The sequence below is a fragment of the Thalia democratica genome, chromosome 8 (assembly GCF_965202585.1).
Source record: "Thalia democratica chromosome 8, ktThaDemo2.hap1.1, whole genome shotgun sequence".
Lineage (NCBI taxonomy): Eukaryota > Metazoa > Chordata > Thaliacea > Salpida > Salpidae > Thalia > Thalia democratica.
The window spans coordinates 43536027-43605058 of record NC_139172.1 but is presented as its reverse complement, the minus strand read 5'-3'; the positions used below and the strand labels follow the sequence as shown (position 1 = coordinate 43605058).

The 69032-nt window shown below is 25.5% G+C and overlaps 1 protein-coding gene across 1 annotated transcript; it reads left to right on the top strand.

Moving 5' to 3' along the window:
* The first annotated feature begins 20959 nt into the window (after positions 1 to 20959).
* Positions 20960 to 46058, top strand: LOC145843249 (kelch-like protein 6). The gene is made up of 3 exons (XM_082950713.1): positions 20960 to 21102; positions 44272 to 44372; positions 44644 to 46058. The coding sequence occupies exons 1-3, from the start codon at positions 20960 to 20962 to the stop codon at positions 46056 to 46058; spliced, it is 1659 nt and encodes a 552-aa protein (XP_082806839.1).
* Positions 46059 to 69032: the final 22974 nt, after the last annotated feature.

Below are 69032 nucleotides of genomic sequence, written 5' to 3'. Positions count from 1 at the left end.
AATATGACATTTGTATCTTTTAAGTTAATATGATTTCATAACAAATTGTCTTGGCGAATATTATTGATTATTAATAATCTTCAAATAATATTTTATTTTGCAATTATGGTGATAATACATTGAGCAAATTTCGAAAATCAATTAAGACTTTAGACATAGCATTCGGTATATTTTAGCCTTATTTGTAAATATGTTCTCCACTTAAAACATTCAATTCAAAGTAATTGATAAGTAACGATGTAAAAACTACAGACAACATTATTTGAGCCTTTTTGTCTAAAAAAAGTATCTTAGATGTACTAATTTGAACAAAACAACGAACAAAGTTCAACTTTTTTGGAAACTCCTTTATTAACAACTAGATGAATACAAAAATGTTACAAAATAAATAACTTACTAGATACAAAATAGATTTCAAGTAAATGTGTATTAATCAATGAAGTTCACCGCACGATTAGCATCAACAGCATATGCGACATCGATGGCAAAAAATACATTAACTTTGTTGATTACTGAAATAAAAACCGGCCAAGTTTATGTATAAAGTTTTTAACAACTTCGATAACTATATTAGGAAGGATAAAACTGTTAACACTTTTTCTTATTCTGTAAAAACAATAATCTGTGCTTAATTTTTTTTCCTGAAATTTACTAACGTTTTTAGATTGATTTGTTCTTCTCTGTAAAGAACTGTTTAAAAAAGTTGTGTTAAATGTTACTGCCATAAAAACAGACTATTAATGTACAAAAATAAACTGAAGAAGCCTGTTTAGTTATAAACTTTAAAAAAATTCTTGTAGAAAATTATTTTATAGTTAAAAAGTATCTGAAAAAATACTTTACATATACTTTTCAACTCACCTAAAGAACTACTTAAAAAACATTTAGTAGCTTTCAAATATCTTAATTTGTTTTTATATATAACATTACGCAAAATATTTTTCAAGTTTACAGTTTATAAAAAAAGGAATTAGGTTAAAATTTTAGTTTTATAGTTTTAAAATTTTATAACTAACGAAAACATAAGTTTAATCGTTTGTTAACAAAAGATCCTAGCGAAATAAGTTCAATTGAATATATAATAATAACAAATTATACAGTATCCTTCTTTTTATACACTATAAGAGTAATAAAAAATTTAAAAAAAGAAAGATACTGTATAATTTGTTATTATTTTAAGTTTTTATATAGTTATAATAAAAAATGTTTTTATTTAAAATTTTTTAAAGACGTTAAAATATTTTTTTTAATAAAATATATAAACTGTTTTATTACTATCTAAACATTAATTTTAATATTTGAAATGTTCATGTAGGATAATAGCTACTAAGTGGTAATAGCTATTATATGTAGAACTTTTAGAAAGCTTATTTAACAAGGCAGTATGTTTAAAATATTAACAACAGTTTTTAAAACGACATAATTTCTTATCACATAACATTAGTTTATATGACGTAAAAAACAAAAAAGCCGTGACATACTAAAAAAATTTATTGCTCATAGTTCAAATTTGTGACTAGCAATTTATTTTGCTTGGTAAAAATAGATCAAACAAAAATATCTTTTTGACGTAGACTACTCATTAACTATTTAAACTTTTGCATTGTATATAAAAGCAAAAATCGAAAATACCGTTTAAACACATGAAATTGCAAGACTAACTAACATCTTAACGGAAAACAACAATGCTATCCGAGAAAGAAAAGCAATTGCTTTCTAAATTTTCCCCCAAGAGAACGAGAAGGGGTAGCCAAGATGAGAAAATAGACGATAATTTGGCGCGCGCGATGGAAAATATACTTGATGTTAAAATAAAAGAAAACAGTGATGAAGCTAGAAAGGAAGCGGAAATAACTGCTAAAACGTGGGCAGAGGTGATCATTGTAGCATAAAAAAAATGTTTTAAATAAAAATGTAGTGTAACTAGCAACTAGTTTTCAAATAAATTTTGAAATAAAAGTTAAGCTAAACACCAAGCAAAAATTCAATTAGGATATTACTGAAAATATTAGTTAACTTTACTTGAATTCTATAAAAAATACAAAAAACTATTTTTAAAATTTATATTTTTCATTTGCTTAATTAGTCAGTTCTATAGTAAGTAGAACGTGGGCGAAAATATTAATCGTTGTTGTATTAATTACATTAGAACAGGTAGCTTGTTATAATAAATTTAAATTTATGCTTATGTGATAACTGTAAATAAGCAGTTCTTAAAGTTTGTCTAAAATACGTTAAATAAAAAAAAAGCTTGAATAAAAACTATTTCAAAACTAAAAAGCTGTTAAAATTTCATTAAATTAATTAATATATGTTAAAGCTACAATCAAACAAAGCTTTTAGAAAATAAACTTAGATTAAGCCTTTTTGAAAAAAAAAACACTTAAAAATTTTAGAAATCTATTTATTTAAAAATAGATAAACCTTAAAGTTACAGTTTATATGCTGTCCAGAACCTAAAAAAAGCCAAATAGATTTAAGGCCTTAAACTAAATTGCTTTTGTCTTAAAATAATTAATCTAAACATTTAATATTTTCACAAAAAAGGATTTAAAAAGAACTTTTTTTTTATTAAATAAAAACTACCAATATCATACTCTACTCTTTACCTAAAATAAAAATGGCCTTAATTTAACATTTTTATTTTATATCAAGATCACATCACCTTGCAACACGAACCTTTAAGTTTGAAAGTTGCTGCGAAATGTTAAAAATAAATTAATGTTTTAAATTAAACAACGAATACAAATAATAAATAGTTCATTCGAGTTTAATTTATCCTAGGTAACAGGTTCAAGTTCTAAAACTCAGCAACACCAATATAACAGGCAGTTGATAAAAAATAATAAATAGTATAATGAAATACTTGTTAACCTTTTTTTTTAATCCTAGGTAACAGGTTCAACATCAACTAGTCAGCAAAACCAGTCTAAATACTTTGAAGTTGCTGAAAAAGGAAGAATTGCTGCGAAGGCTGCAATAAAAGCTGAGAGAGCAATGGAAGAAGTAAAAAAGTAATTATATATATGATTAATAAATGCAACTATAACTTTATTTTATAATATTTATTATAAATTGTTTTTATTTAGTGTAACTAACCATTTTGTTTCTTCTTCGTATATTTTAGTTTAATCTTTTGATTGCTATATATCACACTAAAGTCTAATCGGTCACTTTATTAGTTTTAAGTTTTCTTTTTCAATTATTTTATTTTTAGTTTATTATACACTTAATATTAATATTGGTAGATGAAAACATACCAGAGTGTTTACGTAGAAAAATTGTTATAATAATTACTTAATTATACATTAATATTCAAAATTTATAGATTACAATTAAAAGCGGAGGAGGCGATGAAGAAAGCGGAGGAGTGTAATAAGGAGGCTGATGAGAAGAAGATGGAGGCTAGAAAGGCGTTTGAGGAGACTTGCAATATTTCTTGACTATTTTTTATGTCACAAATACTATTAATTTTTTATTAGTTCTGATCTATCTTATATTTTTATTTAAATGATTTTTCGAGCATAGTGAATTCTTAAGGCATTTGAGGAGACTTGCAATGTTAGGTGATGTTTATTATCATATTATAAACTAAAAACCTTTATAATTTAACTGCATAGTGCTTAATTTTATTGTTTGATCAATTACTGTTTTATGATGTTAGTAGCTAGGAAAGCCTTTGAGGAAACTTGTCATAAAAAAACTTTAAAATGTTACATTAAAAATTCACTATGATCATTTTTTAAGAAACTTTAAATATTTTATAGAAACTTATTCTGTATAGTAGATCAGATAACTATAATTATATCTATTTGTTATAATGACATAAGTTTAGAAAAACAAATGATGTTATATACAAAAATAAAATAAATCCTAAAAACATTTAAAGTATTTAATGTTGTTTTTTTAGAATAGCGAACAAATTTTTTAGCACTATACTAGTTTAATAATTTTATTAGTTATTGTTTTAATTTTTTGTTAACTTTAGAAATAGGTAAGGATTTTCCGAAACTTGCAATAATTTTGAAATTTTATTTTTTACATCTAATGTATTTTTGATAAGTAACAATCTTTAATCAATAGTTTAAAGTTGAGATTACATTTTAAAACATTATAAATGTTATATCGATTTATATTATGTTCTTTTTAGTACATTTGCAATGTTTCTTGATGTATTTTATCATATTAAAAAACCTTGCAAATGTTTTATTAATTACGTTTGCTTTACTTTATTTTGTTATCGTTTTTTTAATGAAAACATTAAAGCCTTGAAAATCTTGCAGTGTTTTTTTTTTCAGTTTTTAACAAATTTTAGTTAAAAAAATTTTATAAATTGTAATTTTTGTGAAGCTTTATTATTAGTTTATAATGTAAACTTATTAATATACAGTTTATAAACAACAAATATTTCATAAACACTTTTGTTTGCTTCAACGAATTATAAAAGTTTAAATAAGAAATTTAAACAAATTTCTGTAACCAGCAAAAATAGAAAAATATATTTGAAAGTAAGTTGCATCATTAAGAATTTATATTTTTTAAAAGCTGCTAAAAATATTAATTTTAAAACGTATGAGTAACTAAACGTTTTTTCTTGACTAAAATAATTTCATTTTATATACTAATTTGCTCACCAAAATGTATTTAATATAAACGTTTTATATATTCATGTAAGCAACATCAAACTTGTTTCATAAGTTGAACTATTCATAAATATTAAATGAACAACAACTTGGAACGTGTATTAATTTTAAAAAGTTTTAAAACTTAATTCATTAAACCACTTTCTTTATCAAGTTTTAATGAATTAAAAATAAAAATAAAAAAAACTGTAAAACGTGTGTTATTTTTTCGTTACTGTTTTGAACGAATCTAAAAAACTAAAATTTTAAGGTTAAAAAAAAGAGACATTCATGCAAACAGAAAACAGAAAATCTTTGCAATGTGTGATGTTTTCAAAATACAAAGTTAACTTATTTCCACTCAAATAATAAGCAGCAGAAATGCTTTGAATTCAATAAATTTTATCTAATACTTTTTAATATAACTGTTTTAATTTTTTTATTGATTTTCTATAGGAAATACAACGGAACAATTGTTTATAAAGTTTTATACCAACCACTTTATAAAACTATTTTTTTTTGTAAAATTTTTATTTAAGGAAATTAAAACAAAACTTTGCAGACTGCAAATTTGTAACCAAAAATAAATGTATAGTCTGAAAAAAAGTTTATTAATATTTTTTTTACAATAAAAGTTTGTTAAGCATACTAAATAGAAATAACTGACTAAATAAATTTTCATTTTTTTTTTAAAAACTTTATTTATTGTAGTAAGTTTTCAACTATACACAGCTAAAAATAGTTTGCAAGTAAGCTTAATAAACGAGTTGCGTCATACAAAGATTAAAAACAAATGCTTGTTTAGTAGCTTATTATAAATATTTAAGAATTTTTAAAGTTGTTACTATTTTCAAAGTATCAAGTTTAACAATTTTGAAACTGTGTGTTAACACAGTGGAAATAACCGACTCGCATTTTTGAACACTTTGCTGTACTTTTTTATATTGGTTCATTTTTGTTACTACTTACCATGGAGTAATTTAACTTAATTTTTGTCTTAAACAATTACCTCAAACAAAAGTTTTAAGGATGAACATTGTGCACTAGTTGAATTTGAAAAGTTAATTCATATAAAAAGGTTTGCATTAAAACTCACAAATCAAATTAGAGGAACGAAAATAAAAAAGGTTTAATTTTAACAAAAACAACAGTAAAAAAAAGTAGTTCATTGTTAAATCAACTTTTTTTTACAAAGTATTGTTTATTACAAATATTTGTTTAATTTGTAGCCTAGGGAGTTAAACTTTGAACAAATTAGTACTGCAAAAACAAAATTTTGTGCCCATGATTTTTCAAAACATTGCAAAATATTTTACAAATACGCTTAGCTCTTTTACTACAGCAGCAACATAGTAAATGTTTTAAACATTTTATGCTCACATAAAAAAAAACGAAATGCATTGTTTTTTCTATATGGATGATCTACAAAGTTACGAAAGATCTTATTAAAATTTTTCAAATAATTGATACAAATTTAAAATCATGTTGATCCGCATTAGTGTACCTATAAGTTAGCTTGCAGTTCTATAATTTTTCGTTGTCATCTAAACACAGCAAACATAAGATAGCTAGTATGTTGTACCTATTACGTTTACCAGCTTAAAAAACGAGTTAGTCATCAAAAAGCATTTAAATATTTGTAAATAGATGTTTTGTATTACAGGCTGTAGTCTTTGATAATAGAACTGTACTTATAAAAGTTCAAGTATTCTTTATAATTAGCATGTGTACGTTTTTTTAAACTATTGCCATTTCCCTGTTTTATTGCAAAATAGTTTAGTTTAAGTAAGTTTATGCCGCGCAATATAAAACTAATTTACTAAAACCAACAAACAACTAATTTAATGTAAAACTTTTCTAAAAATATTGCAGTTTAATTTAGTAATTAGTTTGTAACCACTTTGATGGGTTTTACTCATATAGACATTTTTAAGTCATTCAAACTCATCTTTGTTGTAAATTTATGAGAAATTTAACAATTAAACAACAACATTAATCTACTTTGTTGTAGATTTAAGAAAGAAAGCTGCTTAACTCAGAGAACTTCCGAATCTAACATTAAAAAACTTAATCATATTATAAATTTAGAAAACACACCAAAATAATAAATATAAAAGGCTACATAAAATCAAAAAAAAATAGGATATGAGTGCAACAAGTGTAACAAAAAACAGATTTCTATTAATTTAAGCTGTTTAAAATTTAATTTAAAAATGTGGTTTAAGTTTTTAATATTTTATTGTAAAAACTTAACTTTAATAAAATATATATTTAGAAAAATACATTGCGCGGATTTGTTATTTGGTACGCCAATACTTAAAGACTAAAACATTTTGTAAAACTTTATGGAAAATTGTCCATTGTAGTAGTATTTTAGTCAATAGAGTTAAAAGAGAATAAAAATAGAGTTTAACCTACCGATTTCTGTTGTTAACTACTTATAAAGAGCTTAAATAACTTATACTACTAATGTGGCAGTTTTATAGTAAATCAAATGAAACGTATTATGATGAAAAAACGAAAATATAGATGCTGGCCTTTGACTCATTAAAAGTTGACTATTTTGTACAAACATTTAATAGACGAGTTTGAACTAACTTTTAATTTACGAATTCGTACAAACTTTTAATAAACAAATTCGTACAAACTCTTACTAGATGAGTTCGTACAAACTTTAATAGACGATTTTGTACAAACTAATATAGACGAGTTTGTTCAAATTTTGAATAGACGATTTTGTACAAACTTTTATTAGTCGAGTTTAACAAACTTTTAATTGAAGACTTTCTACAAAATTTAAATAGACGACTTGGTGCAAACTTTTAATAGACGAGTTTGTAAAAAATTTTGACTGACGAATTTGTTTAAACTCTCAGTAGAAAAATTTGTACAAACTTTTTGACAGATGACTTTATACAAAAGATTAATAAAGTTGGTTACAATGTTGAAGAAATAAGGTGCAGAGACGACTGATATATTTTTAGGAAGTAGTTTAATATCAAATATAAAAATACTTTTTATTTTAAAGCTATTCTTTTAATTGAGGAGATTAACACTAAGTTAATTGCTTAAAAATATGGTATTGGTGTATAAATCGACAACTGAAAATATTATATTACTGATAAATATTGTCTCTTTTCTTATAAAAACTTTAGTAGCATTTTGTACAATTCGTAGAACAAATAAATGAAAAAAAAATAGGAGAATTTTATGTTTTGTTTTCATTTCTTACTTCGATTTTTATTTATTGGCATAAAAACAGAATTGATAATTTTAAGTTCTAAGACAATAGTTACTTTATCAACCACTTTATAATTAATTTAAGAAGTTTTTATGAAAATATAGTTGTAAAAAATTAAAAAAACAAAAACAAATGTGTTTGCAAACTGTAAATAAGTGTATAACTAATAAAAAGTATAATAAATAAATTGTTAAGTATACATAAGTTAATGATTAAATTTTATGATAAAGTTTTGATAATTCAATGTGCATACTAAGAAGAAAAGAAGTTTAAACCGTGCAAAAGTGACGCACTGTGCTAAAGTTTCGCTGTGCTATTCTGACAGTCTCCTCTAATTACACACTAAACAGAAAAGGTAAAATTTTGAAATACTTGTTAGAGTAAAATACTTTTTTTTATACTGGTCATGACTATTTTTAACGTTTTTTGTAAAATAAATAACACATAATTATTAAAAACTTTTTGTATATGTTAAATACTTAGCTAAAATATAAAAAATGAAATTGATATAACAAAATACTTCTAACAATAAATCTGCACTAGATATTGACTAAAACCAATTTAAAACATTTGTAAATAATTTAATTTGCTTAGTTATTACACATCTTTTTAGGTTTATTTAAGCACTGACGAGGTCTTTGACCGAAACTTAGTTTGTAAAATAAATTGTTAAAAAAACAAATTGATTATTTCTTCTCTTGTAGTTGAGATCTCTTTACTTGTTTTCTTAAAACCAAAACATATAACATTTGTAAATATTTAGATATCATTTTTTTTTGCTATACTAAAATAGTTTTTACTGTAAAATTTGTATTATCAAGACTAAATTAAACATGCAAAATATATATATTTAATTAATTTTCAATAAAAATAAAATGCTGCAATAAATATTAAAATAAACACTCATTATAAGTATGCCTATTAGGTACACAATGTTTTTGATTGTTTTTAAAAAATATAAAATTATGTACAGGTTATTTTTTAAAAATTTCAGTTGGTGAGTGTTAACTAATAATATTTAAAATAAAATAATAATTAATAACCAATAAATTAAAAGCTAGTGTAGTATGTTTAAGTATACGTTATAAACTAATACCTAAACAAAATTTAAAATTAAAAGGGTCACAACTTAGCTGAACTTAATAGAATAAAGTTAGAACTGCGTTTAACCATTTTTATAAAACATTGACTTAAATTATTGTTTTTTATATTTTCGAAACAACTATAAAAAAAAGATTTTTCTTTACAATATTCTTCAGGGTTATCAAATATCTTTAGTACATTTTTTGCAGTAAACTATAAATACTTCAAGAAATGTTACTGCTAAATGCATTAAAAAATATTTAATTTACTATAATTGATAATGTTTTATACACATTTAAAATAAATTCTTTAACCATTTCACAGCTAAAAAGCAATTAATCCTTATCTATAACCAATTTATCTATAAACTAAAAAAAAAAGAGTTTAACCACACTGAATTAACCTTTGTATGAGAAATAAAGATATACACATTTACTTGTTAGTTATACTAAAACAAATACTAATACTTTACATTGTAATTGTAAAAGTTATCAAATTTCAAATTTAACCCAACATATAAAGAGGTAAACGTTTTTTTATGATATAATTTCAAAAGCTTAAGTTTTTTATTTAATTTACAATCAAAGTAAGAAATGTAATCATGAAATTTTTATTAGCCGTAACAACTTATAAAATAAATGGTAACGAATAATTGATATTGGTGAAAAATTTAAAATAATAACTTATAAAATAAATGAGCATTTGTGTTGTAGTGTTTAAATAATTACGTCAGTAAAAGCTTCTGAATGCAAAATAATTGCTTTAAATTTATTAAACATCAATAAAAACTAAAAAACCCGTTAGTAAGATAATGTTTTATTATGATTTTTATACTTTTATTACTTCTTTCTTAAATTTTTTGTTGTTTTCAGCATACTGATTAATAGATTACCAATATTTAAAATTTTATTCAGTCAAATAATTAAATTGAAAGGGGACTTATAAAACTAAAATGATTTTTTATGAAATAACATTTATATATTTAACATTGAACTTTACGTTAAAAGTATTTAAAGTTTTGAACAAACATATTATTTAGTTATTTGTCTTGAATAAAAATATTTCTCAACTTACTGAAATATAAAAATATTATTTGAATAAATTTATTAAAATAAATTTAGCACAAATAGTATGTATTTTTTATTAAATGTATCAATAAACTTGACTTATTAGCTTAAAATAGTTTTGTGTAGTTAAGTTTTTTATCTAAATTATAAAACGTACTTATTAAATAACAGTGTCAAATCGTTTTTAATATTTTGTAATTTGTGTGTTTTGTGCAGATTAATTTGTTTTTTTTTAAACGAAATTTAAATTGTACGCATCTTCTACTGACGTCATAACTAGAATTTAACAAACGCTTGTTTACTTGTTAAAAATATATATTACTCTGTTCATTTAATTTTTATTGTAAAAATTCTGAATTTCAGTTGTTTGAACTTTTCAAAGTCGTACTAAGTACGACTAATATATAAAAACAAATAAAAGCCTAATTCAGTTAATTAAAGGTTTTAGTAAAAAATATACATCTTTTTTAATTTTTTTTTAACTACTTAATATAGTGAAAACCTTTTTATTCATAATATTAAGATAAATAACTCAATAGTTGGTGTAAATCTTTCATGTTGAGTCTTAAACTTGAATTACTATAAACAACTAGCTTCTAAAGTATAATATAAAAGAACTTGTTATATTTAAAATTATTAAAAAAAGGTAACATTTAAAAACATTAAAAAAATATTGGCTAACAAGTTCAAACTTATAAACAATTTGACATTGAAATTAAAAAAAGTTTGTTTGTTTTTGTTTGTGCTGCTAATGTTTTACTGACGTTTACTGACGTAATTACCTTAAACTGACTAACGGTTGTCTAATCAGTACTTTTATTTTTAGATTTATTAACAAGTTGTTGAAATAAAATTAAAATACCTCTCCCTGGTACTTTAACTTTACAAGGTCGACTAGCTCATTTTTTTGTTTAACTTATAAATCAGACTAAATAGAAGCATAATTTCCAAAAGGAAGTTAAGTAGTCTCTTATAAGTTTTAATATGGTTATTAATTTAATTTAATAAATAGAAAGTTTAATCTGAATTAAAATAATTGATAAATGTGGCGTTTGTTTTGATAAAATAATTTAAACACTAGACTAATAATGGTCTTAACAGGTTTATTATTGACGAACTTTATGATTTTTTTTTTATTCTTCAAATTTCACAAAACTTTAATGTAAATTAATTTGTAAAAGTCACAATAACATTTAATCAATAACAATAGAAAAATCAACTTAAAAAATTTCTTTCATATTTTTTGTAAATATTTTAAAACTTTGTTTCGTAACCTGTGAAGACTTATGTGAAACTTGAGCTTGATTTTAGTCAAAGCTTTTGTCATTCTTCACAAAAAAAAACTTTAATTATATTATTATAACTTAGTAACTTAATTAAAAGTACATATAATGATGCAAAATAAAACAAGTTTGCTATTATGTTTTATTTTATTAAACATGGTTTTGAAAGTTTGTGTATTTACTTTTGCAAAGTTAGTTTGTTATTTTAACTAATAATTTTTTACTGACATAATAAAAACCGAAAACCTTTATGAAGTACTACAAATAAATTCAAGAAACTATTTGTAAATTAAAACAGATTTATTTTCCTAAATTGTCCGACTTTCAAAAGCCGTTGTCATTACTAATAGTAAAAGGCTCCTAAAACAAAATAAAGATTAATAATAATTTATTTAAATTTCTAAATAAAAATCAAAATATTTTTTGAAATCTATAAAATAAATATTAAAACTGTTTTAAATCAACTTTTTATTTAATTTTCTAAATTTTTTGTAAGTCTGAAAAAAATATTACGAAACTTGCCTTATACTTTAAGATTTTATTAATATCCTAGCATACAAATGTCTAAGTTTAATACACTATCCTTAGTTTTCACTTGAAAACTTGAAGCCAAACAAAAGTCATTTTTAAGTTATTAACCTTACCTTTTTATTATCAAAAGCTAAGCAGTAATTTTAAAAAGAAAAAAAATATTTCATGTTGCAAAAGCTAGTGACACATTCAACAAAAGATGTAAGAAACAACAAAAAAAAGTATTTAGCTTTTTTGAATAATTTATTTTCAGCAATTTATTTGCAGTAATGTACTTGCAGTCAGTTGTTCATATATAGATACTACTTATGTAATACAAAAAAGTTTAAAAACGTTCGAATTCTTGCTGTGTATATAGTTTTATCAATTTTTACCAGATTACCAGTTATACAAAAGTACATTTAGAAAGTCATATCTAATATGACTAATAGAGTTCCAAAAAAGTTATAATACCTTTAAAATTTTTAATTTTAAGTACAAAACTGTATAACTTATTAGTTTTGAGTATGCGAACATCAACAACTTGTAAACTCAATAGTAACTTAGGTAGCTTTTCAAACAATATTAACAACTAAAAAGTAATTTACCTTATTTACTACAAACTGAACACAAATAAAGCTTACATAATTAAAACAACAGTTATTAAAAAAAAACATCATTAAAATAAACTTTTGAAACTATTCAAAAGTCATTCACGAATTGACTTTAAATATCATTTGAAAAAAAAAAACTATAACTGTTTAGTGAAATATTACCTAATTAGTGACAAAACACATAACAATACCTTGTTAGCGACGTTTTAAAACAAATTTTGCATACAACTATAAAGACTTCTGATGCAAAGTTAAGTTGTTTTAATTTGAATGCAAAATAAGAAATTTGTAGTAACTGACAAGTTTGAAATAAACTAGCTAGTATTTTAAAATATCTAGTTGTAGTAAAACTTAAATAATGCTATTAAAACTCTGAGGTCTTGAGTTTTAAGTTTTGTACGTTTGAAATATAATTTTAAAAAACGACATTGTAAACTATTACTTAAAACTTCTTAATCAGCTCATTCAGCTTTTTGATTATTAATTCTTCATAGTCATTTTATAATTTTCTAAATTTAAAGTTAAAGTTAAAGAGAGATATTAGCTTATAAAACTTCGCATTGCTCTAATAAAACCGAAATAAATAGTAAGAACGTAAATGAGCGTTTGATGTTTTTATATATTTACGTCACTAAAAATTTAACAATAAAAAATAAACTGTTGGGCGTTTCATAATTGGTTGTAAAATATTAGAATTGATAGTAAAAATAATTAAAGTTTGTAACATTCAACAAGTATTTTAGCTTTAGCGTATCAGTTGCTTAACTAACATGATGCAATATTTTAACTTAACATGAAACTTTTTATATATATTCTTAAATTGTTTCTTTTAAATAAAAATGTTCAAATATTTACCTTTATTTTTAATTTATATCAAACAAAGTTTTACCTTTCTAAAATGTTAACTTTACTCCTCTTACATGTTATACAGTAAGATTTAAATATGATACAAAAAAACGTACCGTATTAGTAATTTTTTTGTGGCAGTATCAAAAAACACATTTAAAGTAATTTAGCAGTATATTTTTAGTGTTGTTATACTAGTTAGCACAGGTCTAACCTTTAACTTAACTTTAAACTACAAATTGACTAAAAAACGTGTACGTTTTAAAACTTGAGAGAAATTTCTTAAATAATTTTGTTAACTTTAATAGTACGTGTTAATGATCGTAGCAGTACAAAAAGATATATTGTCATCTCATTGAAATAGATATCGGTATTTTAATACACTTAACTCAAAATGTGTTCTTCTACACATTGTTTTGTTTAAAAAATTTTTATTATTATAGTTTCCTTTAAGATGTACATATTTGTTGAAAAAGTGATAAATTTTTTTGCCTGTATGTCGTAATTGTGCTTTAAACAGTTTTTTGTTTTCGTAAAGTTCTATGGATAACAAGGCACTATTACTTTACTCCTAAAGTACATAACCATTCTATAAGACAAACATCTCCTAGCTCAGAAACCGAGTATGATTGTATTTTTTTTTATAATTAAGTAAAAATCAATGCCTTGTGGTTTTCAAAGGTTGAAGTTGTTATTTAAAGCAATTCAAAGTCAAAATATTTTGTTAAAGCTGTCAGTCTGAGAAAACATTAAACAATATCATGCCTCTTCCACCTAGAACTTATACCAGGCGTTTCCAAAACTAAGCAAAACTGTTTTTTATTGGGTCATCAAAGCAATTAAGGTGCCACAATTTTCATAGAGACCAAATGAGAGCTTGACTAGTAGAGGGGCCATACGTTGGTACTTAGGTTTGTTATTAGGTTTGTATTGAAGTTGTATTGAATAAAGGTATTAGGCACGGTTTACGAAAAATTTGAAACTTACACTAAAAGTGGTGGGAATTTTAATAGAAAGACAATTATAAATATAGACTTTCTGAAAAAGGGGATGTAACCAAAAATAGTTTTTAAACTCTGGTTTATACGCTTTTAAGTGACTTTAAAGCTCTGATAGTCTTTGGATGTTAGGTTTCATGATGCTTAAAACTAGTTTAAACGTATACACTATACAGATAATCTGTAATATTTTAGTGTAAGTAAAACAGAAACGATAACAATTATAACATGACAAAAATATAAATTTTGATTTATTCTAAGTTTGGTTGAAATCATTGTTTTTCACTTTGTTTTTGATATCGATTTTACAGTTTTGCTTAAAAAAGTATAATTTAAATTTTATTAGTAGTTAACTTAACGTTGTTTTCGATACTTTATTTACGATAAAAAGATAATGACATATATTTTCAATAAAGTTTGTGTAGCTAATCGTTAGATGTTGTTTATAAAACTAGTATTTCTTAAAAGAAGGTTTCTCATTTTAACAACGAAGCTTAACATATGAGAAACATAAGCGTAATTTGAAATATTTTAGTCATTAGTATCAAAACACTTAAATGTTTATAATAAGTTTTTCGTTCAACACTTTTTTGTTAACCTCTAAATTTTGTCATTTTATTAAAAGTTTTATAAATATAACTGTGGTGTTTTAATTTATACTTTTATAAGTATATTGTTTCTTGAACGATTTGAAGAAAAAACGCTAAAAAAGTTTAGGCTAAGAACGTGATTTACAAAAAAAAAAAAACGTTTCAATGTTAAAATAAAACTATTAACTATTATACGTGTTTTTTATAGTTAACTTAAAATAAAAATTATTGTAAAAAAATAGTTTCTTTAGGCTGAAACAGAATATTGTTATTTTTTTTTTAATTTAGTTAAAAAACCACTAATATTTGATATTAAGAGAAGATTAAAATATTTTATTTAATTTAATTAACTACCTTTATTAAATCAGCGTAACTCACTTTAGATTCAAGATGGTGATTAAAAAATTTATTCAAATATTGAAGTTTCAGTATAGCTATCGTTTCGTAGAAAACTTCCTTTGTGCTCAAACTACTACTCAAAATAGATTGGTAAGTTATAGCAGTTTTAAATATGTTATATTTACACAAGTTGATAAGTTGAAAGTAAATTAGTATTACACTGAATTGAATATTAAAAACTACCTTGTGTTTGAAAGTTCAGTTAAACTCATTGTTAGCGTGAATAACCACAATCTGGTTTATTAATAAAAGTTTAATTTTTTGAAACTAAATTCTATTTAAGTTAAAGAAATTAATTTTTAAGTTAAAATGGAAGTTTTAATATTTATTCACTTAAACAACACAAAAAAAAATATGCTAGTATGAGTTTGTGATATAAATAACTTATCAGAAATATTTGCTATAACTCAGAATTGATTGTTGTAACTCAAACCAGTTTAAGGAAAGAGGCTTATTAGAAAATAGTTGACTAATATTTTTTTTTACACAGATACAGAATGAACAGTTTGCTGAGCTTCATAAAAATGGATTCCGTTAAAAACCCTGAAATGAACCCCGTTAAAAAAGCTATTATAGAATTTAAAATTATGTTTTTTAAAATTACCTTGAATTTTGTCCTGATAGTACGCTTCGTTTTTGATCGAATGTTTGCAATCTTGTATTTAAAAGATTGTTTTGGAGGGAATATAGTTGGCTTGTTTGAAACACTTTGTTTCGCATTGAAGCCTCATTTTGTTGTTGCAATTCAGTACACATTGACTGTAGTCTATTTGTTTTGCATGAAAATTCTTTTTCTATAATGAGGGTGTTAGTTTGTTGTTTATTTTAAAAGTTGTTTTTGTCATACTTTAAATCTTTTGTTTTGTCATAAGTTTTGTTTGAGATTAAACTAGTTCAACTTTAGTTTCTTTATTTTCCTGTTAATTGATTGCATGTTATGTTACAATAAAATAAAAAGAAATATAAACGTTTTATATTTTGTTTAATTAAGTTTTGAATCTAGTATCAAATGGAAAGTTAAGCAATTAGTCGGAAAATATTAAAGTGTTATGTGGTAAATATTTATAACAAAGTAATTAGTTGCTATTTAGTTTCAATAAAAAAGAATTCTGAGTTATATAAAAAGAAACTGAATCTGTAACTTAACAATATACATATGAAAGTATTTTTCAGTTTGCTAATTTGTAAAGTTTTCAAAAATTTATCCGTTCCATGTTTATTAAAACTAAACGCTGTTTTTGTCATTAACTACTTCTCAGTACAGCACAGAACACTTGTACAAGATTATTTTCTAATATTTGTAGAAAATTTTATTATAATTAAATTTAATACGATACTTATAATCTTCTTATTTTCTCAGGTACATTTTTTATCTAATGATTCCTTTAACTTCAAATATACTTAATAATTATTTAAAAACCGTATTGATCAAACTTTTTCAAAATATATTCTCAAATACTTTTTTGCTCGAAACGGTTTGAGTAAAGGCTATCAAAACATATAACTTTTTAGATTGTTAAGTCACAACTCTTAGTACTACAACTTTAATGTTTTATTTATAACATCTTAACTATCCGTAAGTTAACAATAAATTAGTTTCCATAAACAATGTAAAGCATGTTCTTATTTAAAGAAAAATATTGGAAAGCTAGCTTAATCTTTTTTTATTGAAGATAAAGCAGTAGAGAATCGTTTAATGCTTAATGAAAAACAAGTTACCCAAAATAAGAGATCGGTTTAATGAGTTTTTATAATCAGTATTAAAAATTTTCAAAAAAAAATATTTATTCATTTTTGCTGACTATTATAATATTTTTTGCTGTATATATTTATTCGATTGTTAAAAAAATTTTTTGTTTTATAAATTTTATTTAAACAAGATTGCCAAACAAACAGGTTAGTTTGAATATTTGAAAATCTTACACTAGGTTCAACCCGATTAAGACATTTAAAAAATCTCAGTTGTGTAGAATTTTTATTTCAAGCTTTTTGAATAAATTTACGAATTCTCAGAACAGTTTTCATGGTTATAGTGTTGTTTGTTAATTTTTAATTTTACTAGTCTTTTTACATATTATGTAATTTTTTATAACGATGATATTTTAGTAAGGTATTTAAACTTTTGTTTTCTGAGTAAGGTTTTGGCTTTTAAATTTTTAATAAACTTTTAATTTTGCTTGTAAAGAGTGGGAACCATGTAAAAGACTAAAAAATTACTATGAGGTATTTTATTAATGCATTGAAGCATTAGTTATGCTAAAATTGTTCAACCTTATACACTATACCAATAATAATTAATTTCATATAGTAAACAAGTTAATGTTTTTTTAAAGAGTGAAAATTATTTAAAAAGCAAAAATTATTTTCAAGACATAATATTCAATAAACTACGAAAAATAGGGTTTATAATATAAAAGGTATATAAATTAGCTAATAGATGTGTTTCAAGCTCGGTTTTTTTGAACAGTTAGGTTGTAAAAAAAACAAAAATATTAAGTTAAACTAACTAACTGTTTAAAATAGTATTTAGTTTTATAAGACTTAAGTATATTAGTTAATATAGATTCTATTCCAATTAATATGTATAACTAAAAAGGTGTAATATGTGTAGCTATAAGTCATTTAAAAAAACAAGTTAAATGAAAGTTTTTTATTAGTACGACTAAAACTAAAACCAAAATACTATTTAAACGTTAGTAAAACTAAATCTGCTGCCCGCGAAGACTTTGAAACTTAATTAAATTTTAAATTAAACTTCTAATTTTGATTTTTTAAACTCTCCATCACGATTTTTACTTGATGATTCTAATGGACAATATTTATTTGTGATGAGCGTCAATTTTTTTATTCACCTTTTGTATTTCCATCAAGATTGTCCACAGAAAGAATAATGTATGGGAATTTACACCAAGAATAAACTTACAAGTAATCTTGTCAAAAATAAAAATAAATATAAATAACAGAGCTTGATTAACTTTAATATTAAACTATGTCGCTTTAAATAAATATAATAAAGAAAATAAAACTCTTTTTTACCCTCTAGGTTTAGTGCATCCCTGAATATTTATCGTGCACCCTAAAATTTTCGCGTAATCCAAAAAAAAATTTCTTGACACTAGTGTTCACCAGTGTACACTTTGAAAATAACTGAACTTAAGTGTAATATATTTTTGTAAATTATGATCAATACTTTATTTTCCAAAATAGTAACTAAAACATATTTTATTATAAATTCTACTTGTAAAAATTTAATGGTAATTTTAATCTTAAGTGATTTTAAAGCAAACAAAATGCTCTTTTTTTTATATTTTAATAAAAGTTGTAACATCTTGCCTACTTTTTACTATAAAAAAGTTTATGAATAAAATTGAACTTATGTATAAATGTTCAAAGTATAAGGAATTTGAAATAACCTTTGATTAAAAATAGTATTTATTATATATATACTATATGTATGTATATTTACTTAACTAAAGTATAATTTCAATTAGAATTTTCTCAAATTTTTATCAAAGAGATACTTCTGCAAAGTTTGAAATTATTTATTGTTAAACCAGAAGAAGTTTAAAATATAAAAATTGTAGAAATCGAACCGTTTAAAACTAAATGTTTGTTTTTTATTTAAATGCGAAAGAAGATATATACTTATTTTTTTTAACAAACTAACAATTGATAACGTAAAAATCATAACTAAAAAATTTGAAAGTTATTAATTGTTTGAAATTACTTTTATAACTTTTTTCGATAATAAGTGTTAAGATTATTTTTTTGGTGAAAGCTAAAGTATAACTCACAATTTAATGTAGTTGCTTGAGCACACTAAGACAAACACTGGTACGTTTCAGGCTGAATTTATAAAAAGACACAAAAGTGCAAAAAACTTTTATTAAACTTTTTAAACGCTGTTTTTATAATAAAAATATAAACAATATTTTTCTTAAAATGTTTAAACTTTCAAAGCTTTTGAACGTACGAAATAAAAAAATTGATATGATGCTCATTGCGAAGACATATAATCAGAATTCAAAGAAGTTTGTCATATCTTTGTTGAAGTTGAAACTAAAAAAAATTCATCACAGAAGATTTTCTATTGTCTATTAAAAAGGATTCTTATAAGTATAAAATCTTAATTATGTATAGAAGAGTATTACAAACCTTTATGTTATATAAAACACAATTCTAACTTAAAAAAACAATTTAAAACTTAATGCTCTTTAGATGAAAAAATTCTTTGTAGATTTAAAATACATTAAATCATTAACAATAAATAAGAATGGTAAAAAGCAAATTTTGCTAATCACTAAGAACTTAGAACTTGATAAATTTTAAAATTTTCACATTTAAACTACTAAAAACAGAAAGTAGTTTAAAAGTATTACCACATCATTAAGAACTATTTTTTAGTAAAAACATTAGTATAGAATAAAAACGACTTAGTATAGAATTAAGTTAAGACTTTGTTCTGTAGTTTTTGTACTTGTATTGTTATTTATTTGATTTTCCTTAGTTTTGTCAGATTTGTTTGGCGAGATAAGGTGATGCTCACAAAAACATAAACTGAACTTAATTTTCAATGTCCAAATTTTGATTACTAATAATATCTGAATATTAATGTTTAATATTAACAACTGTGGTGTACAATGGCATAAAATAGTAGAACAAAATTGTTTCAAGTTTAGTACCTGTTTAAACTGTTTCCAGACTAAAACTGTATGATTTTAATTTGAATTTAGTTAAATTTTTTAACATTTTTTGTCAGGTGAAAAGTTAAATCCATATAAGTATTATTATATTTTTACTTGTACTACTAAGCTAATTTCCTAATATTTTTCTTTAAATAAGAACATGCTTTACATTGTTTATGGAAAGTTTATTGTTAAACTTACGGATAGTTAAGATGTTGATAAATAAAACATCAACCACTTAAGTTGTACTACTAAGAGTTGCAACTTTACAATCTGAAAAGTTATATGTTCTGATAGCTTCTATTCAAACTGTTTCAGCGAAAAGAGTATTTAAAAAGAAACTTTTAGAAAATTTAGATCAACACAGTATAAGGTAATAAAGTAAATTTGCAGCTAGTAGAATCAACATTTATAAAATGTTCCTATTAAACTGAGCAACATGATTTTGAGATTTAGATAAGTCTGAGCTGTAATAAAATTGTCAACTGAAATAAGATGGAAAACAATAAAAACTATACTGTGAACTGTACTTGTGAAGTAGCTAATGACAGTTGGTAACAACAGCGTTTAAGTCGCTGATAAACTTTACAATCTAGCAAACTTAGAAATACTTTCAATTGTTTATTATAAAATTACAGCTTCAGTTTCTTTTTATATCACTTGGAATTTTTTTCTATTTTAACTAAAAAGCAACTAATTAATTTATTGTAAATATTTCCACACAAAACTTAAATATTTTTCAACTAATTGCTTAACTTTCTATTTGATACTTAATTCAAACAAACGTTTATATTTCTTTTAATTTTATTGTAACATAACATCCAATCAATTAACAGAAAAAATACAGAAACTAAATTGAATTTGTTTGATTTCAATCAAAACTTATGCATAAAACAAAGGGTTTGAGTACAACAAAAAACTTTTAAGATGAACAACAAAACTAACACACTTATTATAGAATAAGCTTTTTCATGCCAAACAATAAAAGTGCAGTCAATGAGTACTGAACTGCAACAACAAAATGAGGCATCAGCACATAGATAGAGGTTTCATACCAGCCAACAAGTTTCCCTCCTTGCCAATCGTTCCAGAACGAATTTGCAAACATCAGATCACAACCGAAGCACATCAGCAGGACAAAATTCAAGGTAATGTTGAGAAAACGCATTTTAAATTTTGCAATAGTGCTTTCAACGGAATCCATTTTTAAGAAGCTCAGCAAACTGCCCATGTTGTATCTGTGTAAAAATAATTGTTAGTCAAGTACTTGTCTCTAAAAGTTTTCTAATAATTCTCTTTTCTTAAACTGGTTTGAGGTACAATAGTCTATTTTGAGCAATAGAAATACATTTCTGATATCTTATTTGTATCACAAACTAATCTAAAATCTTTATATATATATATATATATATATATATATATATATATATATATATTAGTTGTATTAAATGAGTGAACATATTAAAAAATCTATTTTAACTTGAAAAGGAATTTGGAAAAGCTGATTGAATTTGATATTCAAAATAAACTTTTATTTATCAATAAGTGTGTGCTTATTCAACGAGTTAAATTGAACTAAACGCCGGCTATTTTTAAAATTAGTTTAGTGTAACAAAAATTTATATTTAACTTCACAATTTGTTTTAAAATAATATGTAACAATATTTATAACTGTTTTAACTTACCAATTTATTTCGAGTAGTAGTTCGATCACAAAGTAACTATACTGTGGAATGATAGCTTTACTGAAAATTCAGTATTTATAAAAAAATAATGTTAATCATCTTCTTGTATCTAAAGTGAGTTACGCTGATTTAATAAAGGTAATTTAAATCTAAACTTTCTTATTTTCAAGTATCAGTGAATTTTTGTTAAAATGAAAAATCAATATTTAATTATAAGATCTAGCTTAAAATAACTTTTTTTTACAATAATCTTTTTTCTAAATTAACTTTTACAAACACGTAAAAATGTAAAATTTTATAATTTATAACCGAAACGTTTTTTCAATCGTTCAGAAACAATTTACTTATTAATATATGAGCTAAGATAACACAGCTATATTTATACTTTTTTTATAAATTAACAAAATTTAAAAGGTAATAACAAAGTGTTGAATAAAAGACTAATTATAAATGTTTAAGTTTTTTGATAATAATCACTTAATTTTTGTAAGTTACGCTTATGTTTCTCATATCTTAAGTTTTCAAAATATCTCTAAAGATACAATATTTTCATATACAAAATTAAACAATTAGCTATACTAATCTTATTGAAAATATATGTTACATTTATATTTTCATTGTGAAAAATGTATTTAAAGTAACTTTATATTAAGTATTTCATTTATTATTTAATATAATAAGTTAGTATTAAGTACTTACAAGATTTTCATTATACTGTTTTAATTAATACTGTAGAGTTTCTATCAAAAATTAAGTAAGAAATAATTATTTCAACCAAACTTAGAATAAATCAAAAGCTTTATTTTTTTGTCACGTTATTTTTGCTATTGTTTGTATTTTACTTATACTAAATTATTACAGATTAACTGTAAAAAAATATCGTTTTAAACTAAACTAACTTTAAGCATTATGAAGCTTAAAATTTAAAGACTATAAGAGCTATAATACCAGTTAAAAGCGTATAAATCGGGGTTTCCAAACTCTTTTGGGTAACATGTCTCTTTTCAGAAAAATAAAAAAAGCTTGGACTTTCTCATTAAAGTTCCTATCACTTTTGGTGTAAGTCTTATATCTTCCGTAAACCGCGTTTAATACCTTTGTTTTTACTCTTCAATACTCTTATGGCGCCTTAATTGCTTTAAAGCCCCTTCGAAAGTTTTTTTGCTTAAACTTAGATAGTTTACTTTGGTTCAACTGGAAGAAAATTAAAAAACAGATTTTTTGAACATACACAATCCTTAAAAATGAAAAAAAGAAAGAAAGTACAAGATTAAGTAGATTTATTCACAAAATCAAAAATGGCAACGCTGATTGGAAAGAAATAATAAAATGGGATATTATTCATCACACTAATCAAAATAAACCTAGTAAAATTTGCACTCTCTGCAATTTGGAGAGACTCGAAATCGCATTTGCAGACAACAAAAAACTTTTAAATTTGTGATCAGAATTAATGGGAAAATGTAGACATTTCACAAAATTTTATTTGAAGTTTTAATTTACTAGATTAAAGTTTTATTTACCTAATTTTGTTTTCATTATATTATTTTGTTTTGTCTTTTGTTTTTTGTAATTATTGTAGTTTACGTTAATGATAATTAATGTTGCTGAAAATTACTAAAATTTAATTAAATAACCAATTACCTAATCAACTAATTACACATATAAAACTATATAAAGTGTTTGTCCATTGCAACCTGTTAGTTTGTTTACTTTTTTACTTGTGATCATCGCTCTATCGTGAAACAATTTTTAAGTAATAAACTCAATTTAACTTTTGTCTTAATTGTAGTTTTGGATAACATTAGTATAAATGGTAGATAAATAAGGCATAACTTTATTTAATCTTTTTTCATACTGACAGTTTTAACAAAACAGTTAGTTTGTGTGAATTTTTTCTATTAAATTTGTTTAAGTTTAACAACTTTGTTATCTGAAAAATAATAATTCTAAAACAAATAATAAATTTTTATAAATTTACAGACAACTAAGAAAATCAACAGTTTTCTTTGTTAAACTAAAAAATTTTTTATAGTTCTTATATTGCTTGTTTTTTTTTAATTTGATTTTTAATAAACAAACCAAAACTTATGTCGGCACTTATTTTTGCTATGAAAAAAAGTGATTTTTAATGTAAAATCCTATATTAGCTACCTTACGTTCAATTTTTCAAAAAGAGTAAAACCATATATTATTTAATTCATCAATTAAGTATGAAGTTAAACAACACTGTTCAAAACCTAAACATATATTTAACCAGTTACTGTTTAAAAACAGTGTTTAGTTAGCTACTAACAAAAATTATACAAATAAACGGTTCCTTATTGAACATGACTTTTTCTAATTCTCTGAAAATGATAGGACTATACCCGGTTACGTAAAAAAGAAGTATTTTATGATAAAAAGTCATTGTTATACATGTATTTGATATTTAAAGTAGGTAAAAGTTTCTAGTCAAAAGGTTAGCGTTTGGTTTTAAATCTTTAAAACAACTAAGCTGCAAATTTTATTTGAAATTAAATAAATAAAAGTAATGATAACTAATAAAATTTATTTAATTAAAAATGTTTTAACTTTTACTCATGCTTTTTCTGTGCATTGTTTTAATGTTTATCTAGACTTATAAGTTGAAGTAATTACATATGAAGTAAGTAAAAATATACTTTTTATTTTTCAAATCAAATAATATCACTTATCTTAAATACACTTTATGCTCTAGTTTTATTTTCATAGTGACTAAATCATTTACTTTTTGTAGGTATAATCACCGGTTGATTACGCACTTTAAGAAGTACGCACCCACCTAAGGTACTTAAAATTTTTTCTACTACCAGAATTTAAAAAATGCACAAACATTTATCTATCATATTTGACAATGTTTTTAGGAAACCTATAAGATACTAAATAATTATAACTTTTTACAGGTGTTATTAAAGAGAAAGACAAACTCTTTAAAGCAATGATAGAAAACTGTAATTTTGGGTGACATTTCAACTACAATTTATATATTGAATTACATCAAAACTTTATCGTCAGAAAAATGTTGTACTTGTATTTGAATTAAATAATAACAGAAAAAAAAAAAGCTAAATTAAAGTTTAACTAAAGTTGTACTAAACTTTTTTAATTTAAACATATTTTTTATCTGTAAATAAAAATAAGATTGCAACTATTTTAAAGAAAATAAAATCTGAAACTTATCAAAACTAAACTATATAAAATTTCAATTTCAAACTTGAGACCATTTTGTTTTGTTAAACAAATAAACAATTCAGATTTAGTTTTCAAATATAATTGAAACAATTCAAACGAAGCAGTAAAAGATTTAACAGGCAACCATATAACAAAAACTGATCAAATAAACACAAGTTTGGTTAACAAAAGTAAAATTTAATTTAATACGAAATGGTTTTTAATTGAATGAATTTAGTTATTATTTTTCTTACTTTTGCACAATTGAGGTTTTAAAGGATTGAAATTATAAGTCTGTTTAATTTTAAAATATTTAAACACATGTTCATAAGTAAACCTAGGAATTTCTAAACTATCTCCTTAAATATGTCTGTTCATTTAAAGCTTAGCTAAAGAAGATTGTTTCATAGCAATTCAGACGACTTTGCTATCTTAGTTTATTTTTATAAAAATTTAAAAAAATAGTTATTAAAAATAAAAGTTGTATTGAAAACATACAAAAAAAAACCAAAGTATTAATAAATTTAAAACTATTCATTTTTTTAACAACAAACTTTGATCAATTTGTTTCATTGTCTCTACAAGTTTATTTAATGCACGCATCAAGTTTGTTTATTATTTAAAAGTGGCTGCGAGCACTATGTATGTCCTTTAAAAAACAGTAAAATTTTTGATACCTTTTTCTTTTTTCTTATAATTAGCTGCACAGTGTTTATTTGTTATTTATTTAACAATAAAGTATGTGTCAATTAAACTTATTACATTTATAAATTGTTTAAGGCATAATTGTTACGATGGAAGCCTTAATTAAATACAAGCCTTGCTTTGTTACATTGTTTATAAAACGATAATAAAAAACGCTTAAAAGGTTTGGTCGAAAGACCTGGTGAACGAAAAACCTTTCGGTTACCGAGTCGTACGCTACATGTTTTTACAATCAATTACGACACAAAAAGATGATTCTTTTTAATTTTGTCTTCAACAACTAAAAAAAAGCAAAAAAAAAAAACAAGTATTCCAAATAATATATTTACATGTAAAGTTGGGAACATAATGTACACAAAAAATTTCTTAACAACAAGCAATTGAAACAAGAGCTATAAATATCAGTCGTGTCCAATGTAGTGTATATATTGTCAGCTTCGATTACTATACAGTTAAATACCATTGTCTTGACTAGATTTTTGTTATAAATTTAAAGCTAAAAATAGTTTAGCTTATTTTTTAGTGGTTTACAAACTTGATTATAAATAGTAGTTGAGTTAAAATCGTTTCCTGATAGTAGATTAACCTGTTTAAGTAAATTAAACACACTCCGTATTTTTTACTTCTACACTATTTAACCACTTTTATTGCAGTAATGTATTTAACAAGCAAAACTACTTTTATAAACAATTACTTGTGCCAAAACTTGGTCTAGAGATTGAAATGATCAAAACTTATGTAAAGTTGAGCTTGTCTCTAAGTCTACGAAAGCCCAGAGTTTGGCATTGTAAGACTTGTTTCGCTGATATTTTCATTAATTTACAAAATTAATATTTAAAAAAGTAATACAAGTAAACTTTTGAAGAAGTTATGCTATGTAAAATTTATTTTATTAGTTGATTTCACTTATTTAATGATTTATTGCGTCCCTTATGCAAATAGGTACTTCTTAAAGTGCATAACTGATCGATGTCTTTACAGTATTTAATAGGACATAGCATGAAACATCGATAAGAATGTTAGGCTATACACACGATCAAAATCTAAAAAAATCTTTAATATTTTAAAAGGTTAAGTCCTAATTACATTGTTTCAGTTATGTTATAGTTAAATTATTTTTAACTTTTTTGTTTTGCAAGTTAAATTGAGTTAAAATGTTAATTAAAAAAAAATCAACAAGTAAACTGTTAAAAAAATTATGATATACAATGTTTCTTCTAAAACTTTATTTAATTTTTTGTAATTTAATGCGTACTTTAGGCGGGTGCAAACCTCTTAAAGTGTGTACTTTACAAATGTCTTCCAGGACAAGACGTTAAAAGGTATCCGTGGTGTGCGAATCGTTAGCCGAAAAGTTTTTTTTTACATAAGATCTTGAAACCAAATATTTAGAGCGTATATTTTGTTGTTCTTCACTTTTTAAAAGCATATTGGAGAAATTTGGACCTGGTAGTAAATGTATTTTGAATATTTTAAAAAATTGTGAAAAGTTCCTGCAATTAATGTTGACTATGGTGTGCCACAATTCGTCCTTACAATCAAACTTATATTATAGAGGTAAAAAATAATCCAAATATTTAGGTGTACAAATGAACTCAAACTATGTTACTAAGACTAGTTTCATTTTGTCTTATAAGTCTTAAATCCTAGCTAGATTAAATTTAACATAAAAAAGTAAATAAATTTTACAAAAATTTATTGAATAAACTTATACTCAAGGTTTAGAAACAACAATTAAAAGTTTGACATACATTATGGTTTCAACAAAAACAAATTACAAAATAAAAAACAGAAAACACCAAAAAAGTTAGTTATAACTAAAAACAAACAAAACTAATACATTTTCATAATTTATTAACTTTTTCTATATGTTTCTGTTTTATTATATGAGAAATATTTTTTTACTATACTTCATGACAAATTTCGAACAATTCATAAATTATTTAACTTTTTTTTCATTAATTTATAATATATGTCAAGATCTACATTACACAAAAAAAAAGAAAATAAGAATGAAATAACGTTGTTTAGGTAAAGTTTTATTTTAAGATAAAAATTGATAAATAAAACTTAAAAATTTTCAACGTATTTTAACTTTTTTCTTACTGTTCTATTTGATGAAAAAAAAAAATTGTGAGAAGTTTAGCATTTGTCAACTATCAGGGTTAGAAAAAAACCTGGAATCCTGGAACATGATCAACTTTAAAATAACATGGATTTTAAACAAGTATCACTAAGAAACCAGGATATAAAACAAAAATCACTACAAAACCTGTAAATTAGAAATAAAATTATTTTTTATGTAGTAAGTTACTAAAAAAGTTTTATAACCTAGAACCTATAAGAAACTTATCAAAAATGTTGGTAAAGGTGTACTATGAAAGTTTTATTTATTAAAAAAATAATTTGTAATTACCAATTTTAAAGTAGGATATACAATCAACAATATAAGTTGTAGTTTATGTTTTTTTTATAAGGCTAAAATAATCTTTTGAAAAACAAAACAAACACAAAGAAAAAAGTTAAAAAACCTTGACCATAATTTAATTTTTGAATATATATATATAAATAAGATCGTAATTAATTAACACTTTTTGTATTTATGTCTTTAATTTTTTTGACATATGTTAAAATTTTAACATAATTTAAATTTTTTTATATTTTAACATATGAATCTGACATATGTTAAAATAAAATATAAAGAGCTATACAATTTGTGAGTTATTTGACATTTGTCATAACTTCTATACAAAAAAATTAAGTTTTCATTAAACTAATTAGAAATACATAGAAAAAGTTTATAATTTAATAAAAATTTATTCCTTTTAGTCATTTGTTTAATTATTTTTTTATATGTCTTCTGTTTTTTATTTTGTAATTAATATAAATAATCAAACAAAGAACATTAATTCCCTGAAAAGAATTAAAATACAATAAAAGTTTGAACAATTAAAAAAAAAAAATATGTAGAAAAAATTAATTTATACCTATGAATAAAACTTATACATTTGTATTAACTTATTTTTCAATGTGTTTCTGTTTTATTTTATGAAAATTAATTCATTTATATAGAAATCATCAGAAATCTCAAATACCTCAACAGTTATTTATCTATAATTTGAAAACCAAATGAATAATAGTGCTCAATCTTGAAATAGAGAGGCAAATTTATTAATAATTTATTGACAAAAATTGCAACCTTACTAACCCGGTTTCACCTAAAAAAGGATCTTCAGAGTTAGGTATAGAGTTTCACCTAACTCTAAAGATCCTTTTTTAGTTGAAACCGGGTTAGTAAGGTTGCAATTTTTGTCAATAAATTATTAATAAACAGTTTTTTATATAATACAATTTCATAATTTATGACATACGTCAATGTCTATATTTCATTTAAAAAAAATATATAAAACAAAGAAAATATAATAATCATTATTTAAAAATAAAAATGGAAAGATTTAGTAAAGTAAATGTTTTATTTATATATACATGTTAAAAAAAAATTAAACTGTTATCTGTTTATGTTCTTTTTTATGAAAAACAAATCTTGATTGAGAACTATGGCATCTGTCAACCACAAGGGTCACCAATAAACCTAGAATTCTTGAAAAACCTCAGTATTGGCACTATAGGCTGAAAAAACCTGGCAAAACCTGAAATTTGAGAATTAAAAAAAAAAAACCAGGAGTTTTGAACAAATATTATCAAGTAACCTAAAATTTCAAACAAATATCAGTATAAAACCAGAAATTTCAAACAATTTTTACATGTTATGTAGTAAAACTTTAATTTGAAGCATTTGTCAACTATCAGGGTTACACAAAATCCTGGAATTTTGAAATTTTGAAAAAGCTGAATATTCAAAAATATCAGTAAAAAATCTGGATTTTAAACAAATATCACTAAGAAACTTAAATATTAAACGAAAATCACTAAACATAAAATTACATAAAACCTAAAAGTTGAAAAAATTTTACATGTTATGTAGGAAAATTTTAGTTTGACACAAAAATTCAGCCATTTAGATAAAAGTGTTTTATCATCATCAAAAATGTTTTTTATTAAAATACACATTTAAGTTGGTTTTACAGTATCTTTTTAATGTTGCTTAACTACTTAACACAGTTTATTATTTTTTTATTTTATACTAAGCTTCAAACAGTATTAGACCAAAGAACTTGTATTTTTTAAAAACTGAAAGAAATTAACAAAACTTAGAAGCAATAACTTAAAAAGGTTTGCCAACCCAGTACAATAAAAAAAAAATAATTTGAAAAAATATTGTTTATTTATTAATCTTAAGGAAGAATATACAATGAACAAAAAAATCAACAATGCTAGTTGAAATTTATATATTTTTGTTAAGCTATTTTTTTGTTTGAAAAGCAAAAAAACACAAAGAAAAAAGTTTAAAAAACCTTGAACATGTATAAGTTATTTTATAAAAAGTATCTATAAATAAAACTCTAATTAATCAACACTTCTTTTATTTTTTTTATAACGTAGACCTTGACATATTTTAAGATAAATAAAAAAAGATTTGAATAAATAGTAAATTTTTTGACATTTGTTATGACTTCCATACAAGTAAAATTAGTTTTCTTTTAACAAATTAGAAACACGTAGAAAAAGTTTATAAATTAATAAAAAATGTACTAGTTTTATTCATACGTTTAACTAAGTTTTTATATGTATTCTGTTTTAAATTTAGTAATTAATATAAATAGTCAGACCAAGAAAATTAATTCCCTGAGAAAATTGAAAAATAGTAAAAGTTTGTACTGTTTAAATAAAAAACAATAGATGTAAAAAAAAGTTAGTTATACCTATGGATATTACTAGTAATTTATTAACTTTTTCTATGTGATTCTATTTTATTATATAAAAATTATTTTTTTTTTGTAGAAATCATCAGAAATTTCAAACATTTCACTAGTTATTCAAGTAATACATTTTCTAAATTTTGACATACGCCAAGGTCTACATTCTACGAAAAAAAAAAGAATTAAGAAAAAAGAATAAAAAACATGATAAAATAAAATATAATGATGTAGTATAGGAGAGGTTTTATTTATATATACATAATACAAAAACTTTAATATTTTCAGGGTTTTTTAACTATTATCTGTTTATATATTTTTTTTTTAAAACAAACCTAGATTGAGAACTATGGCATTTTTCAATTATCAGGGTTACCAAAAAACCTAGAATTCTTGAAAAACAAGGATATAGACACTGTATGCTGAAAAAACCTGGTAAAACCTGAAACTTTAAAGATAAAATAAAATATGGAATTTTGAACAAATATCATCAAAAAATCTAGAAATTTAAACAAAAATCACTATAAAACATTGAATTTTTAAAGAATTTTACATGTTATGTAGTAAACCTTAACTTGAACTAAAAATCTACCATATAGATAAAAGTTTTTTTGTCATAACCAGAAGTTTATTTTATATAAAATTGATTTACAGTTTTTTCAATGTTCTTATACTACTTAACACTGTTTTTAACTAAATCTTGGCTTTAAACTAAAAATATACCCATAGTCGTGTTCTTTTAAAAACCTGAAAGATATTCTGAAATCCTAATAGAAGTTTCTCAAAAAGGTTAGGCAACCAAGAACTATGAAATTTTCTTTAACTTAAAAAATTGTGTTATCATCACCTTTTAAAGGATATTTAAAAAAAAATAAGAAATCATCAATGTTTAGTTGCCTTTTATACTTTTAAACATTTGAATTTGATGAAATAAAATACTTTACTTAAAACGAAAAGTGGGTAAAATTTATATCTTTGATTAGTTTTAAAAACTTTAAAGAAATATGCAAATAATTCCCTTTAATCATAATAAACTGAGTTTAATCGCTTTTAACTAATTACTATTAGTAGTTAAAAGTATTCCGTTTTTTTTCTTCAGCACTAAACATACAATTAAAACATAATTTAAAATTTGTTACATGGTTGCCACTCACTTAAGTTCCTTGGGATAATAAAGCTAGTGAAGAATTAGAAAAACATTGGCTGAATCAGTTTTGTTTAAATATTTTTACAAAACTCAGACTAGCTTGTACGTTTTCCTATAACTCAGAATAATCGTGTTAAGACAGTTTTCTAAGTAGAACAAAATAAAATATTTGAAAACAGTTTATAATTTTTAGTCTTAAAATTTTAAGTGTGTATGGATAAAAAACTTCAAGTTAAAACAATAAAAAAAATTTTGAAGAGTCAATATCATGCTAAAAAGCTGGACATGTTTTAGTGAAAATTTTGTTAAAATTTTAAATTATGTACAAGAGTCTATAAATAATAATTTTGTTTTAATCAAGCTACAGTGTTTTTATTACTTATTGTTTGTTTATATTATAACTAGTTTGAACATTTTAGGTTCTCCAAATGTCTCAAACTCATTATTAGATTTTTCTATATTTTCTGATACATAAATGTTGTTAATAGTTAAGGCTTTGCAAGTCTTAACTAAAAAAATTAATATTTTAGTTGAAATTTTTGGTTTTTTGAATTCAATTTATTTAAACTGCTGAGATAATGATTTAAAAATTTATACTGTAAACGAAGTGTTATTAAACTTATTTTTTATTGGGTTATATTTTTCTACTTATAATAATCAAAAAAGTTTTAGGTGCTAGTGAGATTGCTATTATATGAATGATTTTGTTTTAAGAAAAACTTTTCATTCTTGTATATTATAAACTAAAATTTGAAAATTATAGTGGTTCTAAGTTTTTCAATTCTTCTGAATAACTAAATGCACCAAGAACAACATATAATTTAATAAATATAATTGAAACTGCATACTTTTTAGCATGAACAATCACTAACATAGTTTCGAATTAAAAAACAAAACTTACATTATTCAAAATTGCAAATAAAATTTTTCAGTTTTTTTGAAAATTAAGTTTTAAGTTTTGAAAAAACCTTAACAAATTACAAGTAGATGATGAAGAGAAAGTTGCCAACAATGGAAAATGAAATAAAAAAACCTTACAAAAGGTTTGTTAATAAAATGTTTTTAGATAATGGTTTTCCTAACTTTTCTAAAGAGGCCTGCTCAAATGAAGTAGAAAAAGCTATGGCTCCCTCTAAAAAGATTACTTAGAAAACAAAAAAAAAATTGAAAACACTTAAAAACTTTTTTAATTTTTCTTTTTAACATCAGCCAAAAAATACATAGTCTAAGTTTCGAATTTTGATTTAATAGCCTCCCTGTGGCCCATTTACTGCTCGTGGGCCCTTAATTTTTTTTAATAAACTGAGCCCACTTTAGGAAACTATGTTTTAGATAAATGAAATGTTTAAAATTTCTATACACCTATTTACTTGAATAACTTTAACAAGGCCATAAGGGGGGTCGAACATTTTTTTTTACTAAAATTAACTTTGGCTTTTATATGATAGCTTTAAGTACAAACTATAAGCCAGTTTTTATAGAATTCAAAAACATCATTTAACTTTTGAGATATTTAACTTTTTGTGAAAATTTTCCAATATAAACGTATGGACCGCAAATTTTTCGGGGTCAATTTTCTTGGAAATTTTAGAGTTCACTAAAAACCTATCTCCTCCTTCATTATTTGATCTAGAGACTTCAAATTTTCAGGAAATATTCCATTCAATATTTTGAAGAATCTGAATGTTGGTATTTTTGAAATTTTGAAAAATAAAAATTTATCCACAAAAAACTAAAAAAAGGGTAGTTTTTTGACAATAATTTTTTCTTTACTCAAAATTAAAAAAATTCCTACAATAGATCTCTTTAAAGTTTAATGATACACATTTGTAAAAATTTGAGAAAGATAACTCAAAAAATGAAGGAGGAGATAGATTTTTAGTGAAATAGTATTTTTTTGCATTTTTAGTTTTCGCCTTCCATAAGGAACCTATTGAACGCCCTTTCTTTGATCGATTATATCTCAAAAGTTACTTTGAGTTTTTTAAGCGGTTAAAAGTGTCTGATAGCTCAGATTAAATTCTACAAAATAAGATCAAGTTGTGAAAAACAAAGTGGACCTCCCTATGGCCTTATTTTTAAAAATAGTTATATTTTACAAAGATCTAAATTTAAAAAATTATAATTTAATGATATGATTTGTAAACATCATCAAAGCAATTTAGATTAGTGTTTTTTTTAAATAATTTATTAAAAATTGGCCAAAAATTAGTTTGTAATAAGTCTGAAAAGTAAGTAATCCTTCAATAGATTGAATAAAGGGCATAGGGTGGTCCACATTTTTTTTTATGTTGGTTTTATTTTGAAGAGTTTTATCTGAGATATCAGACATTATTGACTGCTTAGAAAATTTCAAAGTAGTTTTTGAGATACGAGAGATGAAAGTTAGTGATCTCAATAGGTTCCTAATGGAAGGCGCAAACTAAAAACGCGAAGAAAGACCATTTCACTAAAAATCTATATCCTTCTTTATTTTTTATGTAATCATTTTCAAATTTTTACAGAAAGTGTATTAATAAACTGAAAAAGATGAAATATAGGATTTTTTAAATTTTAAAAAATATGATTTTTGTTAAAAAAACCACCTATTATTATTTTTTTTTTTATCTAAGTTTTTATTTTTTTATATTTTTCAAATTCCTACATTTCAAGTCTTTTAAACTATAAAAGGAATTTTGAAGTTTGAAGTCTCTAGCTCAAAAAATTAAGGAGAAGATAAATTTTTAGTGATTTCAGGTTTGCAACACATTCAGGGAATTCAGAAAAACTCAGGGAAACTAAGTGAATTTTTATTATCTTTTTTTACTCAGGGAAACTCAGGGCAATTTTGGTTTTTTCTAAAAATTTAAAGAAAAATTGAAAATTTTTAAAAATTTTCAGGGAATTTTTTTTATAGATCGAGAATGAAATTTACTTAATCCAGTTTCTATATTTTTACAAAATAGTTAAATTTATTCATTTTTAAGTGCTTATTTTAAAATTTCTTAGCCTTGCGGCAAGTTCTCAAATATTCTTAAAATTAATGTGGTAATTTTTTAATAAATAATTATTAATGATTAAAAATGACTCAGGAAAACTCGGGGAAGTTTAAGGTTACTCAGGAAAATTTCTGGTCACTTAGGGAAGATATTTTGACTCAAAAAGTGGCAACATTGTGATTTTTTAGATTTCTGAGAAAAATGACCTTGAAATATTTGCGGTTCATACGTTTGTATCAGAAGTTTTTTTAAATTACAATATATCAAAAGTTAAATAAGATTTTTTAATTTTATAAAAATTAGCTTGTAGTTTGTATTTAAAGATTTTATATAGGATCCAATGTTATTTTCAGTAATAAAAATGTCGGACTCCCCTACAGAGATGCCATAATTTAAGTACTATAAGCTCGTCATGCTTGAAGAAAGCAAAAGTTGCTAGAGTAAATTGAGTAAGGAGAAAGTATTCAAATAGAGCTTAAATAAAATACTAGAATAGAAGTTCTATCTACATTTAAATTACTGATTTTAGTAAACAAAAAAAGTTTATAAAACAGTTTTGACGTGTTAAGCAGTGATTTAATAAAAAGAAAACTAAAATTGTTTAATTCTTTTCATTACATGACATATTTAACTTTAAAATAAAGTGAAATATAAAAAACTTATTGCAAATAAAGTGATTAATTTTAATTATTTTAGTAAACGATTTGTGAAACATGTTTATTAACAATTTAAAAAATATGTTTATTTTCGAGTACTTTTTTTTTGAACACAACACAAATAGACACGTAGCAATTTCTACTTAATGGAAACAGTTTTACGAGGTTTTATAGCATAATTTATAATAACAAAAGTATTAAATTAAGCTTATAAATTTTAGCAAAATAATCCAAACTTATTGCTTAACTAAATTAAAAACTAAAAATTTAAGATGAAGATGAAATCATTTAGAATTATTCTAATTAATTTAGTGAAATTTGATATGAAATATTTTGGATGAATAAAATGGCAATAAATTAAAAACATTGTTTTAAGCTTAAATAATTTTTGTTCAAGTATTACAAATATGTCAAATAGTTTAAAAAAAATTTTATAAAAAGAAAGAAGCTTAGTAAACACAGAGATAAGAAATGTTATAGATGTTTCTATTAACATAAAAAATATAAACAGTTCAACATTTGAAAAATTCAGTTTAAAAAAAAACTTATACAGACTATTATTTAGATAGCCAAAAAAAAACTATTAAAAGCACTATTTTAATTTTTCGCCAAGTTTTGTAATGTGTTTTTGTTTATCATATAAATGAAAAACATGTACATTACAGCTTTTAAAATTTTATGCTTTTTTTCATAATTCTAAATAAAATTTAAACTATACAACCACTTATTTAAGGTACAAAATTTTAAAGGTTTCATAAAACGAACCAGTTTAAAAAATCAAAAACTGTTAAACTGTAATTTTATTATCAAACTTGATCGAAGTAAGAAAAAACAAATTAAAGTTGTAATTGGTGAAAAAATTTGTTGTGTATAAACTACTGAAGTGCAAAATTAAAATACATCTTGATTTTCAAATGAAAAAAAAAAACATAAAACAGGATATTTATGAAAAAAAAAACAGTTTATATCTAATTCTCTCAGTTTGAAAACAACTGTTTCGTTCTACTAAAAACAATGGTGACGCGTGTCTTTTTGTAGGGGATTGGCATGGTAAAGTAAAAAGTATCCTAGTTTAAAACATTAAGATGAAACTCATAATAGTTTTATAATGAAAAAGCCAATAAAGAAATAAACAATTTTTAGCTTTTAAACAAAAATGTCTTGAACATACTAAATTGAATACATTTTACTTGAAATATAAACAAATAAATACAATGAAAAAGTTTTTCATGACTTTATATACAATTTTTAAATAATAAACTAAATTTATTTAAAAGTATTTCAATACACATAAGATTAATAAATGTATTCAAATGAAGCAAATTTGTTATTAGCTACTAAACATTGTTATGATCATACAGCTTGAAAACTTAAAAAATATCATAATTTGAGAAAAAAATTGTAGGAATAAACATAACTTAAACTCAAGAACAAAATAAGTATGATTGTACAAAAATTAAGACTAAAATACTTTTTTACAAACAAACTAAAATAAGTACATGTTTCTAAAACCCAAAAAATTTTCAATTTACTACACAACATTTTTGTTCATATAGTATGTATAAATTCTTTTTTTTAGTATTTTTTCTGAGGTAGAAAAATCAAATTACATGTTGTAAACCATTTACTACCATCCAGCTTTAGAAAAAAATTAAAAACTAAGTTTTTATTTAAAAAAAAAAAAATTAACTATAAATCAGTTGGAAATTTGTTTGTTCTACATAATTATGAAAATTAATCAATGTTGAGCATTTAGAAATCAATGAACTTTTAAATAAACAAAATTTAAGCAGCTGTAGTTTGGCAAAATTAAAAATAAAAATAAACATCAGTAATAATTTTTTGTAGATATCAAAGTTAACTTAAAATTTAAAGAAACTTTTAAAGCAATTAAAAAAAAACTGCTTTAAACAGTAACTTTTATTATAAGACACTAAATTAGTTTTCAGAAGTAACAAATAACATCAAAAATTAATAAAAATAACACAAGAAGGAATTTTTGATTGAGACTTTCACCCCTTCAACATAAAAATCTTTAAAAGTTAATACTACAGTAGAATTTTTTATATGTTTGATCTTTTTATAAATATGATCATAAAAAAACACCAAAATCTACTTCTTTGTTCAGAAATAGAATAAATTTAAACGACCGAAAAAAACAAAAAATAAAGTTTTTATTAATACATTTAAACTTAAAAAACAAAAATAGTTATATATTTTTGAGTATTTTTGATAAAGTACAACTCTTAAAACCAGATAAAAAAGAACAACATTTTCTTAACATTTCAAACACAATAAACTATTTTCTAAATTTATTTTATTTAAATGAATAAGTTGTTACAAAAACAATTATGATAAAAATATAAATATGTACTAAACTATATAAGTACAAAAAAGATTTTATAATTACTCTTTTTCTAAAAAGTCACTGAAAAAACATTAAGAAAAAATGATTTTAGTACTTCAAGTATACTCTGGCTTAGAAGAATGTTTTTTTACATTTAACATTATAATTAAAATTACATTAACTTTAGAAAATATAATAACTTGGATAAAACAATTATTTTTATTAGCAACAAGACATGCGTAAAACCATGAAATAATTCGCCAAAATAAAACTTTTAGCTTAAACATTTGAAAATTTTTTTTAAATTAAGAAATTGCAAACCTCTTGCTTTACACCTTTGTGTAATTGTAAAATCTAGTGTGATTCAAATGTTTTGAACTTGAGCTTTTCAACAGTTGTGTAATTAAAATTTTTCTGAAAACTTGAATGTAAAATGAAGATGGTAAGTTTTTTTTCACTTGGTCATTTTTTATTTCCTCTCTCTTAAGAAAACTATTGTGGTCTCCAACTTTTACCATCTTTCTGTCAAAATTTAGTTTATAGAACAGTTAAAAAACAACTTATTGTTTATTTAAAAGTCTACAAAGTAAGGTTAAACTTTAAAAGTTTATTTTATTAATTTCTTTATATCAATTTCTTTCTCAATTAACCCATTCATGGAGTAGAACAAAAGTTCTTACAATTTTTTTTTTTCAGTTTTATCAATCTCCACTGATTTTAAGTAATTTTTTGAAGTAATCAATTCGAGTTAAAAATTTATATATGAAGCTTAAATTTTTTTATCAATATTGATTTAGTGGTTATACTAAAAAATCAAACCATTTTAAGTTAAAGTTCAATTCTTTGAAACTTTAAAAACTTTATCTTAGTGTTCTTAGTAAAACATCTGGAGCAAAATTAAGTAAACATTATTTTCACTTTAAAAAAAAAAATTACAATCAGTGTTATCTGTACATTTCTGAAAATTGGGAGAAAAAAAAAAATTAGTTGTATGAAAAACATCGTTTTAATTTTTAAAAAAAATATTTATTGTTGTAAATTTTAATAGGTTCATTTTTCATTGAGTTTTTCGTTTTAGAGTTTAGATTTTTACTGTAAAGTTTTTTTCAATTTGTAGCTCATTATAATTTCGATTAAATTGGGTATGCAACTCGCTTACTGAGAGGTACTTTTGTGTATCCAAGTCCTTGAACCAAAAAACTTTTGAACAATTTTTTGTTTTTGTTTAATAAACCACTATTAGCTAAATCAAATATATTAAAAGTTTTACAATGCTGAAAAGTATTATTATTTTATTAGATATCAATTACTAACTTTCTGTAAGGTGGTAATACTTGTAACTGAATTCGAGAATCAACATCCCATATTTCTATATGTTGGAAAAAAAAACTCATATCAAGGTTGCCAATCTTTTTTGAGATATTTCTTCTAGGTTTTCTGAATTTGTTCAAGTTTTTTAAAAGTACACATTTTTGGGTCTATTTTTACTGTAAAGCTAAGATTATAATTGAAAACTGTGCTGCGTTGTATAACAACATTGAAAAGATACTGTAAAGCTACTTTAAGTCTATTTTATAATAAAAAACTTTTTGATGATGACAAAATATTTTTATCAATATGGTAGATTTTTCTTGTCAAATTAAGGGCATAGGGGGTCAGATATTTACTTTTATTAAAAATAACATTGGATTTTATATGAAAGTTTGAAGTACAAACTACAAGCCAGTCTTTATAGAACTGAAAAATCTTAATTTATCATTGAGATATTGTAGTTTTTATAAATATTTTGCGTTACAAACGTACAGACCGCATATTTTTTGGGGTCAATTTTCTCCAAAGTTTAAAAAATTACTAAAAATCTCCCTACTCCTTCATTATTTGAGCTAGAGACCTCTAACTTTCAGGAAACATTTCATTATAGTTTAAAAGACTTTGAATGTTGGAATTATAAAAATATAAAAAACAAAAATTTTAGATTAAAAACAAAAAAATAGATGGTTTTTTTTTAATAATTTTTTTTTTCTAATTTAAAAAAATTCTGCATTCAATCTTTATAAAATTTAACAATACACTTTCTGTGTGAATTCGAAGAAGATTGCAAAAATGAAGGAGGAGATAGATTTTTAGTAAGATGGTCTTTTTCCACTTTTACTTCATATACTACATTATTTGTATTACAGTTTCAGGTATTTAGTTAAACTGTATTAAGCAAAGTTATTAATAATCATGGAACTTGCAATAATGATTTCTTATTTTTCATGATAGTGCATACACCCAGCTGTAAAACTTAGAATTTTATTCAAAAAATATAACACTATATTTTCATTTACAAAATACTTCTTAAAAATATAAAAAGCACATTACAAATGTTCTGTAAAACAAAAATAAATTTTAAACTAACAGAGAAAGTTAAAACTAACCATAATACTCAATTTTGTCATTTTTTCCAGGTATTCCTTTTTCCTGCAGCTTTTAAACTATTGTACAAAAAGAGGCATTGACTTTGTTTTATATTTAATGCTATTAAAAATATAAAGATATAAATATAGAAATATAAAGATGCACAAACATTACTAACTAGGTAACTAGTTTGATGATAAGTAGTAGATTATAAATTTACAAAAAGTGAAAAAATATTTGAAAACAGTTTATACTATTTTTTAAGAAGGGAAAGTTGAGATACAAAATTAAGGTCTAGAAGCAAAGTGATTATTTCAGAAAAAACAAGACTGTAAGTTAGAAAGCAAAAATCAAAATTTTTGTTCTTTCAAAGTTTGTTTTAGGCAGATGTCAGCAAATAAGAACCTGCCAAATAAATAGTTAGAGGTTATTAAAGTGTTTTATTCACTTGTATTTCAAAACTTACTTTGAATTTTTAAAACAGTAAAGAGTAGCTTATTTGTGAGTGTAAAAAATGTTACTAACGTTTGAAAAAAAGATTACTCAATAATACTTTAAGAATTCAATAAGTAAATTTATAAACAATGTTTATTTATTTAAGCTAAAATAAAGAAGAAAATAAAGTCAGATTTACTAAAAAAAAGGTTTGTAGGAAATATTTTGCCAATTGATATAATACTATTTCATTAATAGTATTGAAATCTTTGTAGAATAATAATAAAAAGGTACTATTGATCTTTTCTAAATATCAGTCGTTTTTTGTTTTTTTTACCCTAATGTATTTTATTTGAGTAGTTTTAGAATTTTACTTTCAAAAAAATATTAAACTGTTTAACTAAGGTTCCTTAACATTTGAGGTAGATAATTTTAAGAAAACATTTAAAATTATGCGAATATATAAAGAAATAAAAGTTTGTTTCATGTACTTGTATATGCAGTTATAATATATCAAAAGTTAATTAAATATTTGGTGATTTATGAAAACTTACTAATACTTTTTATTTAGGTTTTATATAAGATCTTATGTTGAGGTGACAAAAAATGAGTCCAATACTATTTTGTAACAAAAATTAATATAACTTGAATGAAGACTCAAATTATATATTATAAAATATTTTTCATTGAACACTTGAGTTGTACTTAGATAATTTTGAAGTTTAGTTCAGTAAAAATTTTTTGTACAAACTTACTATAAAGAAGTTTTTTATCTCTAATTTTAAAATATTTTATTCACATTTAGTTTAGATCAAATAAATGTAATAAAATGTATTTCTTTTCTTATTTCTTAAGAAAATGTTCCTTTCATTATAGCAAAAATTAAATAATAGAAACTACAAAACATTTAAAATATAAAAGTTTTATAACCAACAAGTAAAAAGTATTCATATGGTTTTTTTAATTAATTTACTCATTTTTTAAAAGATTTTTATTGATAAGTCAATGTTAGACTGAGAATGTTTAAGAATGATTGCTTATAAACTTTGTGAGGAAAAATATTTTCAATGAATTAGTCTACTTTAATTATTTTAATTTTAATAAGAACTGAATGAACTCTCTGACTTTGTTCCCTTAAATGTTAAAAACTAATTTAAGCACATTAACTGTAAAAACTAACTTCTAGCCAAACTAAAAACCTTAAATTCAAACAGTTTTTTAAATATCTTACCCCTCTTTGGCCTTGAATATTGTGTAAAATAGTTTCTTATTAACTTAATTAATTGTTTTTTATAAAACTTGTTAAAAATTTAACTATATCTTAATTAATTAATTTTCTTAATTATAAAATATAAGTAAAAATAAAAGTAAGTATTTTTTAAATAAAACATTATTACAGTGTAATTACTTCAATAAATGCTTAAAATTGTTTTTTCATTGGACAAAATTAGATGGCATGAATCTAAACATTGCTCCAACACAAACAATTCTTTGTAAAATAATTTAAAATATTTGGGGTATGTTGTTGTACTTACAGTCAAGATTTCATTTGTTTTTTATTTCTCTTAATAATGTATAAGAATTTTACAACTTTTTAAACTTTAACTTAAAAATAGTACACCTATTTGCTTTTACAAAGTATAGGTCATTTATAAAAGCACTTTTATACATACATTTCTTCAAAATAAAAACTTTATATTTTCAGAAAGGTTGATAAATGAAGAGTTATGAAGCCATGGTTTTTTTTTGTTCTTACTAATGTATTAAAATTATAATGACTACCTGGACTTAACCTTTAGAAAAACCTATACATGTCCGGTTTTATTTAAAAAAAAAACTATGTAAAAAAAACCTTAACAAAATAGTTGAACTATACTTGTAATAAAACAGTAAAAAAATTTTAATGATAATTTTCTTCTTTTTTTTATAATTATTGCTAACTTATTCAATAAGATTCACTGCTTATGTGCTCCTGGAATAAATGTAGTGAAGTTGAAAATCCTAAACTTAAATTTTAACTTTATTAATGGTATTTCTCAAAAAAATTTGTTTTTAACTTTTATAATTTTTTAGCATTATAATTTTGAAAAAAATAAATATTTTAATACAAACCTATCTTATTTGATTATAAGTTGTTTATTGTATAAAAATTTTTATACAAGTCTATTGAAATTTGAAATGTTTCTGATTATTAAGCAGTTATATTTGTTAAAATGAGATTTTTTTATTAAAACAATAAAAACTGTTTAAGAAACTCTTACACAGTTACTTTAGTCAGTTGAAAACAATTCCAAGCTAACTTAAGAAAAAGCATTCATATAAAAAAGTTTAAAACACAATTTTTATAATCAAATTGGAAAAAAAAAAAACAAGGTGTTATTCTTAACTCATGTTTTAGTAAAATTTTACTGTTAATACAATATACATCAATATAAGCTTTAAAAATCTAATTATTGAATAACTTACATGTTTTTTTTTTGCTTCAGCTGAACTCTTTTTCAATATAAAGTATGCTTTTATAATATTCTGTATATAAAATTGTACTGTATTTCAATATTTGAAGTCATGTGCATTTTGAAGACATATTTTTAATTCCTTTGGTAAATCCCCTTTTTCATTGATCTTAGTTTTGGCCTTAAATCTAAGGTCGGACCCCATCTATGCTCTCCTATACCCTTTAAGGTTATTTTCAATCTATTAAATAAAATACTATTTTTGTGATTACAAACCTACTGTTGATTGAGGCTTAATACGTGTTTGTGTGAAATAATGATAAGAAACAATATTAGTTAGTAAGTACTAGACTTTAAAAAATTATATGCAAAAAAAATCTAATATATTAACTTTTATATTAAGTAAATTATTAACTTTGTCAGGCACCACGTTTTTTTTCAATTGCATTTAAAACAAGTATCTTTTTTAAAAACTGATGAAAAATTAAAAGTATAATTATTACTGAACTTAAAACTATATGTTAATTTAAACATAAAAAAGAAACAAAGAATCTCATAATCTCATAATTGTTTGTTGGAGTTTATTGTTGTTTATTGTTGGTATTTTTATTTTTTACAAAAAATACTACTTACATAAAAAGTATCAAAGTGTTAGTTATCTAATAATAAAAGATTAAAAGTTTATAAAAAAAATAACGTGAATCGCAAAATACTTTAAAATCCATCGTTTTCTGTTTAAATATCAAAATACTAAACTACTTATTACTTCAAACCTGTTTGATATGTCTTACAAACCTAATTTTGTTTAATTGTACTATGAAATAAAAGTCTCACGTTTTATATATTCTTAATAATTACATTTTGATACAGCAAGAATGTTTTAATATGAAAAAGCTCATTTCAGCTGTTTACTTTACTGTTCCGCTTGGTATAAATATTAATTCATACAAGTTAATATAATTTATCGTACTGTATTACAAATTATTATAAAAAATAGATTTTGATAATCAAAAATTTTTATTGATTGGTAGAACGATAGTTTTAGTTGCGCATGAGCGATTTTCACACAAGTAAATTTTATTTTACTCTGCTTATGGTAAAATATTTCTTTAAATTTAATTTGTGATTAAGCTGTAACTGATTAGTAGAAGCTTATGAAATTTTTCAATTGCATCTCAACTTTAAGTGTTACTTAAACTTCCGCACTAATTATTGACAACTGAACTTAACAAACATGTTTCCTGTTAAAGAAGTAATAAAAGTATTACGCAATCTAAATTTTTACAAAATAAAACGTTTTTTATGACAAGTTATTATGGATTCTATGACTAAAACACTGTATACTTTAAAATATTTTATACTGAAATAATATTTTTATAATGACTTATGAGTTCCAAGCTTTAATCTGTTTTCTCGTTTGTAATTTTTTTCCATTGTTATATTTGTAATTTTTTCTCACCTGCTTTGTCTGTCATTTTGCAGTCAATAACTCAGGAATTAAATATTATTAAAATACAGGTCTGAAGGTAAGAAAACGCAGATTCTGCAAATTATAGAGAAAGGTACGAAGTTTGCCATTGAAAAGGGCGGGAAAAATTACTGCATGGTCACGGTGGAAGGTTTGTAAACTTTCGATTTGTTTTATTGAGAAGGATTTTAGCTTAAAGTGCAGTAATTTCTTTGTTCTTGTTGTTAATATACATTTGAGAAATTGTATAACAAAATAAAAATATGTTTAAACGTTTTACGTTATTGTCTACACAAATTATAAAAAATTGTCTTGAGCATACTTCTAAACTTTTAATGCATTAACTATAAATTTTATAGCGTTTATTAAATAAAAAACAATTTTACTTTGAAAGTAATTAAACGTCTGTTTGTAAATTGTAGAAGAACCCAAGCTAGATGAAAGCAATCTGATACCAGCTTTTAGAACGTGCGATCTGACACTAAACAAAAGCTTAGATGACAAGTTGTTCGAGTACGTTAAATACAGCTTGAACTACAAATGTGCATCACGATTTAAAAAATTGATTTCACTCCTGATGTTCTCTAAACTACCAAACTTGAATCGTTTAATAATGATGTACCTCGAGCAATGGTTCACTTTACTTGTGGAGACAAAATACTTTTTGGAGATAGACTTTGCACTTGTGCGTAGAATTGTGTCGAGTTCAAATTTACGAATTACGTCGGAAATTGAAATCTTCGACGCTGTAGACGCTTGGATAAGGCATAAAGTTGAAGAGAGAAGCATGCACGCAAAATGTCTGTTATTGCATGTCAGGTTTCCGTTGCTTTCTGATTGCGCTTTAAAGCACATTTTGAATAAGAACTCAACATTTAAACAAGTGGAAGATTGTCGTGAAGTAATTGAAGGTGTGTTAAATGAGAAGGCAGTATTTTTAAATAAATCTAAAAGCTACTTCACAAATCGATATTGCTCCCATCCTGTTCCAACGGTCAGCGACGAGCTATCGAAAGGATGTTCAGTTTCATACAAAGGGGACGTTTATACTTTTAGCGATCCGCATGATGACTATACAAAAAAAATTGCAAATTTTTACGATAGTCATGACAGTCCTGGTGATAGTGATGACGATTTTGTTTGTATTGGTGACAGCTCTAGTTATAACAATGACAATTCTTACGAAATTGATGACGATCATCCTCCAATTATCAAGTATTCTCCTTTATTAAACAAAAGGGTAAAGTGGGCCAACTGGTATGATGGTTACAACGAGCATTTTTATTTTTGTGTCTGCACGTTCATGGACAAAATATATTTGCTCGGAGGCCTGGCCATGGACACGACTGGTGCTTGCTACGCGTTTGATCCTGAAACTCGCGAGTGGTCGGAAAAGGAGAGCATGCTGAAGGCAAAAGAGGACGCTTCCGCCGTCGTGTTTTCAGGTAAAATTGTGGTTTCCGGTGGAAATGTTTGGGAAATAGATGATATCAGGGATCCGGAACCCACGACGTTTGTGGAAGCTTACGACCACATCAGCGACTCGTGGTCGAAATTTCCGAGCATGAATAAAAGAAGGGCTTACCACAAATCCGTTGCAATTAGAAATAAGTTGTTTGTCGTAGATGGGCTTGATATCGAAGTGTACGACTCGACATGTGAAAAGTTTTCAAACTTGAAAGTACCATCCTCAATTGATAGACGTTGTTGGGGATATTCTGCTTTCATCGGGAATAAAATTATCACTTCTGGTTTTTATTATGACGTTGAAAAAGAAGAGTGGTTCGAAAAAACAGAAGAATTCACAAAAAGTCTTGAAGATTTTAAGTGTTTTTAACTTTTACAGCTAGAGTTTTTTTTTTAATTAAAAAAAGTAAAGTACTTTTAGTAAATACTTTAAAATAAAAAATATTATGGCGTAAAAATATATACATATCTGATTTTTTTGTTGAATTCTATACACAGTATAAATTTGTTTTTCATAAGTATTTTTTTAATGATATAGTTAAGGTTCTCTATAAGTATTAAGTTAATAGAATATGCCTTTATTAATAGATAAATTTTCAGTTTAATTATGATGTCAATTGAGTGTTTTAAGCTTTCAAAAGATTAAATTGATTTTCAACAACCTTTTAGGCTTTTAAAATTAAATAGATTGTTATATAATTTAGAAACATTTTGTTAATTTAATAAAATTATATGTAAGTCGACAATAAATTTGATAAAGTAACTTCATCTAGTTTAACACATTTACATTTTTAAACTTTATAGTTTACAAACGAAATTATCTTTTTTATGATTATTACAACGATTTTGTCTACGATGGACCCATAAATCAAAAATAAGGCTACTTTAACTGAAAGACATACAAAAAAAGAAAATGCAGAAAAAAGTTTTTTATCATGAAATATAAACAAATGAAATTTAAAAAACTATTGATTAATATAAAAAAAATTAATGTGAACACAAACTAAGCATAAAAAGTTATAATGCATTGACTAACTGCAAAATTCAAAGCCCCGAGCGCATTAGCAAAAAAAAGAATTAATAGACAACTTTTAAAAGGAATTTATTAATTATGGAAGAAAGGCGGTGCTAACAATTTGTATATAACTAAATATTAAACCAAGTTTTGAAAACTAAATCGATGGTTGACGAAGAAAAACAAGACAGTTTACATATAAACTTTACTGAGAAAATTTTTATGCAAATCAATTTTTTCATTTCAATCAAAACTAATTTACAATATTTTTCCAAAAACAATTTTCTTTGGAAGCTTGTTTTACGTTCTAGCTAACTAAACGATAAGAAAAAACTTTGCCAAACATCATTACTAAAATGATACCTGAACATAAATTTTCCTTGTTTAATAACTATAAGTATATGGTTTTTAAATAAATTATAAATTAGTTATAGTTTCACTGTTAACTAGTTTGAAAAGAAAAAAGTCTAATACACACAAAAACAGATTTGCACAAAGGTACATTTTTGAACGAAAACACTTTTGCACGGAAGGTCACTTGTGCACAAAGTGTTATTTTAGCACTAGATTTAAAATAAATAAAACCAAATTTAAAAAAAAAAACAGAAATATAAAAGTTAAATAATTACAAAAATTAAAAAAATTTTAACGAGAGAAGTTGAGTTAATAGTGATAGGAAAAAATACAAACTAATAGTATTTAGTAATCAGCATAAAAATCAAGAAAAAATTAATACATTTTGAAATTAATAAAATTATAGTTGTAAAAAAACATTGACCGTTGGTAGGGGTTATGGGTAGTAGTAAATATTTTTTTTTTATTAAAAAAAAAAAAATTTCAATCCGTGCGAAATTGACGACTTGCAAAAGTGTCTTCGTGCAGAAATGTCCCTTTGAGCAAAAACTTCATCGTGCATAATAGACTCCTACCTAATTTAAATAAAGTAATGAGGTCAAATTCAATTATTTTTTTAATCATTTAGTATTAAACTCTGCTAGCTTATCACGGTACGACATAAAAGAAATATTGCAGCTATTGAAGATTATTCTTTTTTTTTTATTTAAACATATTCTATATGGTTCCTAATTATTTTAAGTATGTAAACCAGTTTGGTGCTTTGTTTTCTAGTTTGAGACAATTGTATACAAAATACAATTTTTCAAATGATTTTTATGTCCGTAGTATTAAAAACATTAAAAATATAGTTGATACAATTTAATAATGATAAATACTTTGGTGGTTCCATCTAAGAGTTTTGGAAACAAAATATTAAAAATTAAAAATACTTGAGTTGAAGAAAAGTTGATACTGTTTTTTAGAGTCATAAGTAGATACAGAAATACTTTTGAGTATAAATAACTCAGCATTTACTAGAAATCAAATTAAATTTTCTTTATATTAGCCGATGGTAAATTTGTCTTAAAATTTTATGAAATTGCATGTGAAATGGTTAAATTTTTTTTTTGTCGTATGGTTAGAGTTGCTGAAACATCCACTTCTGGACACAAATTATTCATTTAAATTACAAACAAGACAAGGCCAATGAACCCTTCCCTTCTTTAGAATTTTTACTCTAACGGGTGTTTAAGCCAAAAAGTATTATTAATTTTATCTTATTTTTACATTTTTATATTGCTGTGTTCTCAAAGATTGTTGTTTTTTTTTCCTAATTTCTAATATTTAAATAGTATTTACAAATATGCCAGATTGTAAATTATAAATACTTTCAATTTTTTAATGGTCACTATAGCAAAATAAAAAGTAAATATGTTAACTTATTTTTTTATAATTATTTATTACTACAGTAGACTACAGCTTAAGTACGCACTTTTTTTGATACACACCTCGCCTTAAGTACGCACTTATCGAGAAAGACAAAATCGAGAAACTATTCTCATTTCAGCATTGAAAATCCTAAGAAGTTCCCTCATATTATCACGGGAGTAATATGTTGGCTTTGGTGGTGCAACTTTATCCTTAGACTTGTTCCATAGAGTCATTTTCTGACGCTTTCCATCCATTTTTTTAAAATTTTTCTAAAATTTCTAACTTTTCTTTTGTTCAAAAACTTGTAGAATTTCTGCAAAAGAAAGGCTAATTTTAATGTCATGATATAAAATTAGTTAACCACAAAAACTACTAACAAAACAAAATATGGAAAATATGGCTTAATATTCGTTTTTATATCATTGACTGACATTGACTTTCTATATTAAATGTATGTATTAATCATGAAGAAACTTTTTATAGAAAAAATAAATCATTTTAAATTCTATTGAAAAATTTTGCAGATTAGAATTATGTATTAAATGTTACTTAAAATAAAAAGACTTGTTGATTTGCCTTAATTATTTGGTGGCTAGTTGTAAGAAAGAAAACAAACAACTAAATTTCATATTATACTATGTCGTCAAAAAGTACGCACTACCCGTGCTAAGTATGCACTTTTTGGTCGGGTTCGATTTGCGTACTTAAGCGGTAGTCTACTGTACTTTATATTTTTTACGCTTTTATTTTATCTAAACTGTTTTTTGTAAGACATGACCCATGTACATTTTACTAAAATTATCATTAATTGAACATGAAATCCCTCATAAAAAAATATAGATAGTAAAGGCACTCTACAAAAGATAAGTGAGGATTCTTAAAACGTTTTACCTATTACTACTTTTTGACATCTATCATAATGAAATACTTTAAACAGACTAATTAGACTACTTCTGTTATCATAAAATTATAATATTTCATTTAGGAGTTTCTTAAAGTGGAATGTAGTGAGTATTAATTAGATAATTGTTTTTATAAAACTATAATTATTATTTCAAAAGTTATGGAGAGTATTGAAATTTCTAACTTAAAAGTAACATTAATTAATCATTTAGAAAAAAGTACATAATAACCATAAAAAAATAAAAGTTTATAGAACATTTTGTTTATTTTATAAACTTTATACTAAGAATAACGAACCTTGTTTTAGAGTATAAGTTCAGAACCATACTTGATGAAACGAATTACTTATCTTACAAAATAATTACTAATCGTTAAGTTTTAGTTTTAATTTGCAAATGGTTTTAAATAAGTTTAGTGTTTAACTGTCAAAGACCGGTGGGAACCCTTGTATAACTAATAAGGCAATTAAGTTAGAAAACATATTTCAGGACATGAGTTAATAACAAATAATATTGCGCATACTACAAGTTATCATTTATGTACAGTTTTAAAGTTGTTCACGAATTAAAAAAACAATGATACATTTTGTACTCGTTAAAAAATGATACTAAAAAGAAAAATTTTAATCTTTAAATCTATTAGTAGCTTTAAACTGTATTTATTTCGGTCATCATCAAACACGCGTTAGAGTTTAGATGCTCAATCAGTAAAATATAATAAACTTTACCGCACGACCATCGACACAAGCATCTGAGGAAACCTACTTGGTAGAGTGGTTGTCTTGGATACTTTTGTTTGTCACCGTGTGGTGAGCCATTTTTTATTATCATTTTGAATGTTTGAAAGAATAATATATTTGTTATAACATTTTATACGTCATATTATGGACGCGTTTTATTTGATTTTTTTTTTTAATTTTCGTTTTGTTATTTGAAAATTAAAAGTATTTTAAAGCTTTTGTAATGTTGTTATGTACTTTAAAGTTAAGTAGGACTTGTACAGATTTTACTGTCATCAAACTATTATTTTAAACAGTTGAATCATAATAATTATTCTAAATATTCAATGTTTTACAAATTTTTAGTTACGCCAGGTTTGAAATTATATTTAAATTAGTTTAAAAATGTTCATTTACAATTTTTTTAATATCTTAAATAAGAAAAATAATTTGTAAAACCGACAATATTATGAAAGTGTACAAAAACTGTTAGGTTTGATATTTTAATGTAAAAAAAAATTGTTAATTATCCTCTATTCAGATGCCGTTTATTTGCATTTAGTCAACTGTTACTTTAATAAACGTTTGAGTTTTTTACATTTTATTAGTAAATGGAACTTATAATATGTGTTTAAAAGGTAGTTGAGAATAAAAGAGTATATAAGAAACAAAAATAAGTTTCTTTGATAACGTTTTATGCTGAAATATATTTAGATTTGTTTTGAGATTATAAGACATCAAAGTTATTATTTAAAATTAGTATATGTTGTTTGAATGAGGTTTTAGATTTAATTAAAAAATTATAAAATTAATGATATAAGCTTTTATATATTTCATTATCTCATACAAAATATTTGATATAAGTTGAAAACGTTAACTATATACTTATTTTTATTTTTTTATTTAAAAGTGACAAAGTTCAAAGCAAATTAAATAAGTGGTTATGTTTTCTCATTGAATTCTTACTTTTGTATAACCAAAAATTTCCGCCGTATGTTTACTCAAAAATACATTAAATTTTGTAAAAATAAATCTTCACTCCTTTATTTTGAAATTCTATAAGCTCTACACTGCATGATAATTCTTTTGAAATGTTTGATAAGTTTTTCTGACACGTTCTGTGATTTAAGATTAATGGTATGTAGGTAGTTTACATTGTTGGACATCGACGTGAAAATTTTATTATTTTCGCTTCGATAGTCCAAAAGTCGAGTTTATAAGTAGTTTCATATTTAAATCCTTTTCTTTTACTAATAATTATTTAAATAATAAAAACACTTTGGTTTTTAAAAACATTGTTTTAAAAATAATAACAACCGCTAGTTGACGCATTTTTGCCATGTAGAATTAACTACCGATCACGCCGGGTTTCATGCTTTAATCAGCATGTTACATCATGCAACCATGTCTTGACCAGGCGATTATTATGTAAGAAAGACGTATATAAACAGCAAAGCAAACGAGAAAGCATATCACTTGGATTTTGACGTTAACAAAAAATAATCACTACGCCAGTTTCCAGTTTACAACATAGCTAGAATGAAAAACTATAAAAAACAATCTAAATTCCTCTCAAACAATTAGATAGTTTTGGCTTAGTTTTTGTTGAGTCCAAAAGCTTTCATATCGTTCTTTGGAAAAATCTACTTTAAATTAAAGGTCAGTTTGTAAGTCTGAGAAGGTTTCCTGTAAGTGGTTTACTTCAAAAAGATATGCCTTGAAGGGATACATATTTTTATCTACATGATAGCTTTTTTGTGTCAAATCGAAATTTTACTACTTAATATGTTGAAATTGTTAAAAACTCCAGATATTTTTAGGTTTTTTTTGCCTAAATTGTCAAATTCCAGGTTTTTTCAGGTTTATAGGTAAATTATTTATTTCTTAGTCTAACTTAATGACTTTTCAAAAAAAAATTGGAAATATCATGAGGTGATATAACTATCACCTCATGATATTTCCAATAAAAATAAAAATATACAGAGTTGCCAGTTTACCTAGAAGTTTAATAACATATAACATAGATTTTTACAAACCATTTATGATCACAAATAACATATATGTCAGGTTATAAAATGGTAAGATAATAATATGTTTATTGAACAAAAAGCGAAAAAAAAAAACAAAAATTTTTGCTCAAAAATGTTTTGGTTCAATGACCTGGATAGCAAAAAGACCTCTCGGTCATCGAGTTGCATACCCAAACTTAATCAATATTATAATGAGCTAAAAATGAAAAAAAATGAAAAATTTAAACTCTAAAACGAAAAGCTCTATAAAAAGAGACTCTATTAAACTTTACAACATTAAATATTTTTCTTAAGAAAAATAAATAGAAAAAAAAAAAAGAATTTTCCAAAAAATTAAAGAATTTTTACACACTCATATATCTAATACTATATACACATAAATATATATCTAACTTTACGTTAAAAGGTTAAGTTTTTATCTGAAATTTCAATTTTAAAATTAATCCAGAACTTTGCAAATAAATTACCCTGTTATATAATTTAGAAAGAAAAAAAAATATATATATATTAAGTTATTTCCTTTTTTTATGTGTGTTTAAGAATTTCGACTCTACTACGAACTTATTTTAACCTATCAAAAAGTAAGTAACAGTAAAATATAACTATAACATTGAAGAAAAAATAGATAAAAATAACGTAAAACTGCAATATTCAAACAAAGTAAAATAAAGCTGTATCCATAAAAAAGTTGCTTAAACTAGATAAAAAGCATAGAATAAATATATCATTTTAATTAAGTATTTAGTGCTAAAAAGGTTTTTTTCTTTCCTCTGATAATTTAAGTTGAAAATAAAAATATTTCACATTTGAATAGCTACATAAACTATTGTAAATTTTTTTCTTATAGAATATTAAAGAAGTTATTTTTACAATAACTGAACTTAACTTTTATAAATAAAAACATGAAGATACGTTACAAAAAAAAAAACAAACAATAATAATTTTAACAACAATGATATTAACAACAATAAATTTCTTTCCACTAAATCAATCAAAAAAAAAAAAAAAAACTCTTTTCTCTTTCAAAAACTTGTCTAAGTCTTAACTGAAATAATAGAAAGAAAACAACATTTGTAAATATAAAAAGAATAATTTTACTTTGCTCAAAAAGAGATTTTTCTTCAATATAAATTTATTTTAAACAGTTATCTCAGCTTGCTTTTTAAATACTTTATTTTCTGCTAAAATATAAACATCTATAACTATTCTTTTTACATTTTCATGCAATAAAAAATATAAAATAATAAAGTATATATTAAAAAAAGTATCTTAAGGAATAGTCTTAAAAATAACTGGACAGAAAATGCTAAAATCTCAACTAAACCAATGTTAATGTAACCAAACAAATCTACTTTCCAACAAAAAATTAAAAAATAAACAAAAAATTGGATATTAAATGAATTACTAAATATTTAACTTTAACTACAATCTTAGAAATAATTAGATAGAAAATGATAAAATCCAGTCTAAACCAATGTTACTGTGACCAAACAAACCAACTTTCGGACAAAAAAAAAAAAAAAAAACTAAAATATAAAAAAAATTATAAAAATTTGGATATTAAATGACAAGTACTATTAACTCCTTAAACAAAGTAAATAGGGAGTAGGAATGATCACTAATGACCTTGAGAATTACTACTTAAAAGATAACTTTTAAGTTCATGCTGGAACTTTCCCATATGACTTATACTTTTTAAACTTAATGGCAACTTAGTCCACAACTTACTACCTTGGAAGGATAGTGATTTATGACCTATTTTGCTGTTGAATCTAGGTAGGAAAAAATTTGTTTCTGAAGACCTGGTATGATAATTATGTACATTTTTTACACTTTTATAGTAATTTTTAAAGTTATCTGGTAACAAATTGTTGTTAAACTTAAACATAAAAAGACCTAATTCATATAAATACAGACTCTCAACATTTAATATTTTTTTCTGAGATTTTAATTCTCTTACACTGTCATCATATTTCTTATAATGTATGCATCTAAGTGCTCTGTTTATGAGAACATTAATATCATTTATACATTTTTTATTTGCTCTTCCCCAGCACAACAAGCCATATCTAACATTGCTCATAAACAAAGAGTTAAAGATCAAATATAATGCTTTTTCATTTAAGAAGTGTCTGGTTTTATATAATATACCCAATGTTTTTTGTAATTTTGTTTTTATAGTTTCTATATGTTCTGACCATTTCAAATTTCTGTCTATAATTATTCCCAAATATTTATAGCTATTTGTGTTTGATATAACTGTTTTACCTATTTTTACATTAGGATCTTTATTTTTCCAAAAAATATTTTTTGATTGATATAAAATCATGCTTCTGGTTTTATTAAGATTTAATTTAAGTTTATTTTCCATTAGCCAATCTGATACCTTTTTAAGTTCTATGTTAAAATTTTTACTGTCATTTAGATATGTGTCTTTAGTATATGTTTTGTACAACATTGTGTCATCTGCGAAATTGAGGATGTTAAGGTAAGAGGGATTCCGATCGTCTATGATCTAAGTAATTGTTAAATAAGAAAGTATATGAATGAAAATATGTAATTTACTTGAAAGTAGGAGTCATAAGTATTTGATTTTTTTCTCTATATTTTACATAAACAAAAAAAAAAAATTTTTGTTTAAGTTTTACCTCGGGATCAAATATTTAATAGCAAGCTAAAATTAGTAAAATAACAATATAAAAAGTAAAAATTTTATGACAGCCCAAAAATTTAAAATCGCCCCCTTTTCGCCCCCTTACTAGTTATCGCCCACCCTTTCGCCCCCTTACTAATTATCGCCCCCCAATTTACTAAAATCGCCCCAGGGGGGCGATATCGCCCACTTTGGCAAACGCTGCCTTAAATCAATAAGAAACTTTCACAACTCAAACTTTAAAACAATAACGAATTTTTACAGTTGAAACATTAAAACAATAAAGAACTTAATCAAATACTGTAATTTTTTTTTAATGTATGTACTAATATTTATTTTCTCTATTTTTTATTAGCACTTCAACCTCTTCATCCAATGAAGATATAGTTTCCTTTATCTGGTCTACATTCCGCTTCAATATACACATTAACTTCTTATATAAAGTACTAAACTAACTGCTTAGTTATAAAGAACTCATTTATTTACTTAAATAAAAAACACTTTGATTCTAAAATTATGCTAGATAAAGTTTTGTGTATATATCACAGTTTCACTATGGAAGTGTCCTTGCTACAGATCATCAATACTAAAAAGCTTACAAAATCTGCTTGTTCAAGTAAGGTACTTGTTCATTATGTTAATAGAAAATCTTTTCAGTTTTATAAAGGATATTTTACTAATTATACCAGATGAAGAAGGCATTGGAAATAAAATTAAATATTTTTGTAAATTTCTAGGAAAATTTTTGGAATTTTTTTCTGACTTTAGTAGATTTTTAATTAATTTTTACAATTTGAAGGCTTGGATTTCAAGGAATTTTTTTAATTTAAACTGAGAAAATCTGACTTTTTTTAAATTTCATCAAATTTCCTGACTTATCCTGACTTTTTTTCAAAACCCCCTATTTTTTCCTGACTTTTCCTGACTTTTGTATTTTTTTAAAATTTTTCCTGACTTTTCCTGATTTCCTGACTTTTCTTGAGTGGCAACTTTGGTTAATATATTAGATTTTTTTTTGCATATAATTTAGTAAAGTCTAGTCTCTAGTACTTACTAACTAATATTGTTTCTTACCATTTTTTCACAAAAACATGTATTAGGCCTAAATCAACAATAGGTTTGTAATCACAAAAGTAGTATTTTATTTAATAGATTGAAAACAACCTTAAAGGGTATAGGGGAGTCCGACATTTTTTTACTGAAAATAACATCGGATCTTTTATAAAAGCTTTAAATACAAACTACAAGCTAATTTTTATAGAATTAAAAAATCTTATTTAACTTTTGATATATTGTAATTTAAAAAAACTTCTGATACAAACGTATGAACTGCAAATATTTCAAGGTCATTTTTCTCAGAAATCTAAAAAATCACAATGTTGCCACTCTTTGAGTCAAAATATCTTCCCTAAGTGACCAGAAGCTTTCCTGAGTAACCTTAAACTTCACCGAGTTTTCCTGAGTTTTTTTAGTCCTTAAAAAATTATTTATTAAAAAATTACCACATTAATTTTAAGAATATTTAAGAACTTGCCGCAAGGCTAAGAAATTTTAACGTAAGCACTTAATATGAATAAATTTAACTTTTTTGTACAAAATATATAAACTGGATTAAATAAATCTCATTCTAGATCTATAAAAAAATTTCCCTGAAAAATTTTAAAAAATCTAAAATTTTTCTTTAAGTTTTTAGAAAAAACCAAAATTGCCCTGAGTTTCCCTGAGTAAAAATAAAATCAAATTTCACTTCGTTTTCCTGAGTTTCCCTGAGTTTTTCTGAATTCCCTGAATGTGTTGCAACCCTGAAATCACTAAAAATCTATCTTCTTCTTCATTTTTTGAGCTAGAGACTTCAAACTTCAAAATTCCTTTTATAGTTTAAAAGACTCTAAATGTTGGAAAATGAAAAATATAAAAAAATAAAAATTTAGATAAAAAAAAATAAAAATAATAGGTGTTTTTTTTAACAAAAATCATATTTTTTAAAACGTAAAAAATCCTATATTCCATCTTTTTGAATTTATTAATACACTTTCTGTAAAAATTTGAAAATGATTGCCTAATAATATAGAAGGAGATAGATTTTTAGTGAAATGGTCTTTTTTCGCGTTTTTAGAAACTTATTGAGATCACTAACTTTCATCTCCCATATCTCAAAAACTATTTTAAAATTTTCTAAGCAGTCAATAATGTCTGATATCTCAGATATAACTCTTCAAAATTAAAAAAAATGTGAACCCCCTATGCCCTTAATTCAATCTATTGAAGGATTACTTACTTTTCAGACTTATTACAAACTAGTTTTTGGCCAATTTTTAATAAATTATTTAAAAAAACTCTAATCTAAATTTCTTTGATGATCTTTAAAAATCATATCTTTTAATTATAATTTTTAAAATTTAGGTCTTTGTAAAATAAAACTATTTTATAAAATTAAGTTAAAGTTATTCAAGTAAATAGGTGTATAGAAGTTTTAAAAATTTCATTTATCTAAAACATGGTTTCCTAAATTGGGCTCAATTGATTAAAAAATGAAATTTAAGGGCCCACGAGCAGTAAAGGGGCCACAGGGAGGCTATTAAATCATAATTCGAAACTTAGACTATGTATTTTTTGGCTGATGTTAAAAAGAAAAATTGAAAAAGTTTTTAAATGTTTTCAATATTATTTTTTTGTTTTCTCAGTAATCTTTTTAGAGGGAGCCATAGCTTTTTCTACTTCATTTGAGCAGGCCTCTTTAGAAAAGTTAGGAAAACCATTATCTGAAAACATTTTATTAACAAACCTTTTATGAGGTTCATTTATTTCATTTTCCATTGTTGGTAACTTTCTTTTCATCATCTACTTGTAATTTGTTAAGGTTTTTTCAACACTAAAAACTTAGTTTTCAAAAATACTGAAAATTTTATTTGCAATATTGAATAATGTAAGTTTTGTTTTTTAATTTAAAACTATGTTTAGTAATTATTCAAGATTAAAAGTATGCAGTTTAAATTATATTTTTTAAATTATCTGTTGTTCTTGGTGCATTTAGTTATTCAGACGAAATGAAAATCTAAAAACCACTAAAATTTTCAAGTTTTAGTTTATAATATACAATAAAGAAAAGTTTTTCTTAAAACATAATCAACTATATATTAGCAATACTTACTAGTATCTAAGACTTCTTTGAATATTATAAGTAGAAAAACATAACCCAATGAAAAATAAGTTTAGTAGCACTTCGTTTACTTTAGAAATTTTTAATTCATTATCTCAGCAGTTTAAATAAATTAAATTCAAAAGACCAAAAATTTCAACTCAAATGTTAATTGTTTAGTTTAGACTTGCAAAGCCTTAAGTATTAACAACATTTATGTATTGTATAAATATGTATCAGAAAATATAGAAAAATATAATAATGAGTTTAAGACATTTGGAAAACTTAAAATGTTCAAACTAGTTATAATATAAACAAACAATAAGTAATAAAAACACTGTAGTTTGATTAAGACAAAATTAAAATTTTTAGACTCTTGTACATTTTTTAAAATTTTAACCGAATTTTCACTAAAACATGTCCAGCCTTTTAGCATGATATTGTCTCTTCAAAAAACATTTTATTGTTTTAGTTTGAAGTTTTTTATCCATACACACTTAAAATTTTAAGACTAAAAGTTATAAACTGTTTTCAAATATTTTATTTTGTTCTACTTGGAAAACTGTCTTAACACGATTAGTCTGAGTTATAGGAAAACATACAAGCTAGTCTGATTTTTGTAAAAATATTTAAACAAAACTGATTCAACCAATTTTTTTTTTAATTCTTCACTAGCTTTATTATCCCGAGTGAGTGGCAATCATGTAACAAGTTAAAATTATGTTTTAATTGTACGTTTAGAAAAAAAACCAATTATTTTTAATTACTAATAGTAATCAGTTAAAACCAATTAAACTCAGTTTATTATGATTAAAGGGAATTAGTTGCATATTTTTTTAAAGTTTTTAAAACTAATCATAGATATAAATTTTACCAACTTTTCGTTTTGAGTAAAGTATTTTATTTCATTAAGTTCAAATGTTTAAAAATATAAAAGGCAACTAAATATTGATGATTTCTTAATTTTTTTTTAAATATCCTTCAAAAGGTGAGGATAACACAATTTTTTTAAGTTAAAGAAAATTACATAGTTCTTGGTTGCTTAACCTTTTTGAGAAATTTCTTTTAGTATTTCAGAATATCGTTCAGGTTTTTAAAAGAACACGACTATGGGTATATTTTTAGTTTAAAGCCAAGATTTAGTTAAAAACAGTGTTAAGTAGTATAAGAACATTGAAAAGACTGTAAATCAATTTTATATAAAATAAACTTCTGGTTATGACAAAAAACTTTTTTCTATATGGTAGATTTTTAGTTCAAGTTAAAAGTTGTAAGTTTTACTACATAACATGTAAAAATTCTTTAAAACATTTATGTTTTATAGTGATTTTTGTTTAAATTTCTAGGTTTCTTGATGATATTTGTTCAAAACTCCATATTTTATTTTATCTTTAAAGTTTCAGGTTTTACCAGGTTTTTTCAGCATACAGTGTCTAAATCCTGGTTTTTCCAGAATTCTAGGTTTTTTGGTAACCCTGATAATTGAAAATGCCATAGTTCTCAATCAAGGTTTGTTTTCAAAAAAAAAGAACATAAACAGATAATAGTTAAAACACCCTGAAAATATTAAAGTTTGTATTATGTATATATAAAATAAACCTCTTCTATACTACATCAATATATTTTATTTTTCAATGTTTTTTATTCTTTTTTCTTAATTCCATTTTTTTTTTTTTTTTAGAATGTAGACCTTGGCGTATGTTAAAACTTAGAAATTGTAAAACTTGAATAACTAGTGAAATGTTTGAGATTTCTGATGATTTATACAAAAATAAAATTAACTTTCATAAAATAACACAGAATCACAAAGAAAAAGTTAATAAATTACTAAAAATATTCAAAGGTATAACTTCTTTTTCTACATCTTCTCTTTTTTATTTCAACAATACAAACTTAATTATTTTTCAATTTTCTCAGGGAATTAGTTTTCTTAGTTTGATTATTTATATTAATTACTAAATCAAAAACAGAAAACATTTAAAAACTTAGTTAAACGTTTAATAAAACTAGTACATTTTTTATTATTTTATAAACTTTTTCTACGTGTTTCTAATTTGTTTTAAGAAAATTAATTTTACTTGTATGGAAGTCATGATTAATGTCAAAAATTCACTAATTATTCAAATCTTTTTTTATTTATTTTAAAATATGTCAAGGTCTACGTTATACAAAAAAAAAAAAGTGTTGGTTAATAAGAGCTTTATTTATAGATATTTTTATAAAATAACCTATACATGTTCAAGGTTTGTTAAACTTTTTTCTTTGTGTTTATTTGCTTTTCAAACAAAAAAAAATAGCCTAACAAATATTTATAAATTTCAACTAGCTTTGTTGATTTTTTTGTTCATTGTATATTCTTCCTTAAGAGTAATAATTAAACAATATTTTTTCAAATTAATTTCTTTTTTTATTGTACTGGGTTGGCAAACCTTTTTAAGTTATTGCTTCTAAGTTTTCTTAATTTCTTTCAGTTTTTAAAAAATACAAGTTCTTTGGTCTAATTTTGTTTGAAGCTGAGTATAAAATAAAAAAATAAAAAACTGTGTTAAGTAGTTAAGCAACATTAAAAAGATACTGTAAGCCAACTTAAATGTGTAGTTTAATAAAAAAAAATTTGATGATGATAAAACACTTTTATCTAAATGGTTGAATTTTTGTGTCTAACTAAAATTTTCCTACATAACATGTAAAATTTTTTCAACTTTTATGTTTTGTAGTAATTTTCGTTTAATATCCAAGTTTCTTAGTGATATTTGTTTAAAGTCCAGGTTTTTAGTGATATTTTTAAATATTCAGCTGTTTCAAAATTTCACAAATTCCAGGGTTTTGTGTAACCATGATAGTTGACAAATGCTTCAAATTAAAGTTTTACTACGTAACATGTAAAAATCGTTTGAAATTTCAGGTTTTATAGTGATATGTGTTTGAAATTTTAGGTTACTTGATAATATTTGTTAAAAACTCCTGTTTTTTTTTTAATTCTCAAATTTCAGGTTTTACCAGGTTTTTTTCAGCCTATAGTGTCAATATTCAGGTTTTTCCAGAATTGAAATTAGAAAACAAAACTGTGTACTAATTAGTATTAGTATTTTTATAGAAAAGCTTGTTTAAAACAAAAATAAGATAATGCAATACATTTTAGCTACAGTTTAAAATTTATTTGCAAAACATTATAATTATACAAATAAAAAGCTTTACTACCAAAAAACTGTTATTACTTTGAAAAATTTACTTTTAGTTTTAGTTATATAAAACACGACTCAACATGCATTTGATTAACTTCTATTTTGTTTCCGAATATTTTTATACTTTAAATTTTTCTTTAACTAAATTTAACATCTAAAAAATATTGTTTCCTTATATTTAGAGTATTCTTTAATACTATTAGACTTGCTACTTTGAAATTAGTTTCTTAAGTCAATGCCATCGCACCCTTTCGGCATGTTTTGACATAACGGAGAATTCTTTAGAGTGAGCAAAAACCAAAAAGGTAATTATTATGTAGAGTTGATATAGTTTTTATGTCCTGTCAAGATGGAGTAGGTGAATATTAATTTGGGAAAACTTGATTTAATATCAAAACAACAATGTTTTGTATTTAAAAGTAAGATAAAAATAGTTGATAAATATATAGTTAGTTAAAAAAGAACTAAATTATCATCACTTATAAAAAAAAACCAAGTATGACAAAGATTATATAACTATAAATGCTCTAAAATATGATTGGTTGCTAGAAAGAAATATATTTATACAACAGTAATAAATAGTGAACTTCCTCACACGACAAAAGCAATAGAATCTCAACGTTATTAAATATCAAATTTGTTAGACTTTTATAAATATTTTATAAAATTATAAAAACCTGTCTGATTCTAATCTAAAAAATGTTGATGTACTCCGAGCTACTGGGGTCTTTAGTTTCATGGGAAACCGCCTCGGCAGTTTCGACAGGAGCCAGATTAGCAGTAGCTTCGGGGCCATCTTTATCTTCAGTTGCAAGTTCACGTCCCAGTGGAATTACAATCTCCTTCTGAAAAAGCGACCTAACAAGGTTTACAATCTAATGCACATCGCGCTAACAAGAGTGCTAGCAGCTAATCGCATTTTTATATACTTGCGTGGTCGTCCCCATAAAAGAGCAACCACCGGGACTCGAACTCGGGACGCAGGGCCGGCAGTCGCATAAGCAAACCGCTGGGCCATACAGGCGCCCGCCTGTCTACTCTAATTACTGTATATAAACCCTCTATATTCAAAATTTATTTTAAATATTTCACTGAAAAAGTTAAAAAAGTATAGGATTGATGAAAAAATTAAGTTAAAAAAAAGAAGTTACTGATCAGAAAGAGACATTGAAAGGACAAAAAAGTGGGCGCTGGACAGCCTGCCTGTTTGATTTCGGCTGCCTGTCCTGCGTACCAAGTTCACGTCCCAGTGGAATTACAATCTCCTTCTGAAAAAACGACCTAACAAGGTTTACAATCTAATGCACATCGCGCTAACAAGAGTGCTAGCAGCTAATCGCATTTTTATATACTTGCGTGGTCGTCCCCATAAAAGAGCAACCACCGGGACTCGAACTCGGGACGCAGGGCCGGCAGTCGCATAAGCAAACCGCTGGGCCATACAGGCGCCCGCCTGTCTACTCTAATTACTGTATATAAACCCTCTATATTCAAAATTTATTTTAAATATTTCAATGAAAAAGTATAGGATTTATGAAAAAAATGTGTTAAAAAAAGAAGTTACTGATCATAAATTTTAGGGACAAAAAAGTGGGCGCTGGACAGCCTGCCTGTTTGATTTCGGCTGCCTGTCCTGCGTACCAAGTTCACGTCCCAGTGGAATTACAATCTCCTTCTGAAAAAACGACCTAACAAGGTTTACAATCTAATGCACATCGCGCTAACAAGAGTGCTAGCAGCTGATCGCATTTTTATATACTTGCGTGGTCGTCCCCATAGAAGAGCAACCACCGGGACTCGAACTCGGGACGCAGGGCCGGCAGTTGCATATTTAAACCGCTGGGCCATACAGGCGCCCGCCTGTCTACTCTAATTACTGTATATAAACCCTCTATATTCAAAATTTATTTTAAATATTTCAATGAAATAAAAAAAGTTAAAAAAGTAAAAAGTATAGGATTTATGAAAAAAATGTGTTAAAAGAGAAGTTACTGATCAGAAAGAGACATTGAAAGGACAAAAAAGTGGGCGCTGGACAGCCTGCCTGTTTGATTTCGGCTGCCTGTCCTGCGTACCAAGTTCACGTCCCAGTGGAATTACAATCTCCTTCTGAAAAAACGACCTAACAAGGTTTACAATCTAATGCACATCGCGCTAACAAGAGTGCTAGCAGCTAATCGCATTTTTATATACTTGCGTGGTCGTCCCCATAAAAGAGCAACCACCGGGACTCGAACTCGGGACGCAGGGCCGGCAGTCGCATAATCAAACCGCTGGGCCATACAGGCGCCCGCCTGTCTACTCTAATTACTGTATATAAACCCTCTATATTCAAAATTTATTTTAAATATTTCACTGAAAAAGTTAAAAAAGTATAGATAGGATTTATGAAAAAAATGTGTTAAAAAAAGAAGTTACTGATCAGAAATTGAAGGGACAAAAAAGTGGGCGCTGGACAGCCTGCCTGTTTGATTTCGGCTGCCTGTCCTGCGTACCAAGTTCACGTCCCAGTGGAATTACAATCTCCTTCTGAAAAAACGACCTAACAAGGTTTACAATCTAATGCACATCGCGCTAACAAGGGTGCTAGCAGCTAATCGCATTTTTATATACTTGCGTGGTCGTCCCCATAAAAGAGCAACCACCGGGACTCGAACTCGGGACGCAGGGCCGGCAGTCGCATAAGCAAACCGCTGGGCCATACAGGCGCCCGCCTGTCTACTCTAATTACTGTATATAAACCCTCTATATTCAAAATTTATTTTAAATATTTCAATGAAAAAGTTAAAAAAGTATAGGATTTATGAAAAAAATGTGTTAAAAAAAGAAGTTACTGATCATAAATTTTAGGGACAAAAAAGTGGGCGCTGGACAGCCTGCCTGTTTGATTTCGGCTGCCTGTCCTGCGTACCAAGTTCACGTCCCAGTGGAATTACAATCTCCTTCTGAAAAAACGACCTAACAAGGTTTACAATCTAATGCACATCGCGCTAACAAGAGTGCTAGCAGCTGATCGCATTTTTATATACTTGCGTGGTCGTCCCCATAGAAGAGCAACCACCGGGACTCGAACTCGGGACGCAGGGCCGGCAGTTGCATATGCAAACCGCTGGGCCATACAGGCGCCCGCCTGTCTACTCTTATTACTGTATATAAACCCTCTACATTCAAAATTTATTTTAAATATTTCAATGAAATAAAAAAAGTTAAAAAAGTATAGGATTTATGAAAAAAATGTGTTAAAAGAGAAGTTACTGATCAGAAAGAGACATTGAAAGGACAAAAAAGTGGGCGCTGGACAGCCTGCCTGTTTGATTTCGGCTGCCTGTCCTGCGTACCAAGTTCACGTCCCAGTGGAATTACAATCTCCTTCTGAAAAAACGACCTAACAAGGTTTACAATCTAATGCACATCGCGCTAACAAGGGTGCTAGCAGCTAAACGCATTTTTATATACTTGCGTGGTCGTCCCCATAAAGGAGCAACCACCGGGACTCGAACTCGGGACGCAGGGCCGGCAGTCGCATAGGCAAACCGCTGGGCCATACAGGCGCCCGCCTGTCTACTCTAATTACTGTATATAAACCCTATATATTCAAAATTTATTTTAAATATTTCACTGAAAAAGTTAAAAACGTATAGGATTTATGAAAAAATTGTGTTAAAAAAAGAAGTTACTGATCAGAAAGAGACATTGAAAAGACAAAAAAGTGGGCGCTGGACAGCCTGCCTGTTTGATTTCGGCTGCCTGTCCTGCGTACCAAGTTCACGTCCCAGTGGAATTACAATCTCCTTCTGAAAAAACGACCTAACAAGGTTTACAATCTAATCACAATTTAAATTAGATTGTAAACCTTGTTAGGTCGTTTTTTCAGAAGGAGATTGTAATTCCACTGGGACGTGAACTTGGTACGCAGGACAGGCAGCCGAAATCAAACAGGCAGGCTGTCCAGCGCCCACTTTTTTGTCCTTTCAATGTCTCTTTCTGATCAGTAACTTCTCTTTTAACACATTTTATTCATAAATCCTATACTTTTTTAATTTTTTTTATTACATTGAAATATTTAAAATAAATTTTTAATATAGAGGGTTTATATACAGTATTTAGAGTATACAGGCGGGCGCCTGTATGGCCCAGCGGTTTGCTTATGCGACTGCCGGCCCTGCGTCCCGAGTTCGAGTCCCGGTGGTTGCTCTTTTATGGGGACGACCAGCAAGTATATAAAAATGCGATCAGCTGCTAGCACTCTTGTTAGCGCGATGTGCATTAGATTGTAAACCTTGTTAGGTCGTTTTTTCAGAAGGAGATTGTAATTCCACTGGGACGTGAACTTGGTACGCAGGACAGGCAGCCGAAATCAAACAGGCAGGCTGTCCAGCGCCCACTTTTTTGTCCTTTCAATGTCTCTTTCTGATCAGTAAATTCTTTTTTTAACACATTTTTCTCATAAATCCTATACTTTTTTAACTTTTTTTATTTCATTGAAATATTTAAAATAAATTTTGAATATAGAGGGTTTATATACAGTAATTAGAGTAGACAAGCGGGCGCCTGTATGGCCCAGCGGTTTGCTTATGCGACTGCCGGCCCTGCGTCCCGAGTTCGAGTCCCGGTGGTTGCTCTTTTATGGGGACGACCACGCAAGTATATAAAAATGCGATCAGCTGCTAGCACTCTTGTTAGCGCGATGTGCATTAGATTGTAAACCTTGTTAGGTCGTTTTTTCAGAAGGAGATTGTAATTCCACTGGGACGTGAACTTGGTACGCAGGACAGGCAGCCGAAATCAAACAGGTAGGCTGTCCAGCGCCCACTTTTTTGTCCTTTCAATGTCTCTTTCTGATCAGTAACTTCTCTTTTAACACATTTTTTTCATAAATCCTATACTTTTTTAACTTTATTTATTTCATTGAAATATTTAAAATAAATTTTGAATATAGAGGGTTTATATACAGTAATTAGAGTAGACAGGCGGGCGCCTGTATGGCCCAGCGGTTTGCTTATGCGACTGCCGGCCCTGCGTCCCGAGTTCGAGTCCCGGTGGTTGCTCTTCCATGGGGACGACCACGCAAGTATATAAAAATGCGATTATCTGCTAGCACTCTTGTTAGCGCGATGTGCATTAGATTTTAAACCTTGTTAGGTCGTTTTTTCAGAAGGAGATTGTAATTCCACTGGGACGTGAACTTGGTACGCAGGACAGGCAGCCGAAATCAAACAGGCAGGCTGTCCAGCGCCCTCTTTTTTGTCCTTTCAATGTCTCTTTCTGATCAGTAACTTCTTTTTCAACACATTTTTTTCATAAATCCTATACTTTTTAAACTTTTTTTATTTCATTGAAATATTTAAAATAAATTTTGAATATAGAGGGTTTATATACAGTAATTAGAGTAGACAGGCGGGCGCCTGTATGGCCCAGCGGTTTGCTTATGCGACTGCGGGCCCTGCGTCCCGAGTTCGAGTCCCGGTGGTTGCTCTTTTATGGGGACGACCACGCAAGTATAGAAGTATGCGATTAGCTGCTAGCACTCTTGTTAGCGCGATGTGCATTAGATTGTAAACCTTGTTAGGTCGTTTTTTCAGAAGGAGATTGTAATTCCACTGGGACGTGAACTTGGTACGCAGGACAGGCAGCCGAAATCAAACAGGCAGGCTGTCCAGCGCCCACTTTTTTGTCCTTTCAATGTCTCTTTCTGATCAGTAACTTCTTTTTCAACACATTTTTTTCATAAATCCTATACTTTTTTAACTTTTTTTATTTCATTGAAATATTTAAAATAAATTTTGAATATAGAGGGTTTATATACAGTAATTAGAGTAGACAGGCGGGCGCCTGTATGGCCCAGCGGTTTGCTTATGTGACTGCCGGCCCTGCGTCCCGAGTTCGAGTCCCGGTGGTTGCTCTTTTATGGGGACGACCACGCAAGTATATAAAAATGCGATTAGCTGCTAGCACTCTTGTTAGCGCGATGTGCATTAGATTGTAAACCTTGTTAGGTCGTTTTTTCAGAAGGAGATTGTAATTCCACTGGGACGTGAACTTGGTACGCAGGACAGGCAGCCGAAATCAAACAGGCAGGCTGTCCAGCGCCCACTTTTTTGTCCTTTCAATGTCTCTTTCTGATCAGTAACTTCTCTTTTAACACATTTTTTTCATAAATCCTATACTTTTTTAACTTTTTTTATTTCATTGAAAAATTTAAAATAAATTTTGAATATAGAGGGTTTATATACAGTAATTAGAGTAGACAGGCGGGCGCCTGTATGGCCCAGCGGTTTGCTTATGCGACTGCCGGCCCTGCGTCCCGAGTTCGAGTCCCGGTGGTTGCTCTTCTATGGGGACGACCACGCAAGTATATAAAAATGCGATTAGCTGCCAGCACTCTTGTTAGCGCGATGTGCATTAGATTGTAAACCTTGTTAGGTCGTTTTTTCAGAAGGAGATTGTAATTCCACTGGGACATGAACTTGGTACGCAGGACAGGCAGCCGAAATCAAACAGGCAGGCTGTCCAGCGCCCACTTTTTTGTCTTTTCAATGTCTCTTTCTGATCAGTAACTTCTTTTTTTAACACATTGTTTTCATAAATCCTATACTTTTTTAACTTTTTTTATTTCATTGAAATATTTAAAATAAATTTTGAATACAGAGGGTTTATATACAGTAATTAGAGTAGACAGGCGGGCGCCTGTATGGCCCAGCGGTTCGCTTATGCGACTGCCGGCCCTGCGTCCCGAGTTCGAGTCCCGGTGGTTGCTCTTTCATGGGGACGACCACGCAAGTATATAAAAATGCGATTAGCTGCTAGCACTCTTGTTAGCGCGATGTGCATTAGATTGTAAACCTTGTTAGGTCGTTTTTTCAGATGGAGATTGTAATTCCACTTGGACGTGAACTTGGTACGCAGGACAGGCAGCCGAAATCAAACAGGCAGGCTGTCCAGCGCCCACTTTTTTGTCCTTTAAATGTCTCTTTCTGATCAGTAACTTCTCTTTTAACACATTTTTTTCATAAATCCTATACTTTTTTAACTTTATTTATTTCATTGAAATATTTAAAATAAATTTTGAATATAGAGGGTTTATATACAGTAATTAGAGTAGACAGGCGGGCGCCTGTATGGCCCAGCGGTTTGCTTATGCGACTGCCGGCCCTGCGTCCCGAGTTCGAGTCCCGGTGGTTGCTCTTTTATGGGGACGACCACGCAAGTATATAAAAATGCGATCAGCTGCTAGCACTCTTGTTAGCGCGATGTGCATTAGATTGTAAACCTTGTTAGGTCGTTTTTTCAGAAGGAGATTGTAATTCCACTGGGACGTGAACTTGGTACGCAGGACAGGCAGCCGAAATCAAACAGGCAGGCTGTCCAGCGCCCACTTTTTTGTCCTTTCAATGTCTCTTTCTGATCAGTAACTTCTTTTTTTAACACATTTTTCTCATAAATCCTATACTTTTTTAACTTTTTTTATTTCATTGAAATATTTAAAATAAATTTTGAATATAGAGGGTTTATATACAGTAATTAGAGTAGACAGGCGGGCGCCTGTATGGCCCAGCGGTTTGCTTATGCGACTGCCGGCCCTGCGTCCCGAGTTCGAGTCCCGGTGGTTGCTCTTTTATGGGGACGACCACGCAAGTATATAAAAATGCGATCAGCTGCTAGCACTCTTGTTAGCGCGATGTGCATTAGATTGTAAACCTTGTTAGGTCGTTTTTTCAGAAGGAGATTGTAATTCCACTGGGACGTGAACTTGGTACGCAGGACAGGCAGCCGAAATCAAACAGGCAGGCTGTCCAGCGCCCACTTTTTTGTCTTTTCAATGTCTCTTTCTGATCAGTAACTTCATCTACTAACGCCGTTACCCACGACGTTCGTGGAAGCGTACGACCACGTCAGCGACTCGTGGTCAAAATTTCTGAGCATGAATAGGAGAA

Bases quoted from the DNA above. Each gene is read 5' to 3' on its own strand.
- LOC145843249 (XM_082950713.1), top strand. From the start codon at position 20,960: ATGAGGCATCAGCACATAGATAGAGGTTTCATACCAGCCAACAAGTTT. The intron at 21,103-44,271 runs GCATTTTAAATT...ATTAAAATACAG, and splicing joins CAAGGTAATGTTGAGAAAAC to GTCTGAAGGTAAGAAAACGC. The intron at 44,373-44,643 runs GTTTGTAAACTT...TGTAAATTGTAG, and splicing joins CTGCATGGTCACGGTGGAAG to AAGAACCCAAGCTAGATGAA.